The sequence below is a fragment of the Aquarana catesbeiana genome, linkage group LG02 (assembly GCF_042186555.1).
Source record: "Aquarana catesbeiana isolate 2022-GZ linkage group LG02, ASM4218655v1, whole genome shotgun sequence".
NCBI lineage: Eukaryota > Metazoa > Chordata > Amphibia > Anura > Ranidae > Aquarana > Aquarana catesbeiana.
Genome location: NC_133325.1, coordinates 13410072 through 13480858, shown reverse-complemented (window position 1 = coordinate 13480858; position 70787 = coordinate 13410072). Strand labels below are relative to the sequence as shown.

The window sequence follows — 70787 nt, the reverse complement described above, 5'->3', positions numbered from 1 at the left end:
AGGGTGGGAGAAACAGAGTAAGGCAGTGATGTAGGGTGGGAGAAACGGAGTAAGGCAGTGATGTAGGGTGGGAGAAGCGGAGTAAGGCAGTGACGTAGGGTGGGAGAAACGGTGTAAGACAGTGATGTAGGGTGGGAGAAACAGAGTAAGGCAGTAATGTAGGGTGGGCAAAGCAGTATAAGGAAGTGAAACATGGTAGGGTGACTACATTCCTTCCTACAGTGGGACCAAGAAAGGTTGGCTACGTTCCTACATACAAAAAGACCATGGAGAATAAATAGAACCGTCCTCGAACAGGATGTCAGATCACAACAGCAACAAGAAAAGGAATCTGGAAATTGGGAAGAGGCTGAGAGCAATCAAAGGAATTTTAAGTTAAGAAGACATACTTGAGTAGAATTTCTTTAAAAAAACAGTTTAGTGTCTCGTTAATCACCACCAGGGCAGCACCGGAAAACTGTACAGAACATTCTACCAGATCCTGCACCCAAAAACATTTATTTTAATTGTACAGCACAGGACACAGGGCGAGTATTCATACACCATGGGTTATATGGTGGTACCTTCAGGTGATTGAACATTAGCAAAGCTTTTGAGGACACGCCCCTTGGGGGGGTCTCTCCTATAACCCTACCCTACTCCTTAAGTCCTCATTTTTTTCGCTAGTGTCCTAAGTTGATAGACCTCTTCTCTCTTACGAAGTAATGACTCTTGACCTAATTTTTTTTTCTTTGGATTCTTCATTCCAAGCATTTAATGATACACCCCCTGGAGCGCCTCCCCTATAACCCTACCCCACTCCGTAAGTTCTACGTTTTTTCTCTAGTGTCCTAAGGTGATAGACCTCTTCTCTCTTATGGAGGTAGTCACTCTTAGCCTAGTTTTTTTGGATTGTCCATTCAAAGCTTTTGAAGATGCACACCCTGGAAGGCCTCTCCTATAACCCTACCCCGTTCCGCAGGTTCTTGGTTTTTTCACTACTGTCCTAAGGTGATGGACCTCCTCTCACTTATGGAGTAGTCACTCTTAGATTCATTTTTTTTTCTTTGGGATTTCCATTCAAAGCATTTGAGGATACACCCCCTGGAGCACCTTCCCTATAACCCTACCCCACTCCGAAAGTCCTTCGTTTTTTTCGCTATTGTCCTAAGCTGATAAACCTTTTCCCCATTACAGAGTAGTCACGCTTAGTCTAATTTTGGATTCTCCATTTAAAGCATTTTAGGATACACCCCCTAGGGGGGCTCCCCTATAACCCTATCCTGCAAGCTCGGTAAAACCTTGTGGTGCTATACCCGGACCCCTCACCAATAAACAATTTTCACTGTATTCATTTATGAACAGTTTTACGGCAAAATACAAAAACTGTTACAATGGAATCCATCTATGAGTTTCACAAAGCGCTGTGCAAAGTTCCTCAACGTCATCTCTTGTTCGGTGACACATTTATTTCTTCTCCTCAGCCCTCGGCAAAGTTGTGGTGATAGATCTACGGATCCCACTCATCATGAGTGACTCCCTTCAGATCATCAGGATAAGAGTGACGGATATCTGCAATACTCCTTATCACATTGTGCAGCTAGTGGAAGGAATGGAGGAAATAATAAGACGCTTGGAAGGTAATAAGATTGGATGTTTTTTATCGCAAGGCCTTCTGTTCTGTGCAGGTAATGTAATCTTGTTTATCTATTGGAAATTTATCTACAAATTTGCTATTAAAGGAAGGTGTGATGTCATTTTCTTTTCTTTGTTTCTTATTATTTTTAGTTCTTATTATTCTGGAACAGATAAAATATTGTGTATGACTTTTTCATATCACAGGTTCATGGTCTTGGCCAGCTCCATGGGCATAGCAATATGGGTCGCAATGGCAACCCCGGTCATGCTCCAGGGGGCCCGGGCAGCAAGAGGAACGACAAGGACAAGAGGGGCGGTGGGGGCAGCATTTACTAGACCCTATCGGCTGCATTTTCCTGCAGCAGCTGAAAGCTCACTTCTCCTCCTCTCCTTTCCCCATGCTGCGGGGAAAATACAGCTGATCAAGTCTAGCAAATGCTGCACCCCCCCCGCCGCCCCCTCATGTCCCTTTTCCTCTTGCTGCTCAGGCTCCCTGGGACAATTTTTTTGACTAAATTCGAAAAGTTTGTTAATTCAGAAATATTTGAATTAACAAAAACTCGTTTTACAAATTTTTTTCGAAAATGAAAATTCGTAAATTCAAAAATCCTAAAATTCAAAAGAACTAAAATTCAAAAACCCGAAAATTCGAAAAAAACAAAATAATAACTAAGTAAATAATAATAACTATTAAATTATAGGTATTGGAATTTCTGGCTCTATTCATGTGCTTAAAAAAAAACAAAAAAAACATTGGAATCTAACACGTCCGGCGCCCTGCATGAAGATTAGGAGGCCAGATGCATGGATTAGGGGGGCAGCAGTGCCCTGCATGTAGATTAGGGGGTCAGACGCATGGATTAGGGGGGTGGCGCCCTGCATGTAGATTAGCGGGCCAGACGCATGGATTAGGGGGGCGGCGCCCTGCATGTAGATTAGGGGGCCAGATGCATGGATTAGGTGGGTGGTGCCCTGCATGTAGATTAGGGGGCCAGACACATGGATTAGGGGGCAGCGCCCTGCATGTAGATTAGAGGGGCGGCGCCCTGCATGTAAATTAGGGGGCCAGACGCATGGATTAGGCGGGAGGAGCCCTGCATGTAGATTAGGGGGACAGATGCATGGATTAGGTGGGTGGTGCCCTGCATGTAGATTAGAGGGCCAGACACATGGATTAGGGGGCAGCGCCCTGCATGTAGATTAGAGGGGCGGCGCCCTGCATGTAAATTAGGGGGCCAGACACATGGATTAGGGGGCGGCGCCCTGCATGTAGATTAGGGGGCGGCGCCCTGCATGTAGATTAGAGGGGCGGCACCCTGCATGTAAATTAGGGGGCGAGACACATGGATTAGGGGGCGGCGCCCTGCATGTAGATTAGGGGGACAGATGCATGGATTAGGGGGTGGTGCCCTACATGTAGATCAGGGGGCCAGACGCATGGATTAGGGGGGCGACGCCCTGCATGTAGATTAGAAGGCCAGATGCATGGATTAGGGGGCACTGCATGTAGATTAGGGGGGCGGTGCCCTGCATGTAGATTAGGGGGGTGGCGCCCTGCATGTAGATTAGGGGGGTGGTGCCCTGCATGTAGATTAGGGGGCCAGACGCATGGTTTAGGGGGCGGCGCCCTGCATGTAGATTAGGGGGCACTGCATGTAGATTAGGGGGCCAGACGCATGGATTAGGGGGGCGGCGCCCTGCATGTAGATTAGGGGGCCAGATGCATGGATTAGGGGGGTGGTGCCCTGCATGTAGATTAGGGGGCGGCGCTCTGCATGTAGATTAGGGGGCCAGATGCATGGATTAGGGGGGTGGTGCCCTGCATGTAGATTAGGGGGCGGCGCTCTGCATGTAGATAAGGTGGCCAGATGCATGGATTGGGGGGGTGGCACCCTGCATGTAGTTTAGGGGGCCAGACACATGGATTAGGGGGGCGGCACCCTGCATGTAAATTAGGGGGCCAGGCACATGGATTAGGGGGAAGGCGCCCTGCATGTAGATTAGGGGGTGGTGCCCTGCATTTAGATTAGGGGCCAGATGCATGGATTATTAGGGTGGTGCCCTGCATGTAGATTAGGGGGCCAGATGCATGGATTAGGGGGTTGGCGCCCTGCAGGTAGATTAGGGGGGAGGCGTCCTTCATGTAGATTAGGGGGCCAGATGCATGGATTAGGGAGGTGGCGCCCTGCAGGTATATTAGGGGGAGGCGCCCTGCATGTAGATTAGGGGGCCAGATGCATGGATTAGGGGGGTGGCGCCCTGCATGTAGATTAGGGGGGTGACGCCCTTCATGTAGATTAGGGGGCCAGATGCATGGATTAGGGGGGTGGCGCCCTGCATGTAGATTAGGGGGGTGACGCCCTTCATGTAGATTAGGGGGCCAGATGCATGGATTAGGGGGGTGGCACCCTGCAGGTAGATTAGGGGGGTGACGCCCTTCATGTAGATTAGGGGGCCAGATGCATGGATTAGGGGGGTGGCGCCCTGCAGGTAGATTAGGGGGGAGGCGTCCTTCATGTAGATTAGGGGGCCAGACGCATGGATTAGGGGGGTGGCGCCCTGCAGGTAGATTAGGGGGGAGGCGTCCTTCATGTAGATTAGGGGGCCAGATGCATGGATTAGGGGGTTGGCGCCCTGCAGGTAGATTAGGAGGGAGGCGTCCTTTATGTAGATTAGGGGGCCAGATGCATGGATTAGGGGGGTGGCGCCCTGCAGGTAGATTAGGGGGAGGCGCCCTGCATGTAGATTAGGGGGGGTGACGCCCTTCATGTAGATTAGGGGGCCAGATGCATGGATTAGGGGGGCAGTGCCCCTAATGAGCGGCCGCCACTGCTGTGCACACCTGGCACACATCATTTCTAAAACTTGAAGAGGAACTTGAATGGACGCAACTTTGTAGTCCCAACACACGTTCTGCTAATCTTGTTAGAGATTACTTTGCAGAGTGCATAGGACAGCATTGGAGCACAGCATTTCTGGCAGGATCAACAGGTACTTTTTTTTTTTATCGAACAGATATAACAAAACTCTTTCAGTTGTATATTTAACAGACGAAAGGGGAGACAATAAGAGATCGTTGTTAAAGTTTACATGGACTTTAAAACTTGCTGTAATTGTTCTCCATAAAAATAAACCGCCAAGTTGAGCCGGATAAAAATAGGTACTGTACAGTATATGCCAATGGGACACTGCCACCTTGTGGCTGAAGCTGGAATCTGCATGTGTGCATTTACTATGCAAAAGAAAATTTGATGGTTTGAGGATGTGATTCGGTTCACTGACACCAACGTGATTTATCTTCCAAATACATAATACAAAAAAGTAAACAAAAATAAAACAAAGAATAATAATATCTAAAAAAAGATAATTTAATACTTCAGGTGAATGCTTCCCTTTAGTCTTACACAGTAGTACCGGCTTCTCTCCTGGACTGATACATCTTACTCTGATTTCACCGCACACTGTGAGCTTCTCACCATGTGCATTAGAAGCTGCAGCAAGTCATATAGAGCCCCGCCCCCATTTCCTGGCTGGAGGACGTCCAGCATCATCCTGCTCCTTTCTCCCCACCCTGACTGTCCCCTAGCCTGCCCCATTCATTCATTGGATTTCAGCTCTTTGAATCATGAAGGTTCAGCATCAGATGTGCGTTTTTTTTTTTTTACCTACATGCAAATTCAGCCTGCCTAGGACCACCCACTCTTCCAGACTGACACCCACCCATCAAGGCATTTTGGATAGTTGCATAACTCCTCCCAAGAGCCGGGCAACTCCTTACATCGGGCTCCTGAGAGGAGTGCTGAGATGTTGTCAGGAAGTTATTATATACAGGCCCCTTCTACCAGCGCTCGATCTGCCTGCAGTGCGTAGAGAAGCACAGAGGCCCAGTGATGATAAGATCAGCTGGGTCTATAGTAAAGTAGGCAATGGAAAGGGGAAGGTTTCATTTACAAATCGCCAGTGAGAGAGATGCAGTTTTTTTTTTTTAATTGGATTTTTATCGCATTTTTTATTTTTTATTTTTTGCTCATATCATTCAATGTATTTGTTTGTCTTGTTGTAGCGTGTTTGCGCTTTTTAAATTTTTTTAGACCTCAGTCACATGGGGGGTATCAATGCGTACCCTGCACAAGGGCCATGTTTACCCGAAGAGAGATGCACAGGTGTTGCATCCCCCTCCCCCCCCTGTGCAGGCCGTCCCATTCATCTCTATTGGGACACAGATAGGGTTGTCACCTTTTCTTCAAGCCAAACCCGAACACTTTAGAGGCTCACAGCTAATTTTTTTTAAGGGGGAATACTGTGGACTCTGATGTGGGAGGGGTTTCTGCTCACCCCACCCCCCTAATCCATGCGTCTGGCCCCCTAATCTACATGCAGGGTGCCCCCCCCCCCTAATCTACATGCAGGGCGCCTCCCCCCTAATCTACATGCAGGGCACCTCCCCCCTAATCTACATGCAGGGCGCCTCCCCCCTAATCTACATGCAGGGCACCTACCCCCTAATCTACATGCAGGGCGCCTCCCCCCTAATCTACATGCAGGGCGCCACCCCCCTAATCTACATGCAGGGCGCCACCCCCCTAATCCATGCATCTGGCCCCCTAATCTACATGCAGGGCGCCCCCCCCCCAATCTACATGCAGGGCGCCTCTCCCTTAATCTAAATGCAGGATGCCGCCCCCCCTAATCCATGCATCTGGCCCCCTAATTTACATGCAGATTAGGGGGGAGAAGCCCCCCTAATGTTTACCTGCAGAGAGATGCACGGGTGTTGCATGCCCCCCCCCCCCTACTGTGCAGACCGTCCCATTCATCTCAGATAGGGTTGCCACCTTTACTTCAAGCCAAACCTGAACACTTTAGTGGATCACAGCTAATTTTTTTTTTAAGGGTGAATGCTGGGGAACTCTTATGTGTTGGGGGGGGGGAGGGGGGGGGGGGGTAGGCGTTCTGCTCACAAACCTCCCACTTACATTTAGAGTTCCCAGCATTTCCCCTTAAATCAGGGTTCCCAAATACCCCCTTAAATCAGAGTTCACAGGGCATCCCTTACATCTCAGTCCCTCTTACCTTAGTGTATTCACTCGCTCAGAGGCAAGAGAGAGAAGGGAGGGTGGGGGGGGGGTCTTCAGACATTGGATGGTGAGCTAACTCACCCAAGTTTGGAGCCTCAGGTATCGACGTTCATCCACAATGTATCTGCCGGTTGCTGAACTTCAGATTTCCAGCCAACACATCCCTTTCCAGAGGACCAGAACACCGGGGATTGGAGTGTGCGTGGGCAGACAGAGTTGTAGGGGTGGGAGGAGGGGGAGCAGACCAAGCCCTCTCTCCTCTCCTTTCTATGTATGGGGATGGGTCCTGTGCACACCCCTATGCACTCGGCGGTTGTGGTACTCGGTTACTTGGGGAGCCGCAGTCCATTATGAATATTGTGTCCGGGTTTCCATTATGAATATTGTGTCCGGGTTTCCATTATGAATATTGTGTCCGGGTTTCCATTATGAATATTGTGTCCGGGTTTCTATTATGAATATTATGTCCGGGTTTCCATTATGAATATTGTGTCCGGGTTTCCATTATAAATATTGTGTCCGGGTTTCCATTATGAATATTGTGTCCGGGTTTCCATTATGAATATTGTGTCCGGGTTTCCATTATGAATATTGTGTCCGGGTTTCCATTATGAATATTGTGTCCGGGTTTCCATTATGAATATTATGTCCGGGTTTCCATTATGAATATTATGTCCGGGTTTCCATTATGAATATTGTGTCCGGGTTTCCATTATGAATATTATGTCCGGGTTTCCATTATGAATATTGTGTCCGGGTTTCCATTATGAATATTATGTCCGGGTTTCCATTATGAATATTATGTCCGGGTTTCCATTATAAATATTGTGTCTGGGTTTCCATTATGAATATTATGTCTGGGTTTCAGGAGGCCTGAAACCCGGTCACACGATTCAAAACCCAAACTGTCCAGGTGAATCCTGGACTGGGTGCAACCCTAGACACAGCGGCTGCACAGATAGAGCTGCTGCTCCTGACCTGACATCCATACAGGTTCAGGATGATGTCCCTGAACTCACATTGTCTGGGTTCGGGGGCCGTGCACCCACATGGATCACAAACTGGGAGCAGCAGCTGTGTCCCAGTAGACATGAATGGGACTGCCTGCACACAGGAGTGTGTGGAACACCTATGTATCCCTATGTGGGTACACATTGATGCTGCACTGTCTCTCCAATTTATAAATCATCTTTTAATTGGCCTGTTCCTATTTTTTTTCCCTATGTATCTTTAATGATGTTGTGCTTTTACACCTTCAGGATTTTACAGGAGTTGCTGCATTTTTTCCCATGTGCTAGCATATGCACCAACCCTTCGCTGTTCAGACCGAAAAACAGCCAATCAGAGTGTCTCCTGCTTGTATGATCGCTGACACCGCCTACCGCAGAGATCATTGCATGTAACTTCTTGCAGCTACAGATTTACTCTGCCACCCCCTCTGATGTATGAAATCGCAGGCCTGATCTCATCTATCTGCTTAGGGCAATGGAAGGGTTAACCCTGGAGGGCAGACTCAGGAGATGAGCAACTCTTTAGGGCAGTAATGGGGCCATGGAAGGGTTAATCCGGAGGGCAGTGTGATGTGTGACTCTTGTGCAGCAGTGATGGGGCAATGAAAGGGTTATTTCCGGAGAGCAGGTGATATCTGACATTTGTGGGGCAGTGACAGGGCAGTGGAAGGGTTAACCTTGGAAGGTAGACTCTAAACATGTGTGACTCTTTGGGGTAGTAAGGGGGCAATGACGTGGTTAATCTGCAGGGCAAAGCGATGTGTGATACTTGTGTAGCATCAGGGTGACAGTAGAAGGTTTAACCCAGAGGGCAGAGCGATGTGTGATAGTTGTACAGCAGCGATAGGGGATTAGAAGGGTTAATTCTGGGGGGGGGGCAGAGCGATGTGTGACACTCCTCCAGCAGTGCAAGGTTTAATCCTGGGGGGGTCCAGAGCAATGTGACACTCCTCCAGCAGTGGAAGGGTTAATTCTGGGGGGGGGGGGGGCAGAGGGATGTGTCACACTCCTCCAGCAGTGGAAGGGTTAATTCTTGGGGGCAGAGCGATGTGACACTCCTCCAGCAGTAAAAGGGTTAATCCTGGGGGGGGGGCAGAGCGATGTGACACTCCTCCAGCAGTGGAAAGGTTAATTCTGGGCGTGGGGAAGAGCAATGTGACACTCATCCAGCAGTGGAAGGGTTAATGCTGGGGGGGCAGAGTGATGTGTAACACTCCTCCAGCAGTGGAAGGGTTAATCCTGGTGGGGTAGAGTCCTGGGGGGGGTAGAGTGATGTGCGACACTCCTCCAGCAGTGGAAGGGTTAATCCTGGGGGGGGCGAGCGATGTGCGACACTCCTCCAGCAGTGGAAGGGTTAATCCTGGAGGGGGGCAGTGTGATGTGTGACACTCTGCCAGCAATGAGGGGGTTAATCCTGGGCGGGGCAGAGCAATGTGCGACATTCCTCCAGCAGTGGAAGGGTTAATCCTGGGGGGGGCGAGCGATGTGCGACACTCCTCCAGCAGTGGAAGGGTTAATCCTGGGGGGGGCAGTGTGATGTGTGACACTCTACCAGCAATGAGGGGGTTAATCCTGGGCGGGGCAGAGCAATGTGCGACATTCCTCCAGCAGTGGAAGGGTTAATCCTGGTGGGGGTGCAGAGTGATGTGTGACACTCTGCCAGTGGTGGAAGGATTAATCCTGGGGGGAGGGGGGCAGAGCAATGTGTGACACTCCTCCAGCAGTGGTAGGGTTAATCCTAGGGGGGGCAGAGCGATGTCTGACACTTCTCCAGCAGTGGAAAGGTTAATTCTGGGTAGGGCAGAGCGATGTGTGACACTCCACCAGCAATTGAAGGGTTAATCCTGGGGGGGCAGAGCGATGTGCGACACTCCTCCAGCAGTGGAAGGGTTAATCCTGGAGGGGTCCAGAGCAATGTGACACTCCTCCAGCAGTGGAAGGGTTAATCCTGGGGGGGGGAGGGCAATGTGTGACTCCACCAGCAATGGAAGGGTTAATCCTGGGGGGCGGGGGCAGAGCGATGGGACACGCCTCCAGCAGTGGAAGGATTAATCCTGGGGGGGGGGAGGGCAATGTGTGACACTCCACCAGCAATGGAAGGGTTAATCCTGGGGGACGGGGGAAGAGCGATGGGACACTCCTCCAGCAGTGGAAGGATTAATCCTGGGGGGGGGGGCAAAGTGATGTGTGACACTGCCAGTGGTGGAAGGGTTAATCCTGGGGGGGGGGGGGTCCAGAGCAATGTGACACTCCTCCAGCAGTGGTAGGGTTAATCCTGGGGGGGCAGAGCGATGTGTGACACTCCTCCAGCAGTGAAAGGGTTAATCCTGGGGGGGGAAGGGCAATGTGTGACACTCCACCAGCAATGGAAGGGTTAATCCGGGGGGGGGGGCAGAGCGATAGGACACTCCTCCAGCAGTGGAAGGATCAATCCTGGGGGGTGGCAATGTGTGACTCTCCACCAACAATGGAAGGGTTAATCTTGGGGGGGGCAGAGTGATGTGTGACACTGCCAGTGGTGGAAGGGTTAATCCTGGGGGGGGGGTCCAGAGCAATGTGACACTCCTCCAGCAGTGGAAGGGTTAATCCTGGGGGAGGCAGAGTGATGTGTGACACTCCTCTAGCAGTGGAAGGGTTAATCGGCGTGTCGTAGTCGGAGGTTTTGCTGACACTTCCCTCTGATTGGCTCCTCTTCTCTCTCATACAGGAAGAAGAAACTTTAACTCAGAAAACTGTGTGACACTCCTCCAGCAGTGGTAGGGTTAATCCTAGGGGGGGCAGAGCGATGTCTGACACTTCTCCAGCAGTGGAAGGGTTAATGCTGGGGGGGCAGAGCGATGTCTGACACTTCTCCAGCAGTGGAAAGGTTAATCCTGGGGGGGCAGAGCGATGTGTGACACTCCTCCAGCAGTGCAAGGTTTAATCCTGGGGGGGGTCCAGAGCAATGTGACACTCCTCCAGCAGTGGAAGGGTTAATTCTGGGGGGGGGGGGGCAGAGGGATGTGTCACACTCCTCCAGCAGTGGAAGGGTTAATTCTTGGGGGCAGAGCGATGTGACACTCCTCCAGCAGTGAAAGGGTTAATCCTGGGGGGGGGGGCAGAGCGATGTGACACTCCTCCAGCAGTGGAAAGGTTAATTCTGGGCGTGGGGAAGAGCAATGTGACACTCATCCAGCAGTGGAAGGGTTAATCCTGGGGGGGCAGAGTAATGTGTAACACTCCTCCAGCAGTGGAAGGGTTTATCCTGGTGGGGTAGAGTCCTGGGGGGGGTAGAGTGATGTGCGACACTCCTCCAGCAGTGGAAGGGTTAATCCTGGGGGGGCGAGCGATGTGCGACACTCCTCCAGCAGTGGAAGGGTTAATCCTGGAGGGGGGCAGTGTGATGTGTGACACTCTGCCAGCAATGAGGGGGTTAATCCTGGGCGGGGCAGAGCAATGTGCGACATTCCTCCAGCAGTGGAAGGGTTAATCCTGGGGGGGGCGAGCGATGTGCGACACTCCTCCAGCAGTGGAAGGGTTAATCCTGGGGGGGGCAGTGTGATGTGTGACACTCTACCAGCAATGAGGGGGTTAATCCTGGGCGGGGCAGAGCAATGTGCGACATTCCTCCAGCAGTGGAAGGGTTAATCCTGGTGGGGGTGCAGAGTGATGTGTGACACTCTGCCAGTGGTGGAAGGATTCATCCTGGGGGGAGGGGGGCAGAGCAATGTGTGACACTCCTCCAGCAGTGGTAGGGTTAATCCTAGGAGGGGCAGAGCGATGTCTGACACTTCTCCAGCAGTGGAAAGGTTAATTCTGGGTAGGGCAGAGCGATGTGTGACACTCCACCAGCAATTGAAGGGTTAATCCTGGGGGGGCAGAGCGATGTGCGACACTCCTCCAGCAGTGGAAGGGTTAATCCTGGAGGGGTCCAGAGCAATGTGACACTCCTCCAGCAGTGGAAGGGTTAATCCTGGGGGGGGGGGGCAATGTGTGACTCCACCAGCAATGGAAGGGTTAATCCTGGGGGGCGGGGGCAGAGCGATGGGACACGCCTCCAGCAGTGGAAGGATTTATCCTGGGGGGGGGAGGGCAATGTGTGACACTCCACCAGCAATGGAAGGGTTAATCCTGGGGGACGGGGGAAGAGCGATGGGACACTCCTCCAGCAGTGGAAGGATTAATCCTGGGGGGGGGGGGCAAAGTGATGTGTGACACTGCCAGTGGTGGAAGGGTTAATCCTGGGGGGGGGGTCCAGAGCAATGTGACACTCCTCCAGCAGTGGTAGGGTTAATCCTGGGGGGGCAGAGCGATGTCTGACACTTCTCCAGCAGTGGAAGGGTTAATCCTGGGGGGACAGAGCGATGTGTGACACTCCTCCAGCAGTGAAAGGGTTAATCCTGGGGGGGAAGGGCAATGTGTGACACTCCACCAGCAATGGAAGGGTTAATCCGGGGGGGGGGGGCAGAGCGATGGGACACTCCTCCAGCAGTGGAAGGATCAATCCTGGGGGGGGCAATGTGTGACTCTCCACCAACAATGGAAGGGTTAATCTTGGGGGGGGCAGAGTGATGTGTGACACTGCCAGTGGTGGAAGGGTTAATCCTGGGGGGGGGGGGTCCAGAGCAATGTGACACTCCTCCAGCAGTGGAAGGGTTAATCCTGGGGGAGGCAGAGTGATGTGTGACACTCCTCTAGCAGTGGAAGGGTTAATCGGCGTGTCGTAGTCGGAGGTTTTGCTGACACTTCCCTCTGATTGGCTCCTCTTCTCTCTCATACAGGAAGAAGAAACTTTAACTCAGAAAACTGTGTGACACTCCTCCAGCAGTGGTAGGGTTAATCCTAGGGGGGGCAGAGCGATGTCTGACACTTCTCCAGCAGTGGAAGGGTTAATGCTGGGGGGGCAGAGCGATGTCTGACACTTCTCCAGCAGTGGAAAGGTTAATCCTGGGGGGGCAGAGCGATGTGTGACACTCCTTCAGCAGTGGAAGGGTTAATCCTGGGGGGGGGGGCAGAGCAATGTGTGACACTCCACCAGCAATGGAAGGGTGAATCCGGGGGGGGGGGGGGGGGCAGAGCGATGTGACACTCCTCTAGCAGTGGTAGGGTTAATCCTGGGGAAGGGTTAATCCTGGGGGAGGCAGAGCGATGTGTGACACTCCTCCAGCAGTGGAAGGGTTAATCGGCGTGTCGTAGTCGAAGGTTTTGCTGACACTTCCCTCTGATTGGATCCTCTTCTCTCTCATACAGGAAGAAGAAACTTTAACTCAGAAAACTTTTTAACTGATCCGCACTGGGACCCCCCTCCCCCTGCACCGCCATCCCCAGGGAGAACGAGGCGTGGTGGGCCGCACAGCTGACACTCGATGCCTGCGTGTCGGTGAGTCCGAGAGTGGGTGACACCATACACATTGTATACATTATGTGAATGTGAGTTAGGGACCTTAGAGTGTAAGCTCCTGGAGGGCAGAGACCAATGTGAATGTACAATGTATATGTAAAAGCGCTGCGTAAATTGACAGCGCTATATAAGTACCCTAAATAATAATAATATACAGAGCTCAGCACACAGGACTGGGATAGTAAGTGTACAAACTCTCCGCACATCTGTACACGGCACACCCTGCCAGACACCACACCACATTCCACAACCAGTTCTACACATTACATCTACTGTACTATCTGGAGAGGATCCAACTTCTCCACCCAATGTGCTAATCTGTGTCCTGGGAACAGCCAATGTGTGTTCCGAGAGCGAGCAAGCCAACCTGTGTCCCGAGAGCCATCAAGCCAGCCTGTGTCCCGAGAGCGAGCAAGCTAGCCTTTGTCCCGAGAACGAGCAAGCCAGCCTGTGTCCCGAGAGCCATCAAGCCAGCCTGTGTCCCGAGAGCGAGCAAGCCAGCCTTTGTCCCAAGAACGAGCAAGCCAGCCTGTGTCCCGAGAACGAGCAAGCCAGCTTGTGTCCCCAGAGCCAGCAAGCTAGCCTGTGTCCCGAGAGCCAGCAAGCTAGCCTGTGTCCCGAGAGCCAGCCAGCCAGCCTGTGTCCCGAGAGCCAGCCAGCCAGCCTGTGTCCCGAGAGCCAGCAAGCTAGCCTGTGTCCCGAGAGCCAGCAAGCTAGTCTGTGTCCCGAGAGCCAGCAAGTTAGCCTGTTCCCCGAGAGCCAGCAAGCCAGACAGCCTGTGTCCCGAGAGCCAGGAAGCCACCCAGACTGTGTCCTGAGGACCAGCAAGCCAGCCTGTGTCCCAAGAGCCAGCAAGCCAGCCTGTGTCCCGAGAGCCAGCAAGCCAGCCTGTGTCCCGAGAGCTAGCAAGCCAGTCTTTGTCCTGAGAGCCAGCAAGCCAACCAGACTGTGTCCTGAGGGCCAGCCAGCCTGTGTCCCGAGAGCCAGCAAGCCAGCCTGTGTCCCGAGAGCGAGCAAGCCAGCCTTTGTCCCAAGAACGAGCAAGCCAGCCTGTGTCCCGAGAACGAGCAAGCCAGCTTGTGTCCCGAGAGCCAGCAAGCTAGCCTGTGTCACGAGAGCCAGCAAGCTAGCCTGTGTCCCGAGAGCCAGCCAGCCATCCTGTGTCCCAAGAGCCAGCAAGCCAGCCTGTGTCCCGAGAGCCAGCAAGCCAGCCTGTGTCCCGAGAGCCAGCAAGCTAGCCTGTGTCCCGAGAGCCAGCAAGCTAGCCTGTGTCCCGAGAGCCAGCAAGTTAGCCTGTTCCCCGAGAGCCAGCAAGCCAGAGAGCCTGTGTCCCGAGAGCCAGGAAGCCACCCAGACTGTGTCCTGAGGACCAGCCAGCCTGTGTCCCGAGAGCCAGCAAGCTAGCCTGTGTCATGAGAGCGAGCAAGCCAGCCAGCCTGTGTCCCGAGAGCCAGCAAACCAACCAGCCTGTGTCCCGAGAGTGAGCAAGCCAGCCTGTGTCCCGAGAGCCAGCAAGCCAGCCTGTGTCCCGAGAGCGAGCAAGCCAGCCTTTGTCCCGAGAACAAGCAAGCCAGCCTGTGTCCAAGAACGAGCAAGCCAGCCTGTGTCCTTAGAGCGAGCAAACCAACCTTTTTTCCCGAGAGCCAGCAAGCTATCCTGTGTCCCGAGAGCTAGCAAGCCAGCCTGTGTCCCGAGAGCCAGCAAGCCAGCCTGTGTCCCGAGAGCCAGCAAGCCAGCCTGTGTCCCGAGAGCCAGCAAGCCAGCCTGTGTCCCGAGAGCTAGCAAGCCAGTCTTTGTTCTGAGAGCCAGCAAGCCAACCAGACTGTGTCCTGAGGGCCAGCCAGCCTGTGTCCCGAGAGCCAGCAAGCCAGCCTGTGTCCCGAGAGCGAGCAAGCCAGCCTTTGTCCCAAGAACAAGCAAGCCAGCCTGTGTCCCGAGAACAAGCAAGCCAGCTTGTGTCCCGAGAGCCAGCAAGTTAGCCTGTGTCCCGAGAGCCAGCAAGCTAGCCTGTGTCCCGAGAGCCAGCAAGCCAGCCTGTGTCCCGAGAGCGAGCAAGCCAGCCTTTGCCCCGAGAGCGAGCAAGCCAGCCTGTGTCCCGAGAGCCAGCCAGCCAGCCTGTGTCCCGAGAGCCAGCCAGCCAGCCTGTGTCCCGAGAGCGAGCAAGCCAGCCTTTGTCCCGAGAACGAGCAAGCCAGCCTGTGTCCCAAGAATGAGCAAGCCAGCCTGTGTCCCGAGAGTCAGCAAGCCAGCCTGTGTCCTTAGAGCGAGCAAGCCAGCCTTTGTCCCGAGAGCGAGCAAGCCAGCCTTTGTCCCAAGAACAAGCAAGCCAGCCTGTGTCCCGAGAACAAGCAAGCCAGCTTGTGTCCCGAGAGCCAGCAAGCTAGCCTGTGTCCCTAGAGCCAGCAAGCTAGCCTGTGTCCCGAGAGCCAGCAAGCCAGCCTGTGTCCCAAGAACGAGCAAGCCAGCCTGTGTCCCGAGAGTCAGCAAGCCAGCCTGTGTCCTTAGAGCGAGCAAGCCAGCCTTTGTCCCGAGAGCCAGCAAGCTATTCTGTGTCCCGAGAGCTAGCAAGCCAGCCTGTGTCCCGAGAGCCAGCAAGCCAGCCTGTGTCCCGAGAGCCAACAAGCCAGCCTGTGTCCCGAGAGCCAGAAAGCCAACCAGACTGTGTCCCGAGAGCCAGCAAGCCAGCCTGTGTCCCGAGAGCCAGCAAGCCAGGCTGTGTCCCGAGAGCTAGCAAGCCAGTCTTTGTCCCAAGAACGAGCAAGCCAGCTTGTGTCCCAAGAGCCAGCAAGCTAGCCTGTGTCCCGAGAGCCAGCAAGCTAGCCTGTGTCCCGAGAGCCAGCCAGCCATCCTGTGTCCCGAGAGCCAGCAAGCCAGCCTGTGTCCCGAGAGCCAGCAAGCCAGCCTGTGTCCCGAGAGCCAGCAAGCCAGCCTGTGTCCCGAGAGCCAGCAAGCCAGCCTGTGTCCCGAGAGCCAGCAAGCCAGCCTGTGTCCCGAGAGCCAGCAAGCCAGCCTGTGTCCCAAGAGCTAGCAAGCCAGTCTTTGTCCTGAGAGCCAGCAAGCCAACCAGACTGTGTCCTGAGGGCCAGCCAGCCTGTGTCCCGAGAGCCAGCAAGCCAGCCTGTGTCCCGAGAGCGAGCAAGCCAGCCTGTGTCCCGAGAGCCAACAAGCCAGCCTGTGTCCCGAGAGCCAGCAAACCAGCCTGTGTCCCGAGAGCCAGCCTGTGTCCCGAGAGCTAGCAAGCCAGTCTTTGTCCTGAGAGCCAGAAAGCCAACCAGACTGTGTCCTGAGGGGCCAGCCAGCCTGTGTCCCGAGAGCCAGCAAGCCAGCCTGTGTCCCGAGAGCGAGCAAGCCAGCCTTTGATCCAAGAACGAGCAAGCCAGCTTGTGTCCCGAGAGCCAGCAAGCTAGCCTGTGTCCCGAGAGCCAGCAAGCTAGCCTGTGTCCCAAGAGCCAGCAAGCTAGCCTGTGTCCCGAGAGCCAGCCAGCCATCCTGTGTCCCAAGAGCCAGCAAGCCAGCCTGTGTCCCGAGAGCGAGCAAGCCAGCCTTTGATCCAAGAACGAGCAAGCCAGCTTGTGTCCCGAGAGCCAGCAAGCTAGCCTGTGTCCCTAGAGCCAGCAAGCTAGCCTGTGTCCTGAGAGCCAGCAAGCCAGCCTGTGTCCCAAGAACGAGCAAGCCAGCCTGTGTCCCGAGAGTCAACAAGCCAGCCTGTGTCCTTAGAGCGAGCAAGCCAGCCTTTGTCCCGAGAGCCAGCAAGCTATTCTGTGTCCCGAGAGCTAGCAAGCCAGCCTGTGTCCCGAGAGCCAACAAGCCAGCCTGTGTCCCGAGAGCCAGAAAGCCAACCAGACTGTGTCCCGAGAGCCAGCAAGCCAGCCTGTGTCCCGAGAGCCAACAAGCCAGCCTGTGTCCCGAGAGCCAGAAAGCCAACCAGACTGTGTCCCGAGAGCCAGCAAGCCAGCCTGTGTCCCGAGAGCCAACAAGCCAGCCTGTGTCCCGAGAGCTAGCAAGCCAGTCTTTGTCCCAAGAACGAGCAAGCCAGCTTGTGTCCCGAGAGCCAGCAAGCTAGCCTGTGTCCCGAGAGCCAGCAAGCTAGCCTGTGTCCCGAGAGCCAGCCAGCCATCCTGTGTCCCGAGAGCCAGCAAGCCAGCCTGTGTCCCGAGAGCCAGCAAGCCAGCCTGTGTCCCGAGAGCCAGCAAGCCAGCCTGTGTCCCGAGAGCCAGCAAGCCAGCCTGTGTCCCAAGAGCTAGCAAGCCAGTCTTTGTCCTGAGAGCCAGCAAGCCAACCAGACTGTGTCCTGAGGGCCAGCCAGCCTGTGTCCCGAGAGCCAGCAAGCCAGCCTGTGTCCCGAGAGCGAGCAAGCCAGCCTGTGTCCCGAGAGCCAACAAACCAGCCTGTGTCCCGAGAGCCAGCAAGCCAGCCTGTGTCCCGAGAGCTAGCAAGCCAGTCTTTGTCCTGAGAGCCAGAAAGCCAACCAGACTGTGTCCTGAGGGCCAGCCAGCCTGTGTCCCGAGAGCCAGCAAGCCAGCCTGTGTCCTGAGAGCGAGCAAGCCAGCCTTTGTCCCAAGAACGAGCAAGCCAGCTTGTGTCCCGAGAGCCAGCAAGCTAGCCTGTGTCCCGAGAGCCAGCAAGCTAGCCTGTGTCCCGAGAGCCAGCCAGCCATCCTGTGTCCCGAGAGCCAGCAAGCCAGCCTGTGTCCCGAGAGCCAGCAAGCCAGCCTGTGTCCCGAGAGCCAGCAAGCTAGCCTGTGTCCCGAGAGCCAGCAAGCTAGCCTGTGTCCCGAGAGCCAGGAAGCTAGCCTGTGTCATGAGAGCGAGCAAGCCAGCCAGCCTGTGTCCCGAGAGCAAGCAAGCCAGCCAGCCTGTGTCCCGAGAGCCAGCAAACCAACCAGCCTGTGTCCCGAGAGCCAGCAAGCCAGCCTGTGTCCCGAGAGCCAGCAAGCCAGCCTGTGTCCCGAGAGCTAGCAAGCCAGTCTTTGTCCTGAGAGCCAGCAAGCCAACCAGACTGTGTCCTGAGGGCCAGCCAGCCTGTGTCCCGAGAGCCAGCAAGCCAGCCTATGTCCCGAGAGCGAGCAAGCCAGCCTTTGTCCCAAGAACAAGCAAGCCAGCCTGTGTCCCGAGAACAAGCAAGCCAGCTTGTGTCCCGAGAGCCAGCAAGCTAGCCTGTGTCCCGAGAGCCAGCAAGCTAGCCTGTTTCCCGAGAGCCAGCAAGCTAGCCTGTGTCCCGAGAGCCAGCAAGCCAGCCTGTGTCCCGAGCAAGCCAGCCTTTGCCCCGAGAGCCAGCCAGCCAGCCTGTGTCCCGAGAGCCAGCCAGCCAGCCTGTGTCCCGAGAGCCAGCCAGCCAGCCTGTGTCCCGAGAGCCAGCCAGCCTGTGTCCCGGGAGCGAGCAAGCCAGCCTTTGTCCCGAGAACGAGCAAGCCAGCTTGTGTCCCAAGAACGAGCAAGCTAGCCTGTGTCCCGAGAGTCAGCAAGCCAGCCTGTGTCCTTAGAGCGAGCAAACCAGCCTTTGTCCAGAGAGCCGGCAAGCTATTCTGTGTCCAGAGAGCTAGCAAGCCAGCCTGTGTCCCGAGAGCTAGCAAGCCAGCCTGTGTCCCGAGAGCCAGCAAGCCAGCCTGTGTCCCGAGAGCCAGCAAGCCAGCCTGTGTCCCGAGAGCCAGCAAGCCAGCCTGTGTCCCGAGAGCCAGCAAGCCAGCCTGTGTCCCGAGAGCCAGCAAGCCAGCCTGTGTCCCGAGAGCTAGCAAACCAGTCTTTGTCCTGAGAGCCAGCAAGCCAACCAGACTGTGTCCTGAGGGCCAGCCAGCCTGTGTCCCGAGAGCCAGCAAGCTAGCCTGCGTCCTGAGAGCGAGCAAGCCAGCCAGCCTGTGTCCCGAGATCCAGCAAGCCAACCAGCCTGTGTCCCGAGAGTGGGCAAGCCAGCCTTTGTCCCGAGAACAAGCAAGCCAGCCTGTGTCCCGAGAGCCAGCAAGCCAGCCTTTGTCCCAAGAACGAGCAAGCCAGCCTGTGTCCCGAGAACAAGCAAACCAGCCTGTGTCCCAAGAGCGAGCAAGCCAGCCTGTGTCCCGAGAGCGAGCAAGCCAGCCTGTGTCCCGAGAGCGAGCAAGCCAGCCTTTGTCCCGAGAGCGAGCAAGCCAGCCTGTGTCCCGAGAGCCAGCCAGCCTGTGTCCTTAGAGCCAGCAAGCCAGCCTGTGTCCCGAGAGCGAGCAAGCCAGCTTGTGTCCCAAGAGCGAGCAAGCCAGCCTGTGTCCTGAGAGCCAGCCAGCCATCCTGTGTCCCGAGAGCCAGCAAGCTAGCCTGTGTCCCGAGAGCCAGCAAGCTAGCCTGTGTCCCGAGAGCCAGCAAGCTAGCCTGTGTCCCGAGAGCCAGCAAGCTAGCCTGTGTCCCGAGAGCCAGCAAGCTAGCCTGTTCCCCGAGAGCCAGCAAGCCAGCCAGCCTGTGTCTCGAGAGCCAGCAAGCCAGCCTGTGTCCCAAGAGCCAGCAAGCCAGCCTGTGTCCCAAGAGCCAGCAAGCCAGCCTGTGTCCCGAGAGCTAGCAAGCCAGTCTTTGTCCTGAGAGCCAGCAAGCCAACCAGACTGTGTCCTGAGGGCCAGCCAGCCTGTGTCTCGAGAGCCAGCAAACTAGCCTGTGTCCTGAGAGCGAGCAAGCCAGCCAGCCAGCCAGCCTGTGTCCCGAGATCCAGCAAGCCAACCAGCTTGTGTCCCAAGAGCCAGCAAGCCAGCCTGTGTCCCGAGAGCCAGCAAGCCAGCCTGTGTCCCGAGAGCGAGCAAGCCAGCCTTTGTCCCGAGAACAAGCAAGCCAGCCTGTGACCCGAGAACGAGCAAGCCAGCCTGTGTCCCGAGAGCCAGCAAGCCAGCCTGTGTCCTTAGAGCGAGCAAGACAGCCTTTGTCCCGAGAGCCAGCAAGCTATGCTGTGTCCCGAGAGCCAGCAAGCTATCCTGTGTCCCGAGAGCTAGCAACCAGCCTGTGTCCCGAGAGCCAGCAAGCCAACCAGCCTGTGTCCTGAGAGCCAGCAAGCCAACCAGCCTATGTCCCGAGACCCAGCAAGCCAACCAGCCTATGTCCCAAGAGCCAGCAAGCCAACCAGCCTGTTTCCTGAGAGCCAGCAAGCCAAACAGCCTATGTCCCGAGAGCCAGCAAGCCAACCAGCCTGTGTCCCAAGAGCCAGCAAGCCAGCCTGTGATCTGAGAGCCAGCAAGCCAGCCTGTGTCCCGAGAGCGAGCAAGCCAGCCTTTGTCCCGAGAAGAGCAAGCCAGCCTGTGTCCCGAGAACGAGCAAGCCAGCCTGTGTCCCGAGAGTCAGCAAGCCAGCCTGTGTCCTTAGAGCGAGCAAGCCAGCCTTTGTCCCGAGAGCCAGCAAGCTATCCTGTGTCCCGAGAGCTAGCAAGCCAGCCTGTGTCCCGAGAGCCAGCAAGCCAGCCTGTGTCCCAAGAGCCAGCAAGCCAGCCTGTGTCCCGAGAGCTAGCAAGCCAGTCTTTGTCCTGAGAGCCAGCAAGCCAACCAGATTGTGTCCTGAGGGCCAGCCAGCCTGTGTCCCGAGAGCCAGCCAACCAGATTGTGTCCTGAGGGCCAGCCAGCCTGTGTCCCGAGAGCCAGCAAACTAGCCTGTGTCCCGAGAGCGAACAAGCCAGCCAGCCAGCCTGTGTCCCGAGATCCAGCAAGCCAACCAGCCTGTGTCCCAAGAGCCAGCAAGCCAGCCTGTGTCCCGAGAGCCAGCAAGCCAGCCTGTGTCCCGAGAACGAGCAAGCCAGCCTGTGTCCCGAGAGCCAGCAAGCCAGCCTGTGTCCTTAGAGCGAGCAAGACAGCCTTTGTCCCGAGAGCCAGCAAGCTATGCTTTGTCCCGAGAGCCAGCAAGCTATCCTGTGTCCCGAGAGCTAGCAACCAGCCTGTGTCCCGAAAGCCAGCAAGCCAACCAGCCTGTGTCCTGGGAGCCAGCAAGCCAACCAGCCTATGTCCCGAGAGCCAGCAAGCCAACCAGCCTGTGTCCTAAGAACCAGCAAGCCAACCAGCCTGTGTCCTGAGAGCCAGCAAGCCTACCAGCCTATGTCCCAAGAGCCAGCAAGCCAACCAGCCTGTGTCCTGAGAGCCAGCAAGCCAGCCTGTGTCCTTAGAGCGAGCAAGCCAGCCTTTGTCCCAAGAGCCAGCAAGCTATCCTGTGTCCAGAGAGCTGGCAAGCCAGCCTGTGTCCCGAGAGCCAGCAAGCCAGCCTGTGTCCCGAGAGCGAGCAAGCCAGCCTGTGTCCCGAGAGCGAGCAAGCCAGCCTGTGTCCCGAGAGCGAGCAAGCCAGCCTGTGTCCCGAGTGCCAGCCAGCCAGCCTGTGTCCTGAGAGCCAGCAAGCCAGCCTGTGTCCCGAGAGCGAGCAAGCCAGCCTGTGTCCCAAGAGTGAGCAAGCCAGTCTGTGTCCCGAGAACGAGCAAGCCAGCCTGTGTCCCAAGAGCGAGCAAGCCAGCCTGTGTCCTGAGAGCCAGCCAGCCATTCTGTGTCCTTAGAGCGAGCAAGACAGCCTTTGTCCCGAGAGCCAGCAGGCTATGCTGTGTTTCGAGAGCCAGCAAGCTATCCTGTGTCCCGAGAGCTAGCAACCAGCCTGTGTCCCGAGAGCCAGCAAGCCAACCAGCCTGTGTCCTGAGAGCCAGCAAGCCAACCAGCCTATGTCCCGAGAGCCAGCAAGCCAACCAGCCTGTGTCCCGAGAACCAGCAAGCCAACCAGCCTGTATCCTGAGAGCCAGCAAGCCAACCAGCCTATGTCCCAAGAGCCAGCAAGCCAACCAGCCTATGTCCCAAGAGCCAGCAAGCCAACCAGCCTGTGTCCTGAGAGCCAGCAAGCCAACCAGCCTATGTCCCGAGAGCCAGCAAGCCAACCAGCCTGTGTCCCAAGAACCAGCAAGCCAACCAGCGTGTGTCCTGAGAGCCAGCAAGCCAACCAGCCTGTGTCCTGAGAGCCAGCAAGCCAACCAGCCTGTGTCCCAAGAGCCAGCAAGCCAGCCTGTGTCCAGAGAGCCAGCAAGCCAGCCTGTGTCCCAAGAGCCAGCAAGCCAGCCTGTGTCCCAAGAGCCAGCAAGCCAGCCTGTGTCCTTGGAGCGAGCAAGCCAGCCTTTGTCCCGAGAGCCAGCAAGCTATCCTGTGTCCCGAGAGCCAGCAAGCCAGCCTGTGTCCCGAGAGCGAGGAAGCCAGCCTTTGTCCCGAGAGCGAGCAAGCCAGCCTGTGTCCCGAGAGCCAGCCAGCCATTCTGTGTCCTTATAGCAAGCAAGACAGCCTTTGTCACCGAGAGCCAGCAAGCTATCCTGTGTCCCGAGAGCTAGCAACCAGCCTGTGTCCCAAGAGCCAGCAGGCTAGCCTGTGTCCCGAGAGCCAGCAAGCCAACCAGCCTGTGTCCTGAGAGCCAGCAAGCCAACCAGCCTGTGTCCCAAGAGCCAGCAAGCCAGCCTGTGTCCCGAGAGCCAGCAAGCCAGCCTGTGTCCCAAGAGTGAGCAAGCCAGTCTGTGTCCCGAGAACGAGCAAGCCAGCCTGTGTCCCAAGAGCGAGCAAGCCAGCCTGTGTCCCGAGAGCCAGCCAGCCATTCTGTGTCCTTAGAGCGAGCAAGACAGCCTGTGTTTCGAGAGCCAGCAACCTAGCCTGTGTCCTGAGAGCCAGCAAGCTAGCCTGTGTCCCGAGAGCCAGCAAGTTAGCCTGTTCCCCAAGAGCCAGCAAGCCAGCCAGCCTGTGTCCCGAGAGCCAGCAAGCCACCCAGACTGTGTCCCAAGAGCCAGCAAGCCAGCCTGTGTCCCGAGAGCCAGCAAGCCAGCCTGTGTCCCGAGTGCGAGCAAGCCAGCCTTAGTACTGAGAACAAGCAAGCCAGCCTTTGTCCCGAGAACGAGCAAGCCAGCCTGTGTCCCGAAAGCCAGCAAGCCAGCCTGTGTCCTTAGAGCAAGCAAGACAGCCTTTGTCCCGAGAGCCAGCAAGCTATGCTGTGTCCCGAGAGCCAGCAAGCTATCCTGTGTCCCGAGAGCTAGCAACCAGCCTGTGTCCCGAGAGCCAGCAAGCCAACCAGCCTGTGTCCTAAGAGCCAGCAAGCCAACCAGCCTATGTCCCGAGAGCCAGCAAGCCAACCAGCCTGTGTCCCGAGAGCCAGCAAGCCAACCAGCCTGTGTCCCGAGAGCCAGCACGCCAACCAGCCTGTGTCCCGAGAGCCAGCAAGCCAACCAGCCTGTGTCCCGAGAGCCAGCAAGCCAACCAGCCTGTGTCCCGAGAGCCAGCAAGCCAACCAGCCTGTGTCCTGAGAGCCAGCAAGCCAGCCTGTGTCTCGAGAGCCAGCAAGCCAGCCTGTGTCCCAAGAGCCAGCAAGCCAGTCTTTGTCCTGAGAGCCAGCAAGCCAGTCTTTGTCCTGAGAGCCAGCAAGCCAGCCTGTGTCCCGAGAGCCAGCAAGCCAGCCTGTGTCCTTAGAGCGAGCAAGCCAGCCTTTTTCCCAAGAGCCAGCATGCTATCCTGTGTCCCAAGAGCTAGCAAGCCAGCCTGTGTCCCAAGAGCCAGCAAGCCAGCCTGTGTCCTGAGAGCCAGCAAGCCAGCGTGTGTCCTGAGAGCCAGCAAGCCAGCCTATGTCCCGAGAGCCAGCAAGCCAGCCTGTGTCCCGAGAGCTAGCAAGCCAGTCTTTGTCCTGAGGGCCAGTAAGCCAACCAGACTGTGTCCTGAGGGCCAGCCAGCCTGTGTCCCGAGAGCCAGCAAGCTAGCCTGTGTCCCGAAAGCGAGCAAGCCAGCCAGCCTGTGTCCCGAGATCCAGCAAGCCAACCAGCCTGTGTCCCAAGAGCCAGCAAGCCAGCCTGTGTCCCGAGAGCGAGCAAGCTAGCCTGTGTCCCGAGAGCGAGCAAGCCAGCCAGCCTGTGTCCCGAGATCCAGCAAGCCAACCAGCCTGTGTACCAAGAGCCAGCAAGCCAGCCTGTGTCCTGAGAGCCAGCAAGCCAGCCTGTGTCCCGAGAGCGAGCAAGCCAGCCTTTGTCCCGAGAACAAGCAAGCCAGCCTGTGTCCCGAGATCCAGCAAGCCAACCAGCCTTTGTCCAAAGAGCCAGCAAGCCAGCCTGTGTCCCGAGAGCGAGCAAGCTAGCCTGTGTCCCGAGAGCGATCAAGCCAGCCAGCCTGTGTCCTGAGATCCAGCAAGCCAACCAGCCTGTGTCCCAATAGCCAGCAAGCCAGCCTGTGTCCTGAGAGCCAGCAAGCCAGCCTGTGTCCTGAGAGCGAGCAAGCCAGCCTTTGTCCCGAGAACAAGCAAGCCAGCCTGTGTCCCGAGAGCCAGCAAGCCAGCCTGTGTCCTTAGAGCCAGCAAGACAGCCTTTGTCCCGAGAGCCAGCAAGCTATCCTGTGTCCCAAGAGCTAGCAAGCCAGCCTGTGTCCCAAGAGCCAGCAAGCCAGCGTGTGTCCTGAGAGCCAGTAGGCCAGCGTGTGTCCTGAGAGCCAGCAAGCCAGCCTATGTCCCGAGAGCCAGCAAGCCAGCCTGTGTCCCGAGAGCTAGCAAGCCAGTCTTTGTCCTGAGGGCCAGTAAGCCAACCAGACTGTGTCCTGAGGGCCAGCCAGCCTGTGTCCCGAGAGCCAGCAAGCTAGCCTGTGTCCTGAAAGCGAGCAAGCCAGCCAGCCTGTGTCCCGAGATCCAGCAAGCCAACCAGCCTGTGTCCCAAGAGCCAGCAAGCCAGCCTGTGTCCCGAGAGCGAGCAAGCTAGCCTGTGTCCCGAGAGCGAGCAAGCCAGCCAGCCTGTGTCCCGAGATCCAGCAAGCCAACCAGCCTGTGTACCAAGAGCCAGCAAGCCAGCCTGTGTCCTGAGAGCCAGCAAGCCAGCCTGTGTCCCGAGAGCGAGCAAGCCAGCCTTTGTCCCGAGAACAAGCAAGCCAGCCTGTGTCCCGAGATCCAGCAAGCCAACCAGCCTTTGTCCCAAGAGCCAGCAAGCCAGCCTGTGTCCCGAGAGCGAGCAAGCTAGCCTGTGTCCCGAGAGCGATCAAGCCAGCCAGCCTGTGTCCCGAGATCCAGCAAGCCAACCAGCCTGTGTCCCAAGAGCCAGCAAGCCAGCCTGTGTCCTGAGAGCCAGCAAGCCAGCCTGTGTCCCGAGAGCGAGCAAGCCAGCCTTTGTCCCGAGAACAAGCAAGCCAGCCTGTGTCCCGAGAGCTAGCAAGCCAGCCTGTGTCCTTAGAGCCAGCAAGACAGCCTTTGTCCCGAGAGCCAGCAAGCTATGCTGTGTCCCGAGAGCCAGCAAGCTATCCTGTGTCCCGAGAGCTAGCAACCCGCCTGTGTCCCGAGAGCCAGCAAGCCAACCAGCCTGTGCCCCGAGAGCCAGCAAGCCAACCAGCCTGTGTCCCGAGAGCCAGCAAACCAACCAGCCTGTGTCCTGAGAGCCAGCAAGCCAACCAGCCTGTGTCCCGAGAGCCAGCAAGCCAGCCTGTGTCCCGAGAGCCAGCAAGCCAGCCTGTGTCCCAAGAGCCAGCAAGCTAGCCTGTGTCCTGAGAGCGAGCCAACCTGTGTACTGAGAGCTAGAAAGCTAGCCTGTGTCCCGAGAGCCAGCAAGCCAGCCTGTGTCTCAAGAGCCAGCAAGCTAGCCTGTGTCCTGAGCGCGAGCCAACCTGTGCCCTGAGAGCTAGAAAGCTAGCCTGTGTCCCGAGAGCCAGCAAGCCAGCCTGTGTCTCAAGAGCCAGCAAGCTAGCCTGTGTCCCGAGAGCGAGCCAACCTGTGTCCCGAGAGCTAGCAAGCTAGCCTGTGTCCCGAGAGCCAGCAAGCCAGCCTGTGTCCCGAGAGCAAGCAAGCCAGCCAGCCTGTGTCCCGAGAGCGAGCAAGCCAGCCTGTGTCCCGAGAGCTAGCAAGCCAGTCTTTGTCCTGAGAGCCAGCAAGCCAACCAGACTGTGTCCTGAGGGCCAGCCAGCCTGTGTCCCGAGAGCCAGCAAGCTAGCCTGTGTCATGAGAGCGAGCAAGCCAGCCAGCCTGTGTCCCGAGAGCCAGCAAACCAACCAACCTGTGTCCCGAGAGCCAGCAAGCCAGTCTGTGTCCCGAGAGCCAGCAAGCCAGTCTGTGTCCCGAGAGCCAGCAAGACAGCCTGTGTCCTTAGAGCCAGCAAGCCAGCCTTTGTCCCAAGAGCCAGCAAGCCAGCCTGTGTCCCGAAAGCCAGCAAGCAAGCCTGTGTCCTGGGGGCAGTCAGTGTGTTTGCTGGGAGCAGCCAATCTGCCACCTTACAGCACAGCTGCGCAAAGTTTATAGGAACTTCTCCATCTTTTTTACATTGTTTCCAGTTTATTAAAGCAAATAATCGCTATAGCCACACGCCATGTGCCATATATATATTATTAACCTCCCTGGCGGTATTCCCGAGTGTGGCTCAGGGTGGAATTTTAGTATCAAGAGCGGTAACCCCGTGCCAGACTCGGGATCGCATCGCAGCATCCAGGAAGAGGTTACTTACCTCGTTCCCTGGATCCTGCGATGTCTCCCCGCAGTGTGAGTGGCTCGTCCTCCGCTCGATCTATTGTGGAGCCGGGCTCCGTTCCCTGCAAGCGTTGCGACGCACGGGGACGGAGAACGGCGCCAAATTCAAAAAGTGAAACACACACAATACATAATAATCTTACAGATTACATTACTGTATGTAATTATTTCCCCTCCTTTTGTCCCTAGTGGTTTCTCCAGTGCCCTTTATGCAGTTTTATATTATAAAAACTGTTCTTTCTGCCTGGAAACTGGAGATTGTTCATAGCAACCAAAACCGTCCCTTTACATCAAAAGTGGTTTTAGACCAGCTGGAAAACAGCAATAATAAATTAGAATCACTCGCAGAATTGAGCGATAGTGATTTGTGGGGAGATCCGTCATCAAATACTGAAAAGTAATGACAGCGACAATTCTGCAACTGAGCAAATTTCAGTGTTTTTGATTTGATTACATTATTGAATATTTTATATTATATTATTATTTGGTATAATTATTTATAATTATTTATTATATTATAATTTATGATTTTGTGTTTCAAACTTTATCACACCCGAGATGTCTACTAGACTGGTTTGGACAGATATAAGTGTGTTATTGCTAAGAATTACAGGCCTACAATAAAAAACGCCAAATTTCCATGCAAAATAATTGTACCGCTTTCAGCACCTAAAATCCAACATAATCGTACCGCCGGGGAGGTTGAATAAATTTTTTTTTTTTTGTTATGCATTATCATTAGTGAGAATCAACACCTAATAACAGTACACAAAACAATAACTATAAATGTGACCAATGTGCTAATCAATTAAAAGTCCATATAAATCCGTGACCATAATGTGCAGAATAAAAGAGAGAATAAAAGGGAAACGCACAAGCACCACTCTACGGAGCATTCACAATGATGTCAGTGCTAGCTCCACCCTATGTGTTTCGTCATAAAAGATAGGGTCAGTTTTAGTTATCGGCAGAGCTTTGTGGGTGGAAACAGTCCATGACTTCCTACGTGTCTTGGGTGCTCCTATGGTAATGCCATATAATTCTCAACACTCTTCCACCATTAGACCTTTAGGTGTTGCCGCCCGTCCGTGTTTATTTTCCTCCCCCTTGAGGTGACCTCACACCGACCTATTTATATTCCAGCTCCCTCTGATGGATTCTCTATTATATAAAATGTTAAAGTTTTAGTAGGGTTGGTGGGAACCCCTAACTATTGGCACATCAGGTGTGGCGACCTGAGAACTCAGCACAGGGATGATGGGAACCCCCTCATAATGGACACAACAGGTGTACAGACCCGGCAACGCAGCACAGGGATGGCAGGAACCCCTCATAATGGGCACAGCAGATGTACAGACCCGGGAACTCAACATAGGGATGGTGGGAACTCCTCATAATGGGCACAGCAGGTGTACAGACCTGGGAATCCTGGATGGTAGAATTGCAATGAGATGATGTAATGAGCAAATACAATCCAAAATGTGTTACGCTTCCCTTTTAAATGATACAATTAATGCATGATAGAGTTATGTGTGACACTCGTTCAGCAGTGGAAGGGTTAATCCTGGGGGGGGGCAGAGTGATGTGTGACACTCCTCTAGCAGTGGAAGGGTTAATCCTGGGGGGGGGGGGGGGCAGAGCGATGTGTGACACTCCACTAGCAGTGGAAGGGTTAATCGGCGTGTCGTAGTCGGAGGTTTTGCTGACACTTCCCTCTGATTGGCTTCCTCTTCTCTCTCATACAGGAAGACGAAACTTTAACTCAGAAAACTCTTCAACTGATCCGCACCGGGACCCCCCCTCCCCCTGTACCGCCATCCCCAGGGAGAACGAGGCGTGGTGGGCCGCACAGCTGACACTCGAGGCCTGCGTGTCGGTGAGTCTGGGTGGGTGACACCATACACATTGTGTACAGAGTTCGGCACACAGGACTGAGATAGTAAATGTAGAAACTCTCCGCACATCTGTACACGGCACACCCTGCAGACACCACATTCCACAACCAGTTCTACACATTACATCTACTGTACTATCTGGAGAGGATCCAACTTCTCCACCCAATGTGCTAATCTGTGTCCCGGTGGGCAGTCAGTGTGTTTGCTGGGAGCAGCCAATCTGCCACCTTACAGCACGGCTGCGCAAAGTTAATAGGAACTTCTCCATCTTTGTTACATTGTTTGAAGTTTATTTAAGCAAGTAATCACTAAATGCACCTGCCATGTGTCAGCGTATTCTGAAGTGTCACTTTTATTAAATAAAATGTTTTTTTTTTTTGTTATGCTATCATTAGTGAGAATCAACACCTAATAACAATAGACAAATCAAAAACTATAAATGTGACCAATGTGCTAATCAATTAAAAGTCCATATAAATCTGTGACCATAATGTGCAGAAAAAAAGAGAGGATAAAATAGAAACGCACAAGCACCACTCTACAGAGCATTCACAATGATGTCAGTGCTAGCTCCGCCCTATGCGTTTCGTCATAAAAAGATGTCGTCTTACCTTCTAAGGTCCCTTCCAGCTGCTCTATAATAAATGAAGAGTGGTGACTCGAATGGTTTAGAATAAAATAATAATGTTTATTACATTTTCTCCCCGGGTATATAATAACTTCCTAGTTAGTTATCGGCAGAGCTTTGTGGGTGAAAACAGTCCATGACTTCCTACGTGTCTTGGGTACTCCTATGGTAATGCCATAATTCTCCACACTCTTCCACCATTAGACCTTTAGATGTTGCCGCCTGTCTGTGTTTATTTTCCTCCCCCTTGAGGTGACCTCACCGACCTATTTATATTCCAGCTCCCTCTGATGGATTCTCTATTATATAAAATGTTAAAGTTTTAGTAGGGTTGGTGGGAACCCCTAACTATGGGCACAGCAGGTGTGGCGACCTGAGAACTCAGCACAGGGATGATGGGAACCCCTCATAATGGGCACATCAGGTGTACAGACCTGGGAACTCAGCACAAGGATGGTGGAAACCCCTTAGAAAGGGCTCAGCAGGTGCGGAGACCCGGGAACTTAGCACAGGGATGGTGGGAACCTCTCATAATGGGCAAAGCAGGTGTGGAGACCCGGGAACTTAGCACAGGGATGGTGAGAACCCCTCATAATGGGCACAGCAGGTGTACAGACCCGGGAACTCAGCACAGGGATGGTGGGAACCCCTCATAATGGGCACAGCAGGTGTACAGACCTGGGAACTCAGCACAAGGATGGTGGAAACCCCTCAGAAAGGGCTCATCAGGTGCGGAGACCCGGGAACTTAGCACAGGGATGGTGGGAACTTCTCATAATGGGCAAAGCAGGTGTGGAGACCCGGGAACTTAGCACAGGGATGGTGGGAACCCCTCATAATGGACACAGCAGGTGTACAGACCCGGGAACTCAGCACGGGGATGGTGGGAACCCCTCATAATGGGCACAGCAGGTGTACAGACCCGGGAACCCTGGATGATAGAATTGCAGTGAGATGAGTGGGTTGGCCAGATACCGCCAGGAAGTAGAACCCCCCATATGTAATGAGCAAATACAATCCAAAATGTGTTACACTTCCCTTTTAAATGATACAATGAATGCATGAGTGTGCAAAAATAGTGTAATAAACGGTGTGATCAACAAAAACTATACAAAAAAGTCCATATCCAATAAATGTAAGTGAGTCAGCAACTTTCACACGTGACACCTTTTAAGGGCTCATTTACACTTGTTTTGGTTTTAACACACATTAACCACTTAAGGACCGAGCCTCTTTTTGAGATTTGTCCATTACAAGTTAAAAACAGTTTTTTTTGCTAGAAAATTACTTAGAACCCCCCAAACATTATAAATGATTTTTTCAGACACCCTAAAGAATAAAATGACGGTCGTTGCAATACTTTGTTTCACACCGTATTTGCGCAGCGGTCTTACAAGCGCACTTTTTTTGGAAACAAAACACTTTTTTTGAATTAAAAAATAAGACAACAGTAAAGTTAGCCCAATTTTTTTTTTATATATTGTGAAAGATAATGTTACGCCGAGTACATTGATACCCAAAATGTCATGCTTCAAAATTGCACCCGCTCGTGGAATGGAGACAAACTTTTACCCTTAAAAATCTCCATAGGCGAAGTTTAAAAAATTCTACAGGTTGCATGTTTTGAGTTACGGAGGAGGTCTAGGACTAGAATTATTGCTCTCGCTCTACCAATTGCGGCGATACCTCACATGTGTGGTTTGAACACTGTTTTCATATGCAGGCGCTACTCAAGTATGCGTTCGCTTCTGCACACGAGCTCGGCGGGACAGGGCGCGTTTAAAATTTTTTTATTTTTCTTATTTATTTTACCTTTAATTTTTTATTTTTAAATTAAAAAAAAAATGGTGTCACTTTTATTCCTATTACAAGGAATGTAAACATCCCTTGTAATAGAAAAAAGCATGACAGGAACTCTTAAATATGAGATCTGGGGTCAAAAAGACCTCAGATCTCAAATTTACATTAACATGCAAAAAAAAATTGGTCATTTAAAAAAATAATGAAAAAAAAACTGCTGCCGACAGACCCGGTAAGGGGCGGAGGGCACCGGTAAGCGGCGGGAGGGGGGGCCCTCTCCCGCCGCCGATAAAAGTGATCTTGCGGCAAATCTGCTGCAGAGACCACTATTATCAGAAACCAGACCGCCGGCCGAACATGAGGATACCGGGGTTATGGCAGCTAGCTGCTGCCGTAACAACGATATCCCCCGTCAATGTTAAGACATATATCGGCGTGCGGGGGTCCGTAAGTGGTTAAATCGCCTAACGCTTCAACATGCATTTTTGAAGCTTTAATAAAGCTTGGCAAATGCCCTGTGCGTTCATTCATTTTAAAGGGGCCCAGTAGAACCCCAGCTCATTAGCACCCCTGTGCAACAGATCCCCAGCTTATTACCCTCATTCAGCAGATGTCTCTGCTCAGTAATACCTCCAGCTCTGCTGATCCCCCGCTCAGTAGTAACCTCCAGCTCTGCTGATCCCTCACTCAGTAATGACCTCCAGCTCTGCTGATCCCCCGCCCAGTAGTGACCTCCAGCTCCGCTGATCCCCCGCTCAGTAGTGACCTCCAGCTCTAGTGATCCCCTGCTCAGTAGTAACCTCCAGCTCTGCTGATCCCTCACTCAGTAGTAACCCCCAGCTCTGCTAATCCCTGGATCAGTAGTAACCTCCAGCTCTGTTGATCCCTCGCTCAGTAGTAACACTCAGCTCTGCTGATCCCTCGCTCAGTAGTAACCTCCAGCTCTGCTGATCCCTCGCTCAGTAGTAACCTCCAGCTCTGCTGATCCCTCGCTCAGTAGTAACCTCCAGCTCTGCTAATCCCTGGATCAGTAGTAACCTCCAGCTCTGCTAATCCCTGGATCAGTAGTAACCTCCAGCTCTGCTAATCCCTGGATCAGTAATAACCTCCAGCTCTGCTGATCCCTCGCTCAGTAGTAACCTCCAGCTCTGCTGATCCCTTGCTCAGTAGTAACACTCAGCTCTGCTGATCCCTCGCTCAGTAGTAACACCCAGCTTTGCTGATCCCTCCCCTCACTCAGTAGTAACCTCCAGCTCTGCTGATCCCTCACTCAGTGGTAACCTCCAGCTCTGCTGATCCCTCGCTCAGTAGTAACCTCCAGCTCTGCTGATCCCCTGCTCAGTAGTAACACCTAGCTCTGCTGATCCCCTGCTCAGTAGTAACCTCCAGCTCTGCTGATCCCCCGCTCAGTAGTAACCTCCAGCTCTGCTGATCCCCTGCTCAGTAGTAACCTCCAGCTCTGCTGATCCCTCGCTCAATAGTAACCTCCAGCTCTGCTGATCCCTCACTCAGTAGTAACCCCCAGCTCTGCTATTTCCTGGATCAGTAGTAACCTCCAGCTCTGCTAATCCCTGGATCAGTAGTAACCTCCAGCTCTGCTAATCCTTGGATCAGTAGTAACCTCCAGCTCTGCTAATCCCTGGATCAGTAGTAACCTCCAGCTATGCTGATCCCCTGCTCAGTAGTAACACCCAGCTCTGCTGATCCCCTGCTCAGTAGTAACCTCCAGCTCTGCTGATCCCCCGCTCAGTAGTAACCTCCGGTTATGCTGATCCCCTGCTCAGTAGTAACCTCCAGCTCTGCTGATCCCTCGCTCAATAGTAACCTCCAGCTCTGCTGATCCCTCACTCAGTAGTAACCCCCAGCTCTGCTATTTCCTGGATCAGTAGTAACCTCCAGCTTTGCTAATTCCTGGATCAGTAGTAACCTCCAGCTCTGCTAATCCCTGGATCAGTAGTAACCTCCAGCTCTGCTAATCCCTGGATCAGTAGTAACCTCCAGCTCTGCTAATCCCTGGATCAGTAGTAACCTCCAGCTCTGTTGATCCCTCGCTCAGTAGTAACACTCAGCTCTGCTGATCCCTCGCTCAGTAGTAACCTCCAGCTCTGCTGATCCCTCGCTCAGTAGTAACCTCCAGCTCTGCTGATCCCTCGCTCAGTAGTAACACTCAGCTCTGCTGATCCCTCGCTCAGTAGTAACACCCAGCTCTGCTGATCCCTCACTCAGTAGTGGCCTCCAGCTCTAGTGATCCCCTGCTTAGTAGTAACCTCCAGCTCTGCTGATCCCTCACTCAGTAGTAACCCCCAGCTCTGCTAATGCCTGGATCAGTAGTGACCTCCAGCTCTGCTGATCCCCCGCTCAGTAGTAACCTCCAGCTCTGCTGATCCCCCGCTCAGTAGTAACCTCCAGCTCTGCTGATCCCCCGCTCAGTAGTAACCTCCAGCTCTGCTGATCCCCCGCTCAGTAGTAACCTCCAGCTCTGCTGATCCCCTGCTCAGTAGTAACCTCCAGCTCTGCTGATTCCCCGCTCAGTAGTTACCTCCAGCTCTGCTGATCGCCTGCTCAGTAGTAAGCTCCAGCTCTGCTGATCCCCCGCTCAGTAGTAACCTCCAGCTCTGCTGATCCCCTGCTCAGTAGTAACCCCCAGCTCTGCTGATCCCCCGCTCAGCTGATCCTCTGGTTTGCTGATCCTCCTCTCTCTCCATGGTTCCTGCTCACCTCCTGCTATATTGTTCCCACACTGCACACCACGTGTGACATTGCTAGTTTCTCCAGCTCCTGTTCCCCATCTCTGCTGATCCTCTGCCGCTCAGTCCTCTTTCTCTTGTCCCATCTAACCTTCCACTATATAGCATTCCTATGTTACACACCATGTGTGCCGTCTGCAAGTTGCTCCGCTTAAGTGCGGACCCCACTCCCCTTCCTGCTGCTCCACACTGCGCACCAGATGTGATGTCTACACCAGACACCTCCAGAATATGTAAACATGAACCGGAAGCGATTGCTGATGACCTCTTTACGGCTCCCTTATTGGTTTCCCAGTGCATCCTGGGATATCTTGTACCCGCAATACTTCCAAAACAAAGTGAAGCTAACGCTGAACAAAAGCTGCAGGTGCAATTAGCGAGCGTTGTCATAGACTTCTATGGAGGCTTTGGAGACACTTTGAAGCGCCAAGAAAGCAGCACGAGGTATTGTTTTCGAAGCGAACACAATGTGGGACAGGCGCAGTGTAGTGAAGAAAGTGTAAATGAGCCCTTAGTGTCTCCACCACCACATAAAATCAGCCTCTTACGAGAAGCCGAAAGCCTCGTACACACGATGGGATTTTCCGACGGGAAATGTGTGATGACAGGTTGTTGGCGGAAATTCCGACCGTTTTGTACGCTCCATCGGACAATTGTTGTTGGATTTTCCACGGACAAATGTTGGATGGCAGGCTTTAAAATTTTCCGCGGACAAATGTCTGTTGTCGGATTTTCCAAGCGTGTGTACACAAGTCCAAAGTACAAACACGCATGCTCGGAAGCAAGGACGAGCCGGAAGCAATCAGTCTTGTAAACTAGCGTTCATAATGGAGAATTAACATTCGCGGCAAATCATGAAATCTGGAAATGCAGCGCACAATTCTCTTCTTCTTTAATGGGATAATAATGAAGCTGCTTTGCTGGTGATACTGATGGAGTTATTGCAAACAGATTTTCAAAGGCTTTTTTTTTAGTGATATCAAGAATAATATTATTATGCTTTTTTTTTATTTGGGCAAGTTACCACAATATCATTATCCCGTAGTTTTTAAGATCAAAGATACAACTATGTTGGGGTCCCTTGTCAATTTTACATTGTATTTTTTTAAATGTAACTGCCGACTCCCAAACTGTCATTTGAAGTAAAACACACAGCCAAGTATTATTCTTCACAATTTTTTTAATGTGCATTAAAAAAAGAAAAAAAATTATAAATAATTGCGCTTCGAATTTCTACAAAATAAATGACATAAAGCTGTGATGTCCTAAATTGTGACACAAACACAACAAAAAATGCGAAAGAAAAAAATGTGGACTCGCGCTTAGCAAATAAATAAATATGTGACTGAAGAGTGCCGCACAGTGCGGTGTATACATAAATAAAATATAATATTGTGCCAAACTGTACCATGTACAATGTGAAAAATTGTAACGGGAACACATAAATCTCTCTAGTAGACAGTGCAATAGTACAAACAGTGCAATCAAAGCTTCAAATAAAATCCATGGGTAATGTATGAAAGAGAAAATAATTCATAAAGGTCCATATGGGAGAAACCCAAAAAGTGATGTACAGTCCTAGGTGATTCAAAATTAGGTAGAATCATAGATGTGTGGGTCCACCACCAAAAGAAAGGGGAGCCTGGCCACTTACCGGAACCCCATGACCCCCCGTTACAGAGGGTCTAACTGGGCATTGAAATCCTACTAGTCTGGAACTCCCACGAATGAGGATGGAACTTGGAAGGGCGTCAAAGACTGTGATGGAAATGGACGAATCCCAGGAGACTCAGCTCTCAGCATTATGTAGTCATCATAGGAAAAGAAAAAGGGAGGGCTCCCATAGTGTAAAATCAAAGGTGGTTTATTAAAGTAAAAAAACATATAACACTCACATGTAGGTATAAAATCGTCATCAATAAAAGAACAACCCGTGGCACCGGCCGGATGGCCACAGGTAGCCCGTCCTGCTGGGTATACAGCGACAGTGGGAGGTGGCGCGATGAAGCCGCTCAGCCCTACGCTGCATTTCGCAATAAGTTTGCGTCTTCCAGGGGCACATTAAAAAAAGAAAACAAATAAAATTAGACATGCTATCTGCCAATAGAACTTAACCAAAAAGTACATTCTATGCATCCAAAAACATAACAAATCAAATTATTATTATTCAACTAAAAAATAAAATAAAAGCCTAATGCATGTATCCTGCCTTCTTAATATAGGGGGTCAACAATGCCAAGAGTTGGTGAAAGCAGGGGGTCCGTCATCTGGAGATAATTCCGAAAATCATCCGGATTATTCTCCTGGAGCTCCCGCAGCAAAGGCATATGACAGAATTGGTCACTATTAGTAAAGCAACCAATTTTTGGTCCAAGAACTCCTCCTCCTCCTGTTCCTGGACTGGACTTGAGTCAAAGCAATAACTCCAAGGCCAATAATAAATAACGCGTTATCTCCTCCGATTCCGCAACATGGCTGGTTGACGAACGTCTGTTCAGAAACGAACTGAAAAGCACGAAATGAAAAGCGCAAAATGAAAAGCGCGAATCAACACTCGCCAAACTTCTACTAACACGAAATTAGCAGAAGGAGCCCAAAGGGTGGTGCCTGACAATTGAACTTCCTCGTTTTTCGGCTCGTAGTACGTCACTACGTTCGTGTTTGTTGGCCGACAATTCCTTGCCGTTTCTATGCAAGACAAAATCCAGGCACACGCCTTCAGATAAAGGTCCAAGATTTTGTCTGCAGAAAATCCGATCATGTGTACGAGGCTTAAGACCTTTAGTTGAAGTCATAAGCACATATGGAACATCCTGAGGATCCACCTCATCACCCACCGTACTCCTTAAGGAAATATCACCTCCTCGGCAATATATTTTAACCACTTATGGACCAGCCGCTGACGGTATATGTCGGTACTTTGGCGTAGAATACCGGGGTCATGGACGCAGATAGCTGCCATAGCCCCGGTATTTTCTTCAATGGCGGGCAGTCCTCTTTAAGGTAAAAGTGGTCCCTGTGGCGGATTCACCGTGAGATCACTTTTATCGGCGGCGGGAGAGGTGATCGCCTCCCGCCGTGCTCCGGTCGTCTCCGTCGCTTGCCGGAGCCACCGGTAGTGGCGGAGACGAGCGCGTCCTTTCTTGAGCTTAGTGAGGGAAATACAGTATGGCCCCCCCGCTTGGCTCCATAATATTGGATGACGGAAGCGACGTCAAACGTCACTTCTGCCAAATGGTCTTAAAGGGGAATTTTATTTTTTTTTTTTTTGATAAAAGATATTTTATTTTTTTTTGTATTGCATTTTAGTGTAAATATGAGATGTGAGTTTTTTTTGACCCCAGATCTCATATTTAAGAGGTCCTGTCATGCTTTTTTTTCTATTTCAAGGGATGTTTAAAAGTTACAAAAGTTAAACTATATAAGAAAAACATTTTTTTTAAAGCGCCCCGTCCCGCCGAGCTCGCGCGCAAGAAGCAAACGCATACGTGAGCAGCGCCCGCATATGAAAACGGTGTTCAAACCACACCTGTGAGGTATCGCCGTGATCGTTAGAGCGAGAGCAATAATTCCAGCCCTAGACCTCCTCTGTAACTCAAAACTGGTAACCTGTAGAAATGTTTTAAACGTCGCCTATGGAGATTTTTTAAGGGTCAAAGTTTGCCGCCATTCCACAAGCGGGCGCAATTTTGAAGCATGACATGTTGGGTATCAATTTACTCGGCGTAACATCATCTTTCAAAATATATACAAAAAAAAAATTTAGGCTAACTTTACTATTTTATTTTTAATTCAAAAAAGTGTATTTTTTTTCCCCCAAAACTTGCGCTTGTAAGACCGCTGCGCAAATACGGTGTGACATAAAGTATTACAACGACCGCCATTTTATTCTCTAGGGTGTCTGAATTATTTATTTATTTTTTATAATGTTTGGGGGTTCTAAGTAATTTTCAAGCAAAAAAAAATGATTTTAACTTGTAAACGATAAGTTTGAAAAATAGTCCTTGTTTTTTAAGTGGTTAAACCCCATGGAAAAGGGGGAAGGACAGGCACATAGTGTGATCCGGCAATATAAACATTTAATATAAAACAATGATGGGTAAAACAAATTTGCACAGCATAGAAAAACTCTGGAGCGCCGCCCACATGCGTGATGACGTCAACCTGGGCGGGGCTTTCATTTTTTTGGGGTGGTGGAGACACGGAACGTTGCTGACACTTTTACCTTCATTGGATTTTGACACTTTTTATCATACAGTTTGCATGTTTTTTATAATATTTTTTGCACGTTTATGTATACTGTTATTGTTTGCGCTGGTATCATGCATTCATTGTATCATTTTTAAAGGGGGAAGCGCAACACATTTTGGGTAACAGTTGGAGGATAGTTTGTATTCCGATATTAGTCTTGTGATTGCAGCTTTTGCATTAGCACTTGTTTTTAGTTTTTCACGTATTTTCATTTTGGTGTCTTCTTTCTAGTGCGGTGTTTCACTGTTTTCACAATGAGCGAACATGTCTGCCCCCTATATGTATGTAATATTACAAGCCATGATCTGAAGAAAAAACAAAACAAAAGATAATGTTATAAAAAGTTATAAAGCAAAAAGATAAAATGTGAAATATTGCAGATACATTCTTATATTCAGCCAGAAGATGGCGATATAGTCTCATTTCCCATTATCTCCTTATGACCTAATGGAAAAAAAAAAATACACTCAACACTTATTTACAAGGCGGTGAATGTTCCTTTCTTCGAACATCCACCGGTGGTGAATCAGTCCCCGACATTTATAACACATGCAGCAGGAAGATTCATCTGCAGTGACTGCTGGATTTCAGAGTCACTTCTTTTTATTTTTTTAAATATGCTCCTAGAAATACTGCTTGTTGGGCACAAAAAGTCACATGACAAGTCGCAGCCCATTGATTTCAATGGCACCCGCTCCAATCTGTGTGACTTACAGTCACAGCGACTTTGAAAAGGTTCCCGCGCTCCTTTTGATGAGACTTTAATGCAGCTTGAATGATGCCAGGAAGTGTAAAGTCGCAATCGAAGTCACACTCCGAAAATCACACGACTTTGGAGCTGCCCTCGTGTGAACCAAGCCCAAAAGACACAGCAACACACTGGAAGACCACTTGTGAAACTCACTGATGGGGACCCTGATGTATGGGGGACTCCTGATGGGGACCCCGATCTAAGGGAACTCTGGTTGGGACCCTGATGTAAAGAGGGACTTTGATGAGGACCCTGATGTAAAGGAGGCTCCTAGATGGGGACCCTGATGTAAGGGGAACTCTGATGGGGACCCTGATGTAAGGGGAACTCTGATAGGGACCCTGATGTAAAGGGGAACTCTGATGGGGACCCTGATGCAAGGGGAACTCTGATGGGGTCCTTGATGTAAGTGGAACTCTGATGGGGTCCTTGATGTAAGGGGAACTCTGATGGGGACCCTGATGTAAAGGGGAACTCTAATGGAGACCTCGATGTAAGGGGGACTCTAATGGGGACTTTGATGTAAGGGGGACTCTGATGGGGACCCTGATGTAAAGAGGGACTCTGATGGGGACCCTGATGTAAAGGGGAACTCTGATGGGGACCCTGATGCAAGGGGAACTCTGATTGGGTCCTTGATGTAAGTGGAACTCTGATGGGGTCCTTGATGTAAGGGGAACTCTGATGGGGACCCTGATGTAAAGAGGATCTCTGATGGGGACCCTGATGTAAAGAGGGACTCTGATGGGGACCCTGATGTAAAGGGGAACTCTGATGGGGACACTGATGCAAGGGGGACTCTGATGGGGACCCTGATGTGAAGAGGGACTCTGATGGGGACCCTGATGTGAAGAGGGACTCTGATGGGGACCCTGATGTAAGGACTCTGATGGGGACCCTGATGTAAGGGGAACTCTGATGGGGACACTGATGTAAAGGGGAACTCTGATTGGGTCCTTGATGTAAAGGGGAACTCTGATGGGGTCCTTGATGTAAGGGGGACTCTGATGGGAACACTGATGTAAAGAGAGACTCTGATGGGGACCCTGATGTAAGGGGGATTCTAATGTGGACTCTGATGTAAGGGGGAACTCTGATGGGGACACTGATGTTAAGGGGAACTCTGATGGGGACCCTGATGTGAGGGGAACTCTGATGGGGACCCTGATGTAAAGGGGAACTCTGATTGGGACTCTGATGGGGACCCTGATGTGAAGAGGGACTCTGATGGGGACCCTGATATAAAGGGGAACTCGAATGGGGACCCTGATGTAAGGGGGACTCTGATGGGGACACTGATGTAAAGGGGAACTCTGATGGGGTCCTTGATTTAAGGGGGACTCTGATGGGGACACTGATGTAAGGGGGATTCTAATGGGGACCCTGATGTAAGGGGGATTCTAATGGGGACCCTGATGTAAGGGGGAACTCTGACGGGGACACTGATGTTAAGGGGAACTCTGATGGGGACCCTGATGTAAAGGGGAACTCTGATGGGGTCCTTGATAAGGGCAACTCTGATGGGGACCCTGATGTAAAGAGGGACTCTGATGGGGACCCTGATGTATGGGGAACTCTGATGGGAACCCTGATGTAGGGGGGACTCTGATGGGGACACTGATGTAAAGGGGAACTCTGATGGGGACACTGATGTAAAGAGGGATTCTGCTGGAGACTGAGAAGTTTTGAGACCCCTGTATAATTTTTTTTTTTAGCATTACAGTAGATTTCCTCTGGAGACTTAAGATCAGACGATACATTTGGCCTCAGACAGACCATTCCTGGAACAAACCCAGCCATCTGCTAGTCTACAACAGACTTCTTGCTTGTTAGTGAGAGACAACATTACACTGAGGGCAGCAGAAGTAATGCTCTGCTTGGGCTACCAGCCAAACCACATGCAGGAGTAATATAAACACTACACAGGAACCTTGTGACGGGATGTATGTAGTGAGGTCTGCGGGGAGATGACGGAGTCGCTCACTTGTTTTATCTTCCTCCTCCACAGAATATTCGGAGAACACACACAGACAATGATCCTCCTCTTCCTCACCTCCATCTCCGTCTATCCAGAATTAGTCGGCTTCACTGCAGGTAAGAGAAGAAGAAGAACATGAAGTGGATGACAGGTCTTCATTGTGTGTGTGTGGATGGAGTGGGGGGAAGGGCTTTTCATTAACTGCTGTGAATGTTCCGATTAGGGCAGTTCTTCCTACTTCCTGCACCGGTGACACAACAGGAAGTGAGGGGGAATCCCGAATCAATGCATGGAATCTCTGTGGCATGCTTCTTGTGTAGACGACTCCATAGGGAGACATTTGTTCCATTGGCTGTGTGAATTGTGGCTTCTCCCAGGAATGAATTAGTTGGTGCAGTTGAACCCACATGGATAGAGAGAGAGAAGTAATGAACAAGAAGGCTCCCCTGTTTTCCAGATTACTATGATCCCGACTACAAGGAGAAAACTCCCGACGGGAAGTTGGAGGCAAAGAAAAGCGCGGGAGGCGGGAAGAACTACAACTTGTGGCCGGAGGTAAAAACTGAATGTACCAAGTGTGACCCCCCGCACTGCTATGTACTAAGTCTTTCCAGATGTGTGTTATTGCTCCCCTCACTTCCTGTCCTGGATACAACACTGAAACCAGAACAGGAAGTAAGGAGAACTCTCTGCAATGGCACAAACAGGGAGAAATAAATGCCAGCAGGGGCTCCAACCCCTAACTCCATTTCTATTCATCCAGTCCCTATAGTTACACAGCTCTGCCACACAGCACACCTGCAGTTTCGCTTTCTCTTACTGTCTCCGCCTCACTCTGTGACTGGACAGTGAAGGGAGAAGCAGCAGACTGATGCGTTGGTCTCTAGACATGTGCACTGACAAAAAATTTATTCGTTTTCGTTTATTTGTTTTTTTTTCCTTTTTTTTTGGAAATCCGAAAATTCGGAAATGCGGAAATTTGGAAATTCGGAAATCCGAAAGTTCGGATTTTTACATTTCCAAATTTCAATTTTCAAGATTTTGAATTTCCGGATTTCCGAATTTTTCGGACTTCCGAGTTTCCAAAAAAAGCAAAAAAACTAATGAAACGAAAATGAACACAATTTTTGTCACTGCACATGTCTAGAGACCAACGCATCAGTCTGCTGCTTCTCCTTTCACTGTCCAGTCACAGAGTGAGGTGGAGATAGTAATGCCGCGTACACACGGTCGGGCTTTTCAGCTACAAAATCCGAAAGCCCGTCCGACAGACTTTTGACTGACTTTTGGCGGACTTTCAACAGACTTTCTAACGAACGGACTTGCCTACACACGATCACACCGAAGTCCAACGGATTGGTACGTGATGACGTACACCGGACTAAAATAAGGAAGTTGATAGCCAGTAGCCAATAGCTGCCCTAGCGTCGGTTTTTGTCCGTCGGACTAGCACACAGACGAGCGGATTTCTGGGTCCGGCGGAGTTACGACGTAAAGATTTGAAGCATGTTCCAAATCTAAAGTCCTTCAGATTTGCAACTGGAAAAGACCGCTGAAGGTCCGGTGAAGCCCACACACGATCGGATTGTCCACCGGATTTGGTCCGTCGGTGTCCGTCGGACCAGTCCGGTCGAAAAGTCCGATCGTGTGTAGGCGGCATAAGAGATTTGGATATTCGGAAGATTTCAGAATTCGGAAATTCAAAAATTCGAAAATCTGAAAAAAAGAAAGAAAGTCAGTAAAATGTGAAATAATAACGAACTAATAATAACTAACTATTAAATTATAGGTATTGGAATTTCTTTTCAAATTTGGCTATTAGTGAACGTAACGAATTTATCTGAAGTTACGAATTATCCGAAATAACAAGTGCCACATCTAAACAAATGGAATGGAATAAATTAATAATAGATAATAAATTATTATTATTGTTATTTCTTATTATTAGATCATTACGTTCCATTCGTTTAGATGCGGCATTCGTTATTTCGGATAGTTTGTAACTTCAGATAAATTCGTATTCGTTACCTTCACTAACAGCCAAATTTGAAAGGAAATTCCAATACCTATAATTTAATAGTTATTATTAGTTCGTTATTATTTCATATTTTCATTTTTTTCGAATTTTCATTCTTTTGAATTTTCAGATTTTCATTCTTATTTTTGGATTTTCAAATTTCCAAATTTTTAAATTTTCAAATTTATGAAATTTCGAATATTTGAACTGCTGAATTTCTGAATTTCCGAATTCCAATTTTCGAATTTCCGAAATCTCGAAATTCAAAGTTCAGAAGTTTGGAAATTCGAAGTTTGGAAATTTGGAAATTCGAAGTTCGGAAATTTGGAAATTCGACGTTCGAAAACACGGAAATTTGAAGTTCGGAAATTTTGAAGTTCGGAAATTCAGGAATTGCATGTCTATTGGTCTCTCTATCACTCTGTTCTATTCTACTATCAGCATGATACTTGTACTGCAGCACACCTAAAGCACGGCTGTACTGGGACTGCAAGAGGCTGATACTGGGTCCCATTCAGGTCCTTACACTGTTTTTTTTTTTGCTAAATAAATTTAAAAAAAGACAAAATTTGGGAAAACAAAATGCGTTTTTTTCTTTGTTTCTGTTATTAAAATTTTCAAATAAACAATCTTTCTTCATAAATTTAGACCACAATGTATTCTGCTACATTTCTTTGGTGAAAATAATATATAGTGTATATAATGTAAAACGCACTTTTTAGGGAAAAAAATATAGTTTTATGAATTAAAAGAAAACACAACAGTAAAGTTAGCCCATTTTTTTTTAATATGATGTGAAAGATGATGTTACGCCAAGTAAATAGATACCTAACATGTCAGGCTTTGAAATTTGAGCACGCTCGTGGAATGGCGACAAACGACGGTACCTAAAAATCTCCATAGGCGACGCTTTAAAAAAATGTAACGGTTACCGGGTTAGAGTTACAGAGGAGGTCTGGGGCTAGAATTATTGCTCTCGCTCTGATGATCTAAACACCGTTTACATGCGCGGGCGCGACTTACACATGCGTTTTTTTTTTGTTTTTTTTTTATTTTTTTTTCACATTGTCACTTTAAAAAAAAAAAATTAAAAATCTGATCACTTTTTTTGCTGTCACAAGGAATATAAACATCCCTTGTGACAGTAATAGGTTGTGACAGGTACTCTTTATGGAGAGATCGGAGATCTAAAAGACCCCAAATCCATCCTTTTGCACTTCAAAGTATTCAGATCCCCAAAAACGGCGATTCTGAATACTGTCATTTTTTTTTTAAATCGGCGCCATTGGCAGCCGAGTAAATTGAAAGTGACGTCGGGACTTCGCTTTCGAGATTTTACATAGGAGACTGAAGCGAAGCCATTTCCGGCTTTGTTCCAGTCTCAGCCTAGCCGGTCGGAAGTGCCGGATTGTGGATCAGGTCTCCCGGTGGGACGCGAAGAGCGGCACAAGGTGGCGGGAGGGGGGTGGGATGTCCCCTCCCGCTCCTTTAGGGTAACAGCTGAGCAGCTTTTAGCCACATCGGTTGTTATAACTGAAGAGCCGACCGCCCCGCTCTAAAAACCGGTACCGGGGTGATGTCTACAGGCATCACCCCAATATAACCCCTTAACCACTTATCTACCGGGCACTTTCACCCCCTTCCTGCCCTGGCCAATTTTCAGCTTTCAGCGCTGTCACATTTTGAATAACAATTGCGCGGTCGTGCCACACTGTAACTATGTGAATTTTTTATAATTTTCTTCACACAAATAGAGCTTTCTTTTGGTGGTATTTAATCACTGTTGAGTTTTTTATTTTTTTTTCCTAAAAAAAAAAAAAGACCGAAAATTGAAAAAAAAATAAGTTTTTCTTAGTTTCTGTCAGTAAATTTTGTAAATAAGTATTTTTTATTCTTCACTGATGGGCACTAATAGGCTGCCCTGATGGGCACTGATGAGGCAGCACTTGTGGGCACTGATTAGGTGGCACTGATGAGGAGGCACTAATATTCTGCACTTATGGGCACTGATGAGCACTGATGAGTGGCACTGGTGGGCGCTGATAGGCGGCACCGATGAGTGGCACTGGTGGGCACTGATAGGCAGCATGGATAAGTGGCACTGGGCATTAATGGGTGGCACTGATGGGCATTGATGGGCTTTACTGATGGGCATTGATGGGAATCACTGATGGGCGGCACTGAAAGCCAGCACTGACTGGCATCACTAATGGGCACTGATTTCTGGCTGTGGTGGGCACTGATTTCTGGCTGTGGTGGGCATTGATTGCTGGTACTGGTTGGCACTGATTAGCATGGGCTGCTGGCACTGGTGGCTCTCTAATGTAATCAGGGCACCGATCATCAGATTACACCTCTCACTGTCCCCTGCGTGGAGATGCTGCTTATCGGCTCTCCTTGCCACACACTCCACCAGTGTGAGGCGAGGAGAGACGATTACCGGCACTTCCTTGTTTACATGTGACCGGCTGTGGTTGGATACAACCGGTCAGATGATTAAAGAGCCGCTTTACAGAGATCGGGGTCATGCCGTGTCCCAGCAACACAGCGCGACTGCGATCGCCGCTCGGGTGCTCCGACATATGACGTCGCCCCGCTGTCATTTTGATGGTGGGCGGGAGGCAAGTGGTTAAAGCTGAGGACGCACATGGGCGTACGGTCAGCGCTAAGGGGTTAAAGAGTCCACAAACTGTGGTATATATCTGAAAATTGATCAATCCTTGATGGATATAAATAGTTCTTTTTGGAAAGTAGACAGTCCAAGGTATTTAGTAAGAGGCATGGCGGGTTTTTTGAAGTTTTATATTTTTCGTCACAATTTTTTGGGAAATAAAGAAATAAAAAAAAAAAAAAAATGCACTTCTCTTTTTTTTTTCTTTTATACATTCTGTCACCAGAGCAGTACAGCGTCATCATATAACTGGTGTGGCGGTGATCACGGACACTGACTGGTGACAGTACAAAAAAAAAATTATATATATATATATATATATTAACAATACTAACATTGTACTACTCTGGGGAAGTGATCAGGATTTTTTTTTTTTTTTTACACATGGTTTGCTTATAGCAGCGAATTACATTGCTATAAGCAAGCATTTTACAGTTTGTTTTGTTGTGATTAGCTGTGATTGGTCAAAGCTAATTACATGGTACAGATGGGCTGTGATTGGCCCCTGTCTGTACCATGTGATCAAGTTGATCAATCACATGTGTGGCATGCGGGCATCAAAGCCCACCCTCTTTGCCGCTGCACATGTGCGTTATGTGGGCGGTAAGAGGTTACACATATGTATAAAAAAAAAAAACAAATCTATATTAAATGATTCAGTTGTGTAGTAGGGGACATCTCTAGTAAGGACTGCTGTATTGGATGGCATTAAGATTTAAGAGTTTATCTCCAGCTGGGTATTTCTGAATTTCAATATAGTGTTTGGTGTGTAGTAACCAGGGGTATGGGTATCTTTGTGCAGCTTGGATCTAAATTAGGACCACCCTCTGAAGAAATCCCCACCCAGGGACGTAACGCGTAAGGGCAGAGCAAAGGCGGTGACGGCATCACACTTGCCATTCAGCATTATTTTGCTGTGAGTGATATACAAAGTTCACACGCAGAATATTTTTTTTTTCTTTCGCTGTTGAGCTGGCTTGATTTGTATCTATATAAATTTATGGATTTAATTACTAATTGATATTACAGAAAAGTAACTAATTTAAATCTTATTACCTTCAGACACAATGTAACATCCTGAACTTGGACTTCATGTTTAACGCATTTGATGACCAGTACAAAGGCTGTGAAGAAGTCCTGGAGACCGATGTGATGCCAAAGATCCTGACCCTGGAGAAGTCTATGAACTTACCATTTGGCGCTGCGTGGAATCGCGCAGAGGAACAATGGAATAGGTTAAAGCCAAAACTTCGTATTCCTCCTGGCTTTCAGGATGAGTTTGGGGTTGCCATCACCGTCTACACCACAGATTGGCCAGAAGGTGACCCCATCTACAAAGCCTTCAACAGGAATGTCAGCTTGGCGGGGAAATCCCGAGAAGACTACATGCTGAGCTTCCATTATAAGGCCCTCCACTTCTACATCACCAGGGCTTTGCAGCTTATGAAGAAGAACTCTAGAAAGCGGCATACGGCCTACCGGGGCACAGATAAGACATTTGAGGTGTCCGAGACTGTTCTGAGGTTTGGGAGGTTCACCTCTTCCTCCTTGAACATCGAAGTGGCTAAAGCCTATCATGGAGGACTCTTCTTCGAAATCACAACTTGCTTTGGAGTTGACATCCATAAAATCTCTTCTTATCCCAAAGAACAGGAAGTATTGATCCCGGTGGCTGAAAAGTTCCATTACGTGAAGAAGGAAGGAAGCTTCTATATCCTGAACAGTACCTGTGAATTGTGCAGCTATTTCAACTGTGCTTATCTAGGAGGTAAGTGTACGGAGGTTGGGTAGGGTCTGTACCTAAACCTAGGTGCGTGGTATTACAGGTAGATACTTATTAATGTCATGAAAAGTTGATCTGGCTTGCACACTTGTACTGACTGAACTCTCTCTCTCTGTCTCTCTCTGTTTCTGTCTCTCTCCTTTGTTTCTCTCTCTCTGTCTCTCTCTCTCTCTGTCTCTCTCTCTCTCTGTCTCTCTGTCAATTTAGTTCAATTCAAATAAGCTTTATTGGCAGGACCACATACACGTTAGCATTGCCAAAGCAGTTGAGTCTTTATAAGAAAAAGAAGGGGGGTAATATAGAGGGAAATGGGCATAAGTCCATGTAAAGGATTTTTAGGTCCTCAGTCTTTCATGTCCCTCTCAGTCGGTGACACGCTGTCACATATTGGGCAGCAATTTTTACCGTTGGCTCCTCTTCTCCCAGTAGAAATTGGAGTTTCCTCTTCTTTTCTATAGAATTGAAGTCCGGGATGAGAGTGGACAGTCTCTGGAAGTGAGTGTCCCTCACTGATGAGTACTTTGGGCAATGTAGCAGGAAGTGGTCCTCATCCCCCAGGACTCCTTGGTCACATTGCTGGCACAGTCTACTCTCCCTGGGCTTGTAGGTCTGTCTGTGCCGTCCTATTTCGATTTCCAGGCTGTGGGCGCTCAGTCTGTACAGGCTCAGGGTCTGTCTGTCTTTGGGGTCTTATAGCACCTCCAGGTACGGGGCCAGTTTGTAGTCTCTCTGCAATGACTGGTAAACAGTTTGTTTTTTGGAGTTTGTTAGCTCATTTCTCTATTCTCTGACATGTTTTTCTTTGGAGTCATTAATTATGTTTTTTATTTGAGATTCTGTCAGGCCGCATTGTTGAGAGTTTGGGATAGACAAAGTGTTAATGAGTTGTTGCAGGCCACACGGCTTGGACTGGTCTTTACTGTTCAGTAAGGCTTTATGGTGGTATGAGTTGGGACTGCTGTTTTGTAGGTGGTTCCAGTATGATAGCGCCCTCTTCTGTACTGCGAGAAGTAAGGGAAATCTGCCCAACTCAGACCGGCAAGCACTGTTGGAGGTACTCTGATGGACTCGGAGGAGGTGCTTGCAGAATTCCAGATGGAATATTTCTGTGGGGCTGGGGTCCCATTTGGATTGGTCTGGGTAGGTGACAGGACCCCACACTTCACTGCCATAAAAAAGAATTGGGGTGATGAAGCTATCAAATATTGTGAGCCAGACTCTCACTGGTGGTTTTAGGTGGTACAGCTGTCTCCTGATGGCATAGAAGGCTCTGCATGCCTTGTCTTTTAGTGCCTCTATGGCTGGCTTGAAACTTCCTGATTTGTTAATTTCTAAGCCGAGGTATGTGTAGCTGTTATGCCGCTTACTCACAAGCAGACTTTACGGCAGACTTTGCCCGGCGGACTTTTCGATGGACTTTCCGAATGAACGGACTTGCCTACACACAATCCACCAAAGTCCGTCGAATTCGTACGTGATGACGTACGACTGGACTAAAACAAGGAAGTTCGCATACAGCAGGAACTTCAACTCAGTGTCATGTAGAGTAAGTCCTGGTGCTGGGGAGGATTCTAGAGCTGCAACCAGTTTATTGATGTAGATGTTGAAGAGGTTGCAGCCCTGTCTGACTCCTCGGGCTTTCCGAAAGTGTTTGGTTCTTTTCCCATTCACCTTTACACTGCAGCTGTTCTAAGTGTATGAACTCTTGATAACCTCATATGTTTTCCCTACTATTCCACTCTCTAATTTCTAAAACAAATAATAAGTTTGAGGAACAGGTCTGGGTGCCACACGGAGTCAAATGCCTTCTTAAAGTCCACAAAGCAGGCAAATATCTTTCCATGTTTTGTAATATGCACATGGTTCTTGATGAGGCTGCGCAGGGTGTAAATGTGGTCTGTGGTGCGATGGTTTGGCATGAACCCTGCCTGACTTCTGCTGAGGACGTTTTGTCAAGAAGTTGAGGATGCGTTTATTGAGGATACTGTTGAATAGTTTCCCTAGTGTGCTGCTGACACATATCCCCCTGTAGGTCTCCACTCTTATGGATGGGTGTTATGAGGCCTTGGTTCCATACTGTAGCGTAGTAACCAGCGCTCAGGACCAGACTGAACACTTTGCATAGTGCAGCGTGTACATCTGGGGAGCCGTGTTTAAACATCTCTGGCAGGATTCCATCCATCCCACTGGATTTTTTGGTTTGCAGGTTTTGGATTTTCTCTCTAATTTCTTGTGGTGTAACCGGTACATCTAGGGGGTTCTGGAAGTCCTTAATTTTTTCCTCCAGATCATTTAGTCTTTTGATGATGTATTTTTGTTCTACAGTTAGAGCCTCCTCTGGAATATCTTTGTAGAGATTCTTAAAGTAGTTGAGCCAGATGTCGCCATTTTGGATGTGGAGGTTGTTTTTCCTTGGTGCTGAGCCAATATTCTTCCATATTTCCCAAAAAGAATTTTCCTTGCCTCTTCCAGCTGTTGCAGGTTTTTGGAGATGAAGTTTTGCTTTTTCTTTTTAAGGGTTTGTTTGTATTTTTTTTGTAGGGTGCCATGGGCTATCCTTAGATCAGTGTTGTCAGGGTCTCTGTGTTTGTTATTGGAGACTGTCTGTAAGGTGTTCCTTAATGCTTTTCATTCTTTGTTGAACCATTTATTGGATTGTTTGTTGGATGGTTTCTTGAAGTTGGCTTTTCTCAGCTGGGCTGTTTCTGTGATGGTGTGTAGTATTTTATGGAAGTCCTTTGCTGCCTGGTTCACACCTCGTGGGCTTATCTCATAGGCGTTGTTTTGGAAGTTTTCAAGCTGTTTCTTAATGTCAGGTCTGTCAGTTACCTCTCTGTATTTTGTGGTAGACTGTTTGGACCATTTAAATGATGGTGGCAGGTTGCAGAGGGAGGCCCCGTGGAGTTTTGGTGATGGTTTGCTAGAAGATTTAATGTATAGCAGTAGTTGGTTGTGGTCTGACAGGTGTGTTTGTGGGGTGACTGTAAAACCATTGATGAGTGTGTGGTTCACATCTGTGATGGCATAGTCTACCACACTGCTGCCTGCATGGGAGCTAAATGTGTACGTTCCTAGAGAGTCTCCCTTGGTACGGCCGTTGAGGATGTACAGGCCCAGACTGTGACACAAATTCAGCAATTTTCTTCCATTTTTGTTGGTTGTATCAACGCATGACCATAATTTGCATGGCCCAGTATGTACGTGTTGCCACCTGAACTTGTATAGTCCTTTTCCCTTCCTATCCTAGCATTGAGGTCTCCACAGATGAGCACTTGTCCCAGAGATTGGAAGTGGATGACCTCACTTTGTAGGACCTCATAGGTGTCTGGTCTGAAATATGGGGACTCTGCTGGGGCAATGTATGCTGCACACAGGTAGATATCTGACTGAGAGGTAAGGATGGAGCTGCTTATTCTTAGCCAGATGTGGCTCTCTCCTTTTTTGATTGCACTGATGCTCCCATGTAGCTCCTCCTTATACCAGACCAGAGGCGGCTCTCCAATTAGGGAGCCTAAGGCCCCGCACTATCAGGGGCCTCGCAATCACCTAATTTGCCTAATTGCAGAGCCACCTCTGCTGACAATGCCGCTGCGGTGGCGCTGCGCTCCGGCCACTCGGCCAGCAGAGCTGCCTGAGCTCCGTGGAGAGAGAAGACAGAGCCGTGGCTGTGTCTTGGGGAGAAGGCGTGGCGAGCACTGTGTTGTCCGGGGGAGGAGAAGGGGAGGCTCCTTATTACAGCAGCCAGAACAGAATGACAATACAAATATTCCCGCTGCTCCGGAGCTGCAGATCGCCCCCCCTCACCTCCCACTCAAGTGCTCCACTGAGTGATCCCCGCACACCCGGAGGAGTCATCCGGCGCCTGACTGATAAGCAAAGGGGGAGCGGAGGGGGAGCGGAGGGTCCCGCCGGGGAGGAAGCCTCACCAGGGCTGTACTGGAGCCGATAGAAGGGGGAGGGAAGAGAGAAGAGCTGAAGAGGTGTCCAGGCCGCCCTGGGGCTGTCAATCAGTGCGGAGGTGTCAGGATTCGGGGCTCCAGCTGCAGGGAGAGGCACATCTACCATGCCACAACCCCTTCTGCAGCCAGCCACCACTATCATCAGAGAGAGCCAACACCTCATCCCTGCTCCTCCAGCATCCCTCAGCCACAGCCACTTGCCTTTATTTCAACCCCTTGCCACATACCCTCCACTCCCTTCTTCCGGATAATCTGTGTCACAGTCAAGGCAGCTCAGTCCTGTGCCAGTGTGCCAACCTATGATGGACAGCCCCTGACCCCTCCCTCCACCCTGCCATTACCCCCACATATGCAGGGCTCCACTGCGGGTTCAGGACGTCCCAGCCCAGTCCAGTGCTGATTCTCAGCCATGGTGGGCCGGGTGCTCTTCATCCTGCGCTGGCAATGCCTGCTGATTGGCTTCTCCTCTGCTATCTCCTTCACTGACACCAGCACCGAGATAGAGAGCACTGACATAGAGAACACTGACACCAGTGCTGACATAGAGAACACTGACACCAGTGCTGACATAGAGAACACTGACACCAGCACCGAGATAGAGAGCACTGACACCAGCACTGACATAGAGGACACCGCACCAGCACCGAGATAGAGAGCACTGACATAGAGAGCACTGACACCAGCACTGACATAGAGAACACTGACACCAGCACTGACATAGAGAGCACTGACATAAAGAACACTGACACCAGCACTGCCAGAGAACACTGACACCAGCACCGACATAGAGAGCACTGACACCAGCACTGACATAGAGAACACTGACAGCAGCACCGAGATAGAGAGCACTGACATAGAGAACGCTGACACCAGCAGTGACATAGAGAACACTGACACCAGCACTGACATAGAGAACACTGACACCAGCACCGAGATAGAGAGCACTGACATAGAGAACACTGACACCAGCACTGGCATAGAGACCACCGACACCAGCACTGACATAGAGAACACTGACACCAGCACAGAGATAGAGAGCACTGAAATAGAGAGCACTGACACCAGCACTGAAATGGAGAGCACTGACATAGAGAACACTGACACCAGCACCGAGATAGAGAACACTGACACCAGCACAGAGATAGAGAACACTGACACCAGCACTGGCATAGAGACCACTGACACCAGCACTGACATAGAGAACACTGATACCAGCACAGAGATAGAGAGCACTGAAATAGAGAGCACTGACACCAGCACTGAAATGGAGAGCACTGACATAGAGAACACTGACACCAGCACCGAGATAGAGAACACTGACACCAGCACTTTATAGTTCCTAATGCAATTTATACAGTTAATTTTTTTATCGATGTAATTATTTTTCTCATTATGGGCGTGAGTGGGGCCTCATGTCTAGGTTTTGCCTAAGGCCTCACAAAGCCTAGAGCCGCCTCTGTACCAGACTATTATTCCTCCTGAACACCTGTTTGATGTTTTTATCTTTCTGTGCGGGGACAGAGAATTCCCTATAGCCAGTAGGTACTGATGGTTCATCCTGTGCCCGGGCCCATGTTTCCAGGAGGATTTGTATGTCCGTCTCACATAGTCTTTGCTTGAAATCTGGATCATTTACTTGGATCCGAAGGCTGAAGCATTCAGACCCTGAATGTTCCAGCTACTGATTACTAGTGATGTCATTTTTTGTTTGTTAATCTCTGTCTCTCTCTCTGTCTCTCTCCCTCTCTCTCTGTCTCTTTCTCCCTCTCTCCTTCTCTCTTTCTCTCTGTCTCTCCCTCTCTTTTTTTCTCTCTCTGTGTGTCTCTCTCTCTGTCTCTCTCTCTTTCTCTCCGTGTCTCTCTCTCTGTCTCTCTCTCTTTCTCTCCGTCTCTCTCTCTCTCTCTCTCTCTCTCTCTCTGTCTCTCCATGTCTCTGTCTCCCTCTCCCTCTCTCTCTCTCTCTCTCTCTGTCTCTCTCTTTCTCTCTCGTCTCTCTCTCTCTCTCTCTCTGTCTCTCCATGTCTCTGTCTCCTCTCCCTCTCTCTGTCTCTCTCTCTGTCTCTCTCTCTCTCTCTGTCTCTCTCTATCCCTCTCTCTCCCTGTCTCTCTCTCTCTCTCTCTCTATGTCTCTCTTCTCTCTCTCTCTCTCTCTCTCTCTCTCTCTCTTTCTGTCTCTTTCTGTGTCTCTTTCTCTCTGTCTCTCTCTCTGTCTCTGCCTCTCTTTCTGTCTCCTTCTGTCATCTCTCCCCCCTCTCTCTCTCTGTCTCTCTCTCTGTCTCTCTCCCTCTCTGTATGTCCCTCTCCCTCTCTCTCCCTCTCTCTCTCTCTCTCTCTCCCTCTCTGTATGTCTCTCTCCCTCTCTCTCTCTCTCTCCCTCTCTCCCCCCCTTCTCTGTCTCTCTCTCTGTCTCTCTCTCTGTCTCTCTCTCTCTGTCTTTCTCTCTGTCTCTCTCCCTCTGTCTCTCTCTCTGTCTCTCTCTCTCTCTCCCTCTCTCTCTCTCTCTCTCTCTGCCTTTCTCCCCCCTCTCTCTCTCTGTCTCTCCCTCTCTCTCTGTCTCTCTCTCTCCCTCTCTGTATGTCCCTCCCTCTCTCTCTCCCTCTCTGTCTCTCTCTCTGTCTTCTCCTCTCTGTCTTCTCTCTCTGTCTCTCTCTCTGTCTCTCTCCCTCTGTCTCTTCTCTGTCTCTCTCTCTCTCTCTCTCTCCTCTCTCTCTCTCTCTCCCCTCTCTCTCTCTCTCTCTCGGTCTCTCTCCTCTCTCTCTCTCTCTCTCTCTCTCTCTCTCTCTCTCTCTCTCTCTCTCTCTCTCTCGCTCTCTCCCTCTCTATCTCTCTCCCTCTCTGTATGTCCCTCTCTCTTCTCTCTCTCTCCCTCTCTCTCCCTCTCTCTCTCTCTCCTCTCTGTCTCTCCCTCTCTCTCGGTCTCTGTCTCTCTCTCTTTCTCTCTCGGTCTCGGTCTCTCTGTCTCTTTCTCTTTCTCTCTCTGTCTCGGTCTCTCTCTCTCTCTCTCTCTCTCTCTTTATCTGTGTAAAAATGGCTTTCTATTGCAAAATCTTTTAAATAATGATTGTGAGATAAATTTCTTAATTATGTCTGAGTCAGCTTTAATCAAAGCTGTGTTTTATTTTACACACAAAAATAGGAGTACAATAGTACAAAATAAATGTGGTCAAAAGTTTCAAGTATTGTTCGTTTGTTTCAAAGATCTGAAAAGAGTTCTTAAAAATTACATGTATCAGACATTACATGTGGTCTTTGTCTTCTTTGGATTTTAAAGATGGCCGATTAACCCTTTGTATGCTGAAGAAAGTCTGTGTGGTGTTGAATGGATGTTATGTGGTTGCAGGCAAGATGTCCAAGAGACCTTTCTTCATGACGCCTTATCCTTTTAAGAACTCACATCCTTTGTTTGAAAAATGCGCCCAAAAATATCCACTACCTGAATACTCCCCACTCCTCCCTTCCAAGGGTGGGGGTCATGAGAGAGGGATATGAGATATATGAAACATCTGGTTTAACTTTTAAACACAGGATGGCTTTTCATCAGACAGCAAATTAGTGAGGGGACTTTGAAGTAGAAGTCTTAACTATACAGCAGGATGTCATTTAGACTAATTTTAGAATTTCAAACAGAATATCATATTTACAAAGTACATCAAATGTCTGAACGGCCTTTCTAACATTGAAAACTCTAGTTTAAACGTTATTTCTGTTAATTATTAACTCAAAGCCTGCCATTCATACAATTATATTTATAGAGAATTCATACTCTGAATAATGTATAATAAAGCCAAATTAAATTTTAGATATTAAGAATATAACACTCTCTCTCTCTCTCTCTCTCTCTCTCTCTCTCTCTCTCTAATTCATATAAGCTTTATTGGCAGGACCACATACATGTTAGCATTGCCAAAGCAGTTGAGTTTCTATAAGAAAAAAAAAGGTGGGGGGGGGGGGGGGGGGGTAATATAAAGGGCAATGGGCATAAGTCCATGTAAAGGATTTTTAAGTTCTCAGTCTTTCATGTCCCTCTCAGTCGGTGACACGCTGTCACATATTTGGCAGGTATTTTTACTGTTGGCTCCTCTTCTCCCAGTAGAAATTGGAGTTTCTATAGAATTGAAGTCCGGGATGAGAGTGGACAGTCTCTGGAAGTGAGTGTCCCTCACTGATGAGTACTTTGGGCAATGTAGCAGGAAGTGGTCCTCATCCCCCAGGACTCCTTGGTCACATTGCTGGCACAGTCTACTCTCCCTGGGCTCGTAGGTCTGTCTGTGCCGTCCTAATTCGATTTCCAGGCTGTGGGCGCTCAGTCTGTACAGGCTCAGGGTCTGTCTGTCTTTGGGGTCTTGTAGCACCTCCAGGTACGGGGCCAGTTTGTAGTTTCTCTGCAATGACTGATAAACAGTTAGTTTTTTGGAGTTTGTTATTTCATTTCTCCATTCTCCAACATGTTTTTCTTTGGAGTCATTCATTAGGTTTTTTATTTGAGATTTTGTCTCTCTCTCTCTCTCTCTCTCTCTCTCTCTCTCTCTCTCTCTCTCTCTCTCTCTCTCTCGGGGTCCTGGGTGTCGCTGGAGGTGCCTGTTGGTTATGTGATAAGATGAGGCACTGAGATCTTGAGGAGTGTACAATGCAGCTTTACTTGCATAGAAGAACAGCATAAATGTGTGAGAACAGCATTACAGGAGAGAGCAGAGAGAAAAACAAAATGCAGAATATACAAGCCTATATAAACGCACAGATGGTAGTATAATACTACAACGCCATCTATAGTTTGGAGTGCATAGTGCATGCTGTTGCACTTCCAACACCTGTGAGTGTATTAAAGCGGCCCTTCTGTCATTTTTTCATCTTTCCATCTATTAAATCTTCTGCCCTTGTTGTTGTTTTAACTTTGGATAGTAAAACATTTTTTTTCTGCCAGTAAATCCCTTCTACAGCCCACTTCCTGTTTCTTGTCTGGTCATTATTCTAGGCTTATGACATCATGCACAGCTCTCTCACTAACTCTCCTGAGAGTTTGCCAGGAAGGGAGGGGGATGAGTCATAAGAAGGCCAATGAGAGCTGCAGAGCTGGAGGTGTGCCTCTGTGTGTCTGTGTAAATCCAGGAAGTGGACAGGCAGCGGCTTCAGCTGCCCACAGTTAAAATGGCTGCAGCCAGACTCAGTGGAGGGAGATTTCTGCAGCATATTTAGCAAGTACAGAATCACAGTATATATAAAATAATATGCAAAGTGGTAGAAGGGAAGCTTCAGAATGGCAAATATGTTTTTATTACAAATGATCTGAGCAGACTGCAGTTCCTCCTCTTAACTGCTTTAACCACTTCATCCTGGAAGACTTACCCCCCCCCCCTTAATGACCAGGCCATTTATTTTTTTTTCAATACAGCACTGCATCAAAAAAAAAAGTATGTCCCCCCCATAATTAGAGGTTTCTTTTCGTGGTATTTGATCACCCCTGCAGTTTTTATTCTTTGCGCTATAAACAAAAAAAAAAAACTTTAATTTAAAAAAAAAGACAATATTTTTGACTTTCTGCTATAAAACATTCCCAATAAAAAAAAAATCTAATTTCTTCATCAACTTAGGCCAATATGTATTCTGCTACATATTTTTGGTAAAAAAAAATCCCAATAAGTGTATATTGATTGGTTTGCACAAAAGTTATAATGTCTACAAACTATGAGATATTTTATTTATTTATTTTATGTTTAACTAGTAATGACGGCAATCAACGACTTATAGTGGGTAGAGATGTGCACTGCCGAAAAATTGGTTAATTTTAGTTTCGCTCCTTTTTTTATATATATATATATATATATATATATATATATATATATATATATATATATATATATATATATATATATATATATATATATATATTTTTTTTGTATTTTTGCGGGTTTTTTTTTTTTTTTGCGCTTTTTTTTTTTTTGGGTCATTCATTATGGTCCAAATTCGAAACTTCGTAAATTTGAAAATTCAAAAACCTGAATATCCGAAAATAAAGAAAATCTGAAAATTTTAATTAATAGCTAAATAACTAACTATTAAATTATAGTTATTGGAATTTCCTTTCAAATTTGGCTGTTAGTGAACGTAACAAATACAAATTTATCCAAATTTACGAATTATCCGAAATAACGAATGCCACATCTAAAGAAATGAAACGGGACTAATTAATAATAATAAAAAGTTTTTATTATTATTAATTCGTTACATTCCATTCGTTTTAGATGCGGCATTCTTTATTTCGGATAATTTGTAAATTCAGATAAATTCAATTCAGATAAATTCATATTCGTTATGTTCACTAATAGGTATTGGAATTTCCTTTCAAATTTGGCTGTTAGTGATCGTAACGAATATGAATTTATCCGAATTTACAAATTATCCGAAATAAAGAATGCCGCATCTAAAACGAATGGAACGTAACGAATTAATAATAATAAAAACGTTTTATTATTAATTATTAATTCATCCCGTTCCATTTGTTTAGATGCGGCATTCGTTATTTCGGATAATTTGTAAATTCGGAATAAATTCATATTCGTTACGTTCACTAACAGCCAAATTTGAAAGGTAATTCCAATACCTATAATTGAATAGTTAGTGATAGTTAAGTTATTTGATTTTTGAATTTTGCGGGTTTTTGAATTTTCGCTCTTATTTTCGCATTTTCGAATTCTGAATTTTCGAATATTTGGAAACATTAGTCAATTTTAAAAAACAAATTTGGAACGAAATGAATTGAACATGTCCAATAGCGGGACTGCCATATTGTGGCGGACAAATCGGACACTGAGTGGCACTTTCTGGGGACCACTGACACCAACACAGTGATCAGTGCTAAAAATATGCACTGTCACTGTACTAATGACACTGGCTTAGAAGGGGTTAAATATCAGGGGGGCAATCAAAGGGTTAAACGTGTTCCCTAGGAGTAATTACTGTGTGGGGGAGGTGCTTTGACTGGGGAAAGAAAGAGATCCGTGTTCCTGCTTAGCAGGAACACAGGATCGGCACATTCCCCTCTCACAGAACGGCGATCTGCCTTGTTTCTACCTTTCTGCCCTTCTTCATAAACGATCAGCGGGTCCCCATGGACATTGCGTTCACCAGACCCCACTGATTGGCTTCCGCTGTGTCCAATCACAGAGTTAGAGGGTCGCCGGCGGCGCGCACACGCACCCCAGACCCTGAACTATCAGATCATGTGCCAGGTATGTGATCTGGTGCAGAGCAGCTGCAGTAAATCTACAGTGGATGGTCGCTAAGCAGTTAAAACCCCCCTTGAGGGCGGCACGGGCAGGCTCAGCAATGTATATGCAGCACATGTGCACTGGTGTGCCACTCCCGTAACCGCTGTGTCCACGGTTCCAGGTACCCGGCCGCTCATGGGATCATGTGATCACAATGTACATCTACACAACTGTTTTAAATTACATCACAGTGTAAAAAAAAAATCCCTATGGTGACCCTGAACTATTCTGATAGTAGTATCGTATATATAGTAGTATAGTATATAAAAAAAATTTAAAAAAATTAATACATTTAAAAAAAAAGTTAAAAAATTGAAGAAAACTTTTTTTTAAATTTAAATTTTTTCATTTTTTCACCTCACTGTCATCAGTCAGTATCCCTGATTATTGCCACACCAGTCATATGATTTACTGCATTGGTGACAGTATGGAAAAAAAACAATTATGAAAATTGTGGTGCGACATTTACAGGTTGGAAACAGGCAGCTCGAAACTCAAAATTTCGGATATTCAAAATTTGGAAATTCAAAATTTCGGAAATTGGAAAATTCTAATTTGGGACATTCGAAAATTTGAAATTAGGACATTCGAAAATTCAAAAATTTGGAAATTTGAAAATCCAAAAATTAAGAATGAAAATCTGAACATTCAAAAGAATGAAAATCTGAAAACCCGAAAATCTGAAATAATAACTAACTAACAACTAACTATTAAATTATAGGTATTGGAATTTCCTTTCAAATTTGGCTGTTAGTGAACGTAACGAGTATGAATTTATCTAAAGTTACGAATTATCTGAAATAACGAATACTGTATCTAAATGAATGGAACATAACAATCTAATAATAATAAATAACAATAATAATAATAAAACCTTTTAATTATTATTAATTTGTTCCATTCCTTTTGTTTGGATGCGGCATTCGTTATTTCGCATAATTCGTAACTTCAGATAAATTTGTATTTGTTACATTCACAAACAGCCAAATTTGAAAGGAAATTCCAATACCTATAATTTAATAGTTAGTTATTATTATTAGTTATTATTTCTAATTTTACTGATTTTCTTTTTTTTCATATTTTTGGGATTTTCAAATTTCTGAATTTTCGAATTCTGAAAATCCGAAAAATCGGAATTCGAAATTCCAAAATTCAAAATTCGGAAATTTGAAAATTCCAAAATTAGAATTTTCGAATTTCTGAAAAAAGCAAAAAAAACAAATGAAACAAAAACAAACACATTTTTTGTCAGTGCACATGTCTAGCTGTTAGTGTAAACACAAAGGGGTGTTGCTGGAGGGGTGGGGGTCTGGGGTGAAATGAATGCTGTAGCAAAGTTACAGACAATATGGTGTAGATAACATCCACTATCATTGTTTTACAGAAGAGAAGCGGAGCTCAGCCGTGTGCAGTTCTGGTAAGTGACATTTCCATCAAAAACACTGACCTACCCCCCCCCCCCCCCAAGTGCCCCAAGAGGATGTCCAATCACAGCAATGTCAAAATGTTCAAATTAACATCTAAGCTTTAGGCCTCATGCACACTGGGCATAAAAAAAAAAAAACGCTTTTACAGACATTTTTTTTTTTGTTTTTTTTTATCTTTTTGTTTATGGTTTTGTTTTTTTTCTCAGCCTCCAAATGCCCCTCTATGTTAGCCTCTGGGGTTGATTTACAAAAACTGGAGAGTGCAAAATCTGGTGCAGCTCTGCATGGAAACCAATCAGCTTCCAGATTTTATTGTCAAAGCCTAATTGAAGAAGCTGAAGTTAGAAGCAGATTGGTGACCACAGCTGCATCAGATTTTGCACTCTAGTTTTACTAAAACGAGCCCCCCCCCCCCCCTATGTGGCCACACATGGGTGTTTACAGGCGTATTAGAAAAGGAGCGTTTAGAGACCCAAAAACAAAAAATCACTGGTGCATTCAGGAGAAAAGCTTTTGAGCAGAAAAAACACCCGAAGCGCCTAAAATATTTTGGGGGAGGCGGCAAACAAACCTGCCCCCCCCCCACGCACGGGAGACAGCCGGCAGTGATCAGTGGCCTTACCTTAGGAGGCCGATGCTGCTTCCTGCTCCAGCTTGTTGAGGGAAGAGCCGAGGCCGTTGCTTCTCTTCCCTGCCGGACAGGCACTGTCTCCCTTCCCGGCCGGACAGGCGTTGCTTCTCTCCCTGGCCGGACAGGCGTTGCTTCTCCTCCAACCGGACAGGCGTTGCTTCTCCTCCCAACCGGACAGGCATTGCATCCCTTCCCAGCCGGACAGGCGTTGCACCTCGTCCCGGCCGGACAGGCGTTGCTCCTTGTCCCGGCCAGACATGCGTTGCTTCTCTTCCTGGCCAGACAGGCGTTGCTTCTCTTCCCGGCCGGACAGGCGTTGCTTCTCTTCCCGGCCGGACAGGAGTTGCTTCCCGGCCGGACAGGCATTGCTTCCCTTCCTGGCCAGACAGGCGGAATTGTTTCTCTTCCCGGCTGGACAGGCGTTGCTTCTCTTCCCAGCCAGACAGGCATTGCCTCTCCTCCCAGCTGGACAGGCGTTGCTCCTCCTCCTCCCGGCTGGACAGACGTTGCCCCTCCTCCCGGCCGGACAGGCGTGGCTTCTCTTCCCAGCCGGACAGGCGTGGCTTCTCTTCCCGGCTGGACAGGCTTTGTTTCTCTTCCCGGCCGGACAGGCGTTGCTTCTCTTCCCGGGCGGACAGGCGTTGCTTCTCTTCCCGGGCGGACAGGCGTTGCTTCTCTTCCCGGGCGGACAGGCGTTGCTTCTCTTCCAGGCCGGACAGGCGTTGCTTCTCTTCCAGGCCGGACAGGCGTTGCTTCTCTTCCCGGGCGGACAGGCGTTGCTTCTCTTCCCGGGCGGACATGCGTTGCTTCTCTTCCAGGCCGGACAGGCGTTGCTTCTCTTCCAGGCCAGACAGGCATTGCTTCTCTTCCAGGCCAGACATGCGTTGCTTCTCTTCCAGGCCGGACAGGCGTTGCTTCTCTTCCAGGCCAGACAGGCATTGCTTCTCTTCCAGGCCGGACAGGCGTTGCTTCTCTTCCCGGCCGGACAGGCGTTGCTTCTCTTCCCGGGCGGACATGCGTTGCTTCTCTTCCAGGCCGGACAGGCGTTGCTTCTCTTCCAGGCCAGACAGGCATTGCTTCTCTTCCAGGCCAGACAGGCGTTGCTTCTCTTCCAGGCCAGACAGGCGTTGCTTCTCTTCCAGGCCAGACAGGCATTGCTTCTCTTCCAGGCCAGACAGGCGTTGCTTCTCTTCCAGGCCAGACAGGCGTTGCTTCTCCCTTGAAGACTAATGACATTCCAGGAATGTGACTGGTCGTCAAGTGGCTAGACTTCCAAATACCTTATTGTAGAACAAAGAGACTGTCTCCATGTTCTTACAACAAGGCCTTCCAAGAATACAGAGGATAATAATTTGTTCTAATCTGCAAAGTCCTTCAGTCAACCGAACCTGCAAGAAAAGGAACCTAATATTGTCATAGAGAAGAGAAGTATGGCCAAAGCTCTTTTGGCTTTACTTCTCTTGTGATGCTGCAGCTGTCCTGCTGACCATTATCACTGCGACTGAAAGTAATGAGGAACCAAACTTTTGCACTTGTCAACAGAAGGTAAATCTTCCACCTGTTCTTCTGACCACTGCCTGAGGGGATTTCCCTACTTTGTAGAGACTTTTTCCCACTTCCTGTTGTATCTCCAGGACAGGAAATGACAGGGGTTTAACATCTTCCTTCTCTATGCAAAATTAAAAAAAAAATGTTTTGGCTCTACATAGGTAATATAAAATGAGTTACTAAATAGTTTTTTTTTTGTTTTTTTGTTTTTTTTACAATATTAGATGTTTCAGTATATAATGAATGTTTTATGTTAACATAAAGAGAAAGAAGTCTAATCTGAACTGTACATCCTAATGGATCTAATGTAACATATTTTTTTTTTACCTTTTAGTTGTCTGAATAGTGGTTCCGAAACATATTCTGGAAACTTTTTCTAACCCTGCCTGGGCACCACTTTGGGTCACAGAATGTTGGGAGACCTCCTGGCCTGAGCCCAGGAGCAGGAAATGGATATATCTTCGGTGGCTTGGATTCTTGAAGCACAGTCGGTGTTTGGTTTGCTGGCCCTGGCTGCACCAGGACACAGACTAAGCTTTCTTAAAAAAAGCACCAAAATGTGGAAGAAGCAGTTGGATCTGACCTTCCTAAAGCCAGCTGAAAAGTTTGCTGAAACATTGGGCCTAAATTGCAGAAAAAGCCATAATCTGGTCAGGATTTGAAGGACACCACACTTAAACCCAATGTGGGCTTGACTGAGTAACCTAATTGCTAGTTAGTTGCTAAATTTGGTTGTGATATAGAGGAGAAGCTCCACTCTAGGCCCCAGACCCTTGCCTACAGTAGATCATGCTGTAACACTCACCCTAACCCTGTATTGTGAGGGGAAAAAATATTTTTATCATCATTTTATATTTTCAGATTTTTTTGAGCTCGTCTGCCTTATTTTTTAGGTGACGTTTTTGTCATCTGTGCGTAATGATCAAGATCTGAGCTGCTGCTCACAGCACATGTGAGTCTCAGTCCTTCCTCCTGTGAGCTCTGTCCTCATTGTCCATGTCCCAACACAGACTGTTCCCTCAACAGTGCCCACACTCATTGTGATTACAATAGTAATATTTTTGATTTCTCTTTTATTTTATTATCTAATGATAATGATCATCACATGGGTTCTAACCCTTATTGCTACATCCAATAATACAAAAAGTGGCTGGGGTGTCAATTTAAAGGATATTAGAGTCCATAGATGAAAGTCTGAAGATCAAACTGAAAGTCTCATTAAATCCGAAATGATATTTTTTAAGAAGTAAGTGGGGGACGTGGCCTGGCTTGAGTCCAGGCTGAGGTTGCCACTTACACCTATCATAGGGATGGTACGGATATGCGGTCATAGGGAGACTTTTCTTCACGTGGAGCCATTGCAGGAGTAGGGACAAGCTCCCTCCCAAACCAGCACTCTCAGCGGTGGACGTTTGGGACTAGCACCCCTTCTAGAGAGCCTGAGCGGCATACGATGCAGGTTTTTGGGTCACTATCTATCTATCGCTAGCCATAGACGGTTTGAATCCTGCTGAACCGGCCGAGATTCAAACCATGCATGGGCAACCCAAGTTGATCGATCGGTACAACTAGCCTGCTGGATTTTACATGCGCTTTTTCCTCCTGAGGTAGTTGAGCCATGAACCAGTCCCTCACCCCCCCAAAGCTCATTTGGAGCATCGGATGTCCAATAATAGTCACTGATCTTTGGCTCGCTGCTATCAGAAGTTTGGCGAGTGTTGATTCGCGCTTTTCATTTCGCGCTTTTCAGTTTATTTCTGAACGACCGTTCGTCAACCAGCCATGTTGCGGAATCGGAGGAGATAACGTGTTATTTATTATTGGTCTTGGAGTTATTGCTTTGAGCCAAGTCCAGTCCAGGAACAGGAGGAGGAGGAGTTCTTGGACCAAAAATTGGTTGCTTTATTAATCGTGACCAAATCTGTCATATGCCTTTGCTGCAGGAGCTCCAGGAGAATAATCCAGATGATTTTCGGAATTATCTCCGGATGACGGACCCCTGCTTTCACCAACTCTTGGCATTGTTAACCTCCTATATTAAGAAGCACATGCATGAGGCTTTTATTTTTTTTTTTGGTTGAATAATAATGATTTGATTTGGTATATTTTCTATATTTTTGGATGCATAGAATGCATTTTTTGGTTAAGTTCTATTGGCAGATAGCATGTCTAATTTTATTTGTTTTCTTTTTTTAATGCACAATAAAAACATTGTGTGGAATAATACTTGGCTATGTGTTTTACTTCAAATGACAGTTTGGGAGTCGGCAGTTACATTTTAAAAAATACAATGTAAAATTAACAAGGGACACCAACATAGTTGTATCTTTGTTCTTAAAAACTACGGGATAATGGTGGTGTGTTAACTTGCCCAAATAAAAAAAAAAAAAGAACATAATAATATTATTGTGGATAGCACTAGAAAAAAAAAGCCTTTGAAAACTTGTTTGCAATAACTCCATCAGTATCACCAGCAAAGCAGCTTCATTATTATCCCATTAAAGAAGAAGAGAATTGTGCGCTGCATTTCCAGATTTCATAATTTGCCGCCGCACGAATGTTAATTCTCCATTATGAACACTAGTTTACAAGACCATCCGCTTCCGACTCGTCCTTGCTTCCGATCATGCGTGTTTGTACTTTGGACGGACTTGTGTACACACGCTCAGAAAATCCGACAACAAACATTTGTCCGTGAACAATTTTAAAACCTGCCATCCAACATTTTCGGCGGAAAATCCAACAACAATTGTCCTATGGAGCGTACAAATGGTCGGATTTTCCGCCAAAAGCCTGCCATCGAACATTTCCCGTTGGAAAAAATCCCATCGTGTGTACGTGGCTTTAGAGTGCTGCTTATTGTTCTTTTTGTTTGTTCCACAGTATTCCAGAGTTGTGCCAGCTGCACTGAGTTTGATCATTATCAACCACAGATTGTTTAAATGACAGCTACATCCAATCATACATGACCCTACAGTCCTTTGTAGTGCTTCAGGATATTTTTTGTTTCACTGTTTTAATCAAGCTAAATCATATATTATTATGCTATATGTTATAAGATCATAATTTATTATTTATCTATTTACTGTGAAATTACTGGTTTGAGTTATAACTTCAAACTTCAGTTATTTGTCCGTTAAGCCACCTGCTTGAGTTTTTGAAAATAGTTTATGCAACCGGGTGGCCCTGCCCCCTCTGATGCCACGGGGAAGCCATGGGGAAGTCCCTGTGGCATCAGAGGGGCAGGGTCACCAGGGACGTCACCGGGTGGCCCCGCCCTCAGTTATATAAGAACTGTCATCAGCAAAGAAGAGCATCACATGGCGGGAGCCTCCCATAGAGGAGGATCGTGGCGGATTTTTTTTTTCTTTTTCGGTATGTTGGTGGAGCGATATTAGAAGATGAATGGACATCGTGGGACAAATTTTTGTTTTTAATAAAGGAGTCCCCAAGCTGGGTCTTGTCGTTTTTAACATTTTGACACTTTTTTTGTGAAATGGTAGGTGTACATTTGTACCCTGTTACCATTTCACACGGGGGGGCAGGATCTGGGGGTCCCCTTGTTAAAGGGGGCTTCCAGATTCTGATAAGCCCCCCGCCCGCAGACCCCCACAAACCACAGGGCAAGGGTTGTGGGGATGAAGCCCTTGTTCCTATCAACATGGGGACAAGGTGTTTTGGGGGGCTACCCCAAAGCACCCTCCCCATGTTGAGGGCATGTGGCCTGGTGCGGTTCACGGGGGGGTGGGGGCAGGGGCGGATCCAGAGCCTAGTCTCGGGAGGGGCAAAAAACAAAAATATGTTTTTGGGGGGCAATTTGTTGGGGAAACGGCTGGTGTTGATGCTTCAATCATCCCGGTACCATGGTTGATATGGTGTCAGGATGATTGAAGCGCATTATTTCTATTATTACATTGTTTTAAAAAATAAAATAGTTCAACTCACCATAATGCAGAATCAGTGGGAGCCCTGAGCGTGTCACTTGCCACCGTCGCCTGCCACCAGATGCAGATTGTCACTTGCCACATCACCTGCCACACGTTGAGGATTGTCACTTGCCACGTCACCTGATGTGGATTGCCACTTGCCAGGTCGCCTGTCACCAGATGCAGATTGTCACTTGCCATGTTGCCTGTCACCAGATGCGGATTGTCACTTGCCACGTCACCTGTCACCAGATGTGGATTGCCACTTGCCACGTCGCCTGTCACCAGATGCAGATTGTGACTTGCCAAGTCACCTGCCACACGTTGCGGATTGTCACTTGCCACGTCACCTGCCACACGTTGTGGATTGTCACTTGCCACGTCATGGATTGTCACTTGCCACGTCACCTGCCACACGTTGTGGATTGTCACTTGCCACGTCATGGATTGTCACTTGCCATGTCACCTGCCACACATTGAGGATTGTCACTTGCCACGTCACCTGTCACCAGATGCAGATCATCACTTGCCACATCACCTGCCAGCGGTTACAGATTGTCACTTGCTACGTCACGGATTGTCACTTGCCACGTCGCCTAACACATGTTGCGGATTGTCACTTGCTGGGTCACTTTCCTGTGTCCCAGAGTCAGGCAGCAGATTATAAGTCAGGCAGCAGAGAGATGATGTCATTTCTCTGCTTCTCTGCTTCCCGCAGCTGCCTGCACAGTGAGGGCGGAACTGTACTGCAGGGATTCAGGGCGGGCGCCGGGCAGTAAGAGATGTCATCTCTCTGCTCCCCTGCCCACGGCTCCCTCATTGGCCAGCCATCTGTTCACCCACGAGCCGCCCAGCTGTTCGCCTGCTCTCCCTCCTACAGAGCCGCCTGACAGCCTGTGGAGCCGCCCGCTCTCTAACCTGCAGAGCCGCCCGGGAAGCCGCCCGCTATGTCACCTGTGGAGACATCCACAGAGCCGCCCGGGAAGCCGCCCACTCTCTCACCTGCATTCTCGGGGGGGCTATTGCCACGTTGCCCCCCCCTGGATCCGCCCCTGGGTGGGGGGGCGCTCTCTCACCCCCCCTCTTTTCCTGCGGCCTGCCAGGTTGCATGCTCGGATAAGGGTCTGGTATGGATTTTAGGGGGGACCCCTACACCATTTTTTTTTTTAATTTTGGCACAGGGTTCCCCTTAAAATCCATACCAGACCTAAAGGGTCTGGTATGGATTTTAGGGGGACCCCCACGCAATTTTTTACATTTTGGTTTGGGGTTCCCCTTATTATTCATACCAGACCCAAAGGGCCTGGTAATGGACTGGGGGGGGATCCCATGCTCTTTTTTTCAATAAGTTTTATCTATATTGCCAAGACCCGACAATTCATTACAGCCGCGATCAGTTTTAAATGACAATTTTCCCTTTAGAAATGTCATTTTGCTGTGGTACTGTTCTAAACACGGGAAAAATGTGCCACTTTACAGGCATACTATAGACACCCCCAGGCACGATATTTAAAGGAATATTTCAATTTTACTGTTTCACTTTAAGCATTAAAAAAAAATCACTGCTCCCGAAAAAACGGCTGATTTTGAAAAAAAAATTTGCATTGATCTATGTCCCCTGGGGCAGGACCCGGGTACCCAAACACTTTTTATGACAATAAATTGCATATAAGCCTTTAAAATGAGCACTTTTGATTTTTCATGTTACTGTCCCATAGACTTTAACGGTGTTCCGGCGGCTTTCGAATTTGCCCAGAACACCGCATATTGTTCGCTGTTCGCAGAACTTCCAAACAACCAAAGTTCGCCCCGAACTTATGCTCGGGCCGAACCGTTCACCCATCCCTACTCCCCAACAGTCAGCAAGGGTGGAGGAAGCAGTCTTTCCTTCCCAGCAAAGATCCATGCACGTGGGAGACAGTACCAAAGACATGTTGTCCCAGCAGCCAGATGAGGGAACGGAAGAGGAAGCAGCCGGCTCACCTCCCCAATAGCAGCTACACAGTTTGGGAGTGGAGGAATCCAGTCTCTTGCCCCAACGGTTAGCCAAAATGGATGAGGTGGAGTCCCCAGCAGAAGTGCTGGCAACAGGGCAGAGTGCTACCAACCTCTGCCCAGCACCGGCAACAACTGTGGAGTTCCAGGGAACCGGCCCAGATCCCCAATAGCATGACGGAGTGAGTCCAGCCACCCTGTTTTCTCTCCAGCGGCTGAAAGGACTCCAGGGAGAAGGGCCAGTCCAGGCCTCTCCCCAACGGCTGAAATATGTTCTCTGAGAGAGGCAGAGGTTGGCTGGGTGAGAAACTCTCTGTTTGGGGCAATTTATTTGGAGTACTGTGTGGGTACCGGCATTGGGGGACTGGAACTAACGACTTCGGAGTCAACTCGTCTGGGGTCTCCTCCTGTGTTATGCCACGTACACATGATCGGATTTTCCGATGGGATTTTCCGATGGGAAATGTTCAATGGGAGCTTGTTGTCAGAAATTCCGACCATGTGTAGGCTCCATCAGACATTTATCGTCGGAATTTCCGCCAAATCTCTGGATCTGGATCCCAAATTTTCCGACAACAAAATCCGTTGTCGGAAATTTCGACCATGTGTGAGTTGGACATTTTGATGTTAGGCAATGCCTATCCTCATATTGGATTAGTGGTTCCAAATTAATAATAACTACTGAAGTAGGGAACAGACACAAAAGATACGCTCAGCATCTTTCCAAATAACTGTTCTGCTTTATTATGACGCAATAATTTTGTACACATGATTACGTAGGTATCACATTAATATTACAATTATACGTTTATGGTAACAAGGGGCGTAACATAGGCAGACTAATTCTAATCAGGACTCGAAAGAATGTAAACTTGTACTGAAAACATTATTAGTGCTGTGTGCACAGTGAGGGCAATGTGCAATACATACAAAATAGAATACAATTATATACAGAACTTACAAATTTCCATTACAGTCTCTCCCCTCTTTTGATCAATATTTTGATCACTAACCATACCTGCTATCACCTTGGAACCTCCACACGCTTAGGTGGAGGTAGTCCCGACCAAAAAGGCAAAAACTCCATTATGGAGAATATAATAGCTGTGCTGAGCATCTTTTTCATTACAAAATGACTTTTCATTGTGAAAAACAAATGATCGATAAGACATATTCACAGAGCACTTGCTGTACACTACTGTAGCCAGAACGGCCTTCTAGCTGAATTGTTGGCATTTCTTCAACATGGCTGAACTACTTTTCAAATCACTATAAATATATATATATATATATATATATATATATATATATATATATATATATATATATATACATACATACATATATATATAAATATATATATATATATATATATATATATATATATATATATATCCCTTACAATTAAAGTAATTGAATCAAAAAGTACCCTAGACTGGGATCGCAAGAGGGAAACAAATCAAATACAGAAATTTTGTAATTTTTGCAGTGTCTGGGGTGGATCCAGGTGACTTTTCCTTCAAGTTTTGCCAAACTGTACATGAAATAGATGCTGTATTAAGTCTTCAAACATTTCCTTTTATATAAATGTCTCTTAACAAACCCACAAGTCACCTGGCTTTAGTTTTAGATCCTTCCAAACTTTTAGGATCTGGAATTGGGGAGAAAACACATAAATGAGTTTGTAAAAAACCTTAAAAAATCAGCAACGTTTTTTCTGTGAGATCCGAATGGAGGACTTCAGCTGCTGAGACAAAATATAAGCAAGTGATTAGCCGGTTCCCGACCGGCTCCTGTACTTTTACGTCGGCAGAATGGCACGGCTGTGCAAAGTAACGTACCCGTACGTTACTTTGAATTTGCCGCAGTGTGCGCGCGCGCCGCTGTGTGCGCGCGCGCCACAATCTCCGTGAGTCGGGTCGCAGGTCCCGCGGACTCGATCACCGCGGGCATACCCGCGATCGCCTCACAGAGAGGACGAACGGGGAGATGCCGTTGTAAACAGCATCTCCCCGTTCTGCCTAGTGACAAGTGTCACTCGATCTCTGCTCCCTGTCATCAGAGCAGAGATCAGTGACGTCACACACCAGCCCATCCCCCTGACAGTTAGAAATCACTCCCCTAGGACACACTTAACCCCTCCCCGCCCCCTAGTGGTTAACCCCTTCACTGGCAGTGTCATTTATACAGGAATCAATGCATTTTTATAGCACCGATTGCTGTATAAATGACAATGGTCCCAAAAATGTGTAAAAAATGTCTGACATGTCCGCCATAACATCGCAGTCACAATAAAAATCGCTGATCGCCGCCATTACTAGTAAAAAAAAAAAATTATTAATAAAAATGCCATAAAACTATCCCCTATTTTGTAAACGCTATAACTTTTGCGCAAACAAATCAATAAACACTTATTGCAATTTTTTTTTACCAAAAATAGATAGAAGAATATGTATCGGCCTAAACTGAGGAAAAATTGTTTTTATATATATTTTTTGGGGATAATTATTATAACAAAAAGTAAAAAAATAATGCGTTTTTTTTCAAAATTGTCGCTCTTATTTTGTTTATGGCACAAAATATAAAAATCGCAGAGATGATCAAATACCACCAAAAGAAAGCTCTATTTGTGGGAAAAAAAGGATGTCAATTTTGTTTCAGAGCTACGTCGCACAACCGCGCAATTGTCAATTAAAGCGACGCAGTGCCGAATCTCAAAAAACGCTCTGGTCAGGAAGGGGGTAAATTCTTCCGGGGCTGAAGTGGTTAACACACTCCCAAACCAAATCCCATAGGGAGAGAGTCCAACATCCCCTTAGGGGCTTCATAAAATATAAGAAAACATTCAGGCAAAAGTTTTCTAGTTTCTTACTCTATTTTTTCCGCTACATTGTAGACAGTAGGGGGTGTAAAAATAAAGCCTCAAAACTTCTAGTAAGGACTCTCCTATAAAAATGATTTCCTCTGTTACTCTCTGTAGATTCTGTACTCTGTACTTACAAACTACTTCTGATAA

The 70787-nt window shown here is 48.8% G+C and overlaps 1 protein-coding gene across 5 annotated transcripts; it reads left to right on the top strand.

The window, feature by feature from the left end:
• The first annotated feature begins 12358 nt into the window (after window positions 1-12358).
• Window positions 12359-64074, top strand: LOC141126650 (ecto-ADP-ribosyltransferase 5-like). Of its 5 annotated transcripts, none has more exons than XM_073612594.1 (8): window positions 12362-12514; window positions 12935-13064; window positions 28246-28386; window positions 40581-40666; window positions 41008-41105; window positions 46301-47006; window positions 59629-59661; window positions 62185-64074. In XM_073612594.1, the coding sequence occupies exons 4-8, from the start codon at window positions 40606-40608 to the stop codon at window positions 62190-62192; spliced, it is 906 nt and encodes a 301-aa protein (XP_073468695.1). In that variant the 5' UTR covers window positions 12362-12514; window positions 12935-13064; window positions 28246-28386; window positions 40581-40605; the 3' UTR covers window positions 62193-64074. The 5 variants fall into 5 exon arrangements, with proteins under 5 accessions (XP_073468692.1, XP_073468695.1, XP_073468694.1 ...); XM_073612593.1 differs by having other exon boundaries at window positions 12368-12514; window positions 28246-28376; XM_073612591.1 differs by lacking the exon at window positions 28246-28386 and having other exon boundaries at window positions 12359-12514.
• Window positions 64075-70787: the final 6713 nt, after the last annotated feature.

Coding starts and splice junctions, on each gene's coding strand:
- LOC141126650 (XM_073612591.1), top strand. Junction 40,667..41,007: donor ATTAGTCGGCTTCACTGCAG/GTAAGAGAAGAA, acceptor CCTGTTTTCCAG/ATTACTATGATCCCGACTAC. Junction 47,007..59,628: donor CAACTGTGCTTATCTAGGAG/GTAAGTGTACGG, acceptor ATTGTTTTACAG/AAGAGAAGCGGAGCTCAGCC.